The following is a 72,089-nucleotide window of genomic DNA, read 5'->3' on the forward strand; positions in this document are numbered from 1 at the left end:
GCTGATTTCTATAAATATGGGCGTCAGATAAGGAGTAGGCCAACAGGAAACATGACCATCCACAGAGTTTCCAAGTCTGATGAAGGACTTTACAAGTGCAAGATCTCAGGAGGTGGAGAATCATCAGAGAGCTGGCTGTCTGTCTCTGCGCCATGTCTCACAGGTGAGAAACAGCAATGTTTCAAAATAATTATACATATGTGTGATGCAAATATTTGCCTTAGCTTTTTTTCTGAATGAGACTTTAAGCAAAGCTGTTCAATGTGTTTGTTCACTGGTGGGGTTAATTAATCAGTTATTAAAACTAACAACAAGGAGCTAACAACAAGATGTGTAACATTTTAAACATTGTGTAAGTTTGAAGAAGCTAAATTAACATTTCATCTTTCTTCATACTCTCGTAAATATAAATTCAACAACTAATCTAGATGGCTGCAAAGACAATTGTCACTGTGCAGCTTCCACACCTTGGATCATTGCAACTATTTCACTGAGCAGTATGATTGTGGTGGTGGCACTCTATCTCTTCCGCAAAGATTGGTACAGAGGTAAGAATATATATATATATATATATATATATATATACACAGATATATACATATATACACATATAAGATATACACATATAAGAATATATATATATGGTTTATATATGGTTTCTAATCTTTCTTCAGTTTCTTTAAATGCTGTTCTTGCAGTTGTTTTTCCTTTTTTTTTTTACTGCAGTATTGATCTATTGGTCAACAATGGTATATGGTTCAGGCTCAAAAAGGGATCAAACAACACAGAACACAGAAAACACAGAACACAGTAAGAAATGCTTTTACCATGAAGGTGCGCTATCCAGCCTCCTTTGAAAACCCAAGTTACACTATGTTTCTCTAAGTTTACCTTTTTTTTTTTCTTTTTCTTTTTAGATAGGCATCGCATTTCAAAACAGGAATGTTTGAATGTTCACTTGCTGGAACCTCAGATAAAGTATCTAATGTGAAGGTCATGAGTTTGTTCAAACAACTCAGACTGGTTGTGCTTGTTTTATAACCTGAGGCATGCCTTCAGTTTTCATTTGAACTTAAATGTAAGTAAATGTAAGTTAGAAATAATTTCTTAAATTTTGTACATGCTTAAAAATTATTACCGTATTTTTCGCACCATATGGCACTCTTACAAATTGACAATGCGCCTAATAATCCGGTGCGCCTTATTTATGAATTCTGGTTGTGCTTACTGACCTCAAGCCAATTTTTTGTGGTACTGGCCGCTCAAAAATTTGTCAAAAATTCATCAAGCCGCATCGCTTGATGAATTGTCAGAGCATTACGCCTACCGTAGTCAGGAGCCTCGCAGAGTAATCTGGGTCCAAAACTCTGTCTGCTTCAGGTACCAAAGTCGATCGAACACTGTGGCATCACTGAGAGTTTAAAACTGCCTAAATTCTTTCATCTTTAATAAATTTATCAGTGTTGCTGCTTTACCAGGTGTAACGATTAAGTTTAACATCCAGGCATCCATGAAAACAGATTAACAGAGAAAGAAGTTAGCAGGAAGTTAGCTCGCTACTTCCCACCTAAACATGATATACCATGTTCTGACTGAGAGACTTCTGAAAAAATTAAAATGTACAGCTCTGCTATAACTTCCAACATGAATGAAAACAGAAAACTAAACAGCAGTGACATGTGCTACGTGATCGCTAGCGACACAGCTATGTTAGCATAACATAAACACAGTGAGGCAGGATGATGAACGCTAAATTTTTTCCATTGATAAAAGTTAACGCGAGGGTTCCCGATGGTTAGGGACAAATGTAATCGCATGGCAGAATGTTGTAAATGGATCAAACTTCAGTCAGGAGAACAACAGAGATAATCAATCCACAATACGAGGTTAGTCATTTCTATACTGCAACATCATGGGAATAGAGCAGCTGTGAGAGAATTCAGCATTAATGAATCAATGGTACGGAAGTGGAGGAAGCAAGAAGAATGAGTTGAGTAAAGCTTGACTTATCTCACTATTTTGTTTCACTTAATGTGGCTTATATTCAAGTGCGCCTTATGTATGAAAACAGACCCATTCATCAACAGTGCACCTTATAATCTGGTGTGCCTTATGATACTTATGCGGTGCTTAATAAGCCCATTAATTAAAAAAAAAAAAAAAAAAAAAAGCACCAAAACTTGGACTTATTTCATTTCATTTTGCATAAATGGACCAAGGTTTTTTTTTCATGTATTTATTTTAATAAATATGAAAGTGTAGGAAAATTGAGATATGCACCTGTTCAATTCCATTTATTTTCAAAATACCAAATCATAAAAATAGTTGTATTGTAAGGTATAGATCTAAAATAATACCAAAAAAACTCAGCAATTAAAAGATGGAATTTGACTTAATTGCCATTGTAAATGACCCAGATTATTTATCTTATTGATATTTTTCAAACAGTTAAATCCCTGAACGAATTATACCTTATAATATAGATTAGACTCTTATTTTGAAATTCGGAACGGGCAACTTCCGGGAAGGAAGATCGTACTGCTACTGCTTGCCACGGAAAGGGTTAATGACAAAGTTATTGTTTTCCATCCACCTTTAAATTAGCATCTAGCTGGAAGGCGAACAGGTATGTTTGTTGTTTACATTTCGGACAATTTGTAAATGTATTACTTGATTGTTAACAAGTTTATGAGTGATCTAGCAGGCTGATGCTAGCACCTCTTGTGCCTTTTCTGTGAATAAATTAGCATAAGGGAAACATAGTTATATCAAGTCAGTGTTTATTAGTTTATGTTATGATTACAGCTCTTACGATGTGTCTATGGTAACTTGTGAATAAATGGGTTGGAATACCCCACCGTGGTCCATCCGTAATGATCATTGAGTGCATCGTCTGAATAAAGTCTGGCTGGAATGCTACAGCCATTGTTTCCTGTTAGCAGTGATGTTGTGTTTATTAATTTGAAACAACAGAAAACATCACATTAGTTCTGTTAAATACAAGAAAAGACAGACATGGGTCGTAATTACTGATGTTGCTGTGGTTATCTCCTCCCTCACTCCCACTGTTTGTCTCCATCAGATGAAGCTGAATTGTGTCCTAATCCAGTTTATGATTCCTTAGGCCAAGGTGACAGTCAGCCTCAAGGTGAGAATCATTTTGATATTATAACCTGTATAGTCCTGTTTTGGTAATAATAGGATAATAATACAATAAGGCATACTATTCATTATAATCTGCTTAAGAAGTCAACTGCTTTCTCCCCTAGACATTTCCATAATCCCACAGCTATGTCATCAGTACCACTCATCTTTCAACTCTTCATTATCTTTATTGCTTTTGGGTTATTTAGACCAAAATACTCAATTTTGCTCTTCAAGGGCCTGATATCCACTTACGAGGACATTATACTGCTACTGTTCTATCAAAATTTTAAATGAATATCCTCATTTGTGGCTCTCATTTTTCTTAAAAACAAAAAAAAGGTAAAAAAAAAAAAAAAAAAAAATCTGGAAATTCTTTGTTTTTACATTCATCGGGCCCCAATATGCCCAAATATCAAAGAGAAATTAAAAATGCATGTCGTGGAAGAGTTCGGGTCTTAGGAGGTTAAAACATGTTAAAAACACAAAAGCCTTATTACACGCAGAGTACTTTGGGCCCGGAAGCAGAATTCATCATGTCATCACTTAAAGACCGGATTGCTGTGATCTGATGAAAAGTGTTGCAAATAAGTCTGTGAAGGTTCTCAGTCATCCAGGTGATCTTAGTCTAAGGAGCTTGGAAAGAAAAGCCTCTGGACTTGTTTAAGTTGCTTGAAGATATTTCACCACAGAAAAGAAGATCAGACACCAGCTAGGGAGGATAAGAAAGACAGACGCAACAACATTGTCATCCCCTACTGGTTCACCCGAAAGACAAAACTCCTAAACACAAACTTAACAATGTGGTGTATGCTGTACAGTGCAGCGAGGAATGCCCAGACCTCTACATCGAAGAGACCAAACAGCCACTTCACAAGCGCATGGCACCACATAGAAGAGCCACCTCCATGGGACAAGACTCAGCAGTTCATCTGCATCTAAAGGATAAAGGTCACTCTTTCGAGGATGCCAACGTTCACATTTTTGACCATCTTTGAACAGAGGCGGTGACTTACGACACCAACTGTCTGCCATCTATAATCCAGTTTTGAGATCCCTTCCCAGACGCCCACTCACATCCTGGGCCATCTGACCTCAGGAAATCACATGATGGGTGGGGCCAGGTTTCACAATGAGCACACCCGAAACCCTGGCTGATTGTGACCCACACCCGCTTTCACACCTTGGCTCATGTGATTAGGTAGAGGATCATCAGGGGGTCCTTTGTCCCTCTTTGGGGGGGAAACTCCCACTGGGTTTAAATCTGGGACTCTCCACCATTTGACCTTAGAACTGAAGAAGCTTCTCGGATGAGAGGTGAAACATCTTCAAGCAACTTAAACACGTCCAGACGCTTTTCTTTCCAACCTCCTTAAACTGTTGCAACTAAGTTTTTATATTAGATACAATTTTGTTAATTAACATATTCAATTCTATCTCTCTTCAAAGCAGAAACAGCAAAACCCACTGTTGCACACATGGCTTCACCAGGGATCTACCAATCTGCAGCAGAGGATGCGTGATATTTTGCACTTAAAAACATGCTCATCACTAAGTGAAACTGAAAAACAGAGAATGTTGCATATAATTTTATTTTTGCTTGATGCATAAAGTTAAAAGATTAAAACTAATAAAACAAGTTTTAAAAAGAGACTTTTCCATTTGATTACATTTTGTATGATGAATTATGCAGAAAAAGTAGAATTGGGCTGAACAATCTATTGCTTCATTACCTATTCAGGTTGTAAATCGAGTCTTTAAAAAGTAACTAAGTAACGAATTACTTTTGAAAATAAGTAATCAATAAAGTAACTGGATTACCTATTGGGGGAAGTAGTCATTAATTAGATACTGATTTTTTTTTTCAAGTAACTTGACCAACACTGGTCATGACTATAGTGAACAGCAAACATTATCACTGATGTTACTGTAGTTACCTCTCTCTGTATCTTTCCAGCAGAAGATGAATGTGGACTGTCCTCTGGACCCATAACTAGACTTTAGGCCTATATGACACTCAACTCTGATTAAAAAAATATTTTAATAGTGACATTGACATTAAGCAACATTAGAAAAATTGCCAAGTACGTTGCAACAAAGTGAAAATAAGTGTTTTATTAAGTAAAAATTTGGCATCCAACTGATTTAATTCCACCTGTTGTCACAGCAGAACCATAAACAATCGCAGAGATACCCTCAGTGGGTACCTACCAACCCATAGCAGAAAATCACTCATTGACGCACAGCAGATGCTCTGAGAACTAATGTTTAAAATAAAGAGCACGTTGTTGTGTGATATGCTGAAAAGCAAATATTTTCTTTTCATTTTGTTCTATACATCCTTTATGCCTTACAGTGAGCAGAAGTTTATCCTGCTTGTACTTGAACAAGCAGGATCATAAATATTTTGTACTTGTAAATTAGTTTTATACTTGTAAATCAGGATTTGTATGTGCAAAAAGAATTTGTTTGTGTAAAAAAGATTTGTGTGTGGACATAAAATACGTGTGAAACTGCAATAAAGTTCCAAGTTCCAAGTATGAATTTTGACCCTATTTTTCTTCCTTTCAGCTGATTGATCAATGGCATGTCAATCATGACTCTAAACGCTTCCTGTAGGAAAATGCCCCTTATTTCAACTTAAACACAAAATCCCCCCTTTTTGACACATTCTACATGTCAAATAAGCTAAAGACCTGCTAGTGAAACTGAAAATTCCTCCATTTGACCTTAAAACTGAAGAAGCTTCTCGGATGAGAGGTGAAACGTCTTCAAGCAACTTAAAGAAGTCCAGACGCTTTTCTTTCCAAGTTCCTTTGACTATGATGACCTGGATGACTGAGAACCTTCACAGACATACGTCCGTGGTGTTAGTGTTTCCCCTGTATCATGAGGTTCATCAAGTCCAGTTTCTTCCACCTATGTGTGATTTCCCAGTGTCCCTTTGTGTGTATTTATGTTCTGTGAACTCGTGTGCTCGTTACTGGTCCGCCTGTGAAACTGTCTCCGTACTGCTCATCACCTCCTTCATGTTACTTTTGCTCTGCACCCCTTCGTGTTCAGGTTTGCTGTTTAGTTTTAGTTTTTCCCAGTTCAGTTTACCTTTAGTTCTGTTTTTGCCATCCCTGCCTTGTTTTCTGTTATTTACAATAAACCTCCCTCCCCTGCCTGCATTCCTCCTCTTTATTACACATCACATCAATGAAATCTTGATTATGGTGACCACAGAGGGATCAACAGACTGAAAGACTGCTAAGATGCAGGTAAAATGTCAAGAGTTTCACTGGGTCAAATCATTTTACAAGTAAAGAAACAGGTGAACAACCTTCTGATGGATAAATACTACTTGTTACAATGCTGTTTTTTTTCTACAAAATATTAACAATCTATATTTGAAAAACTGTGATAGGAGGTGAGGCAGTCGTGACAATATTATTGATGGATTTTAAATAACAGCTTAGAATTAACTGTTAAAAAGGCAGCTCTCTGATCTTTAATTAAATTATTGGTAAAAATTAATAATAATATTTTTAAATGATCTGTAGTAAATAATGAAGCCATCAGATAGTCAATATTACATTTTTTATTTTTTCAGTTTTGATAGAGTTTAATGTTATTAAATGTATATTAACATGCTAGTACATCAAAGTATGAAGGTGACCATGAGAAATTATACATGACTGCAAGTTGCATTGAAAGCATCAGTCTGTATTTTTCTCCTGATCTGTGGGTAACTTGAATGCAACACAGCTTTTTTGAAAACTATTTTTGTTTAGCATCGCTTTAGCTGCAGAAAGAAACCACACAGTAGAACACCCTATGCTGACTGTCAGTTGTCCACACAGTCAGCAGCACAGCATCATGGATGTCACAGCTCCGTACATCAGACTGTGTAAGTGTCTATTTCCACATGAAAAATAATTATCAGCTTATTTATTAATCATTATGGCCACCATTAAATAATAGTAATTATTAAATGCCAAAGATTTAATAATTAATTTGTCTTTACAAATTTGTTGTACAACTTATAAGATGTTAAAATACATTCATCAGCAGCTGTAGGAATCAACAGAATATTTGTAACCTGTAGCTCTTTTAGTCTCTTCAGTGATGAACCTCATGATCCTGCTGTGTGCACATGATCAAAAAGTTGGTGAGTGTCAGAAGTTTCCTCATTGATCTGAACACTGTTCATGGTTTTGTGTTTGTCGGAGCAGACAATGAATGTATGAATAGTAGGAAAAAAAAGTATTTTTAGTGAACATGTAATTTTGCTTTTATTTACTCAAGTGATGTTTTCTCATTGTTTAACAAACAGTACTTTTATTACAAGTCTGAAACTTTCTTTTTTGTCTTTTTCACAGATGCAGTTTCTCTTCGTATGGTTCCAAACAGACTGCAGTTCTTTGAATATGAATCAGTGATATTTTACTGTGAGGATGCTGTTTATTGGGAAGTTGTACATAATTCCAAAGGGAAAATAAACTCATGCAGTCACACCAACCAGGGAAAAGCAGGATCATTGTGCATAATAAAAAGCGTGTATCCAGATGACAGTGGAGAGCGCTGGTGTGAGACTAAAGGAGCAAACAGAAGCGACAGCATCAACATCACTGTTACTGGTAAGTTTGCACCGGGACAACAATTTTTTTCAAATTAGTATATTTTATATATTATATCTATCTATCTATCTATCTATCTATATATATATATATATATATATATATATATATATAATATAGTATATATTATATATATATAAAATATATTTATATTTTATATATATATTTAAGAAATAAATTTCACAGCAACTACATCTCAGATTCTTGTCATTCAGCTGGATCTGTGATCCTGGAGAGTCCTGCTGTTCCTGTGATGGAGGGTGAAGCTGTGACTCTTCGCTGCAGAAACAAAACTGCTTCCTCCAACTTCACCTCTAATTTTTATAAAGATGGAGCTCATGTTCACAGCAGCGCCACAGAAGACATGATAATCCACAGAGTTTCAAAGTCAGATGAGGGACTTTACAAGTGCAACTTCTCAGGAGGTGGACAGTCACCGGAGAGCTGGCTCAGTGTCACAGGTGACAAACAGCAATGTTTAATGTCCACATTACACAAAAATTCCATCAATACAGTAAAAATTCAAGATCTAAAGATGCTGTCAGACAAACTCATGGTGAAAACCATGTTACCAACAATTTACCTACACTGCAGGCCAAATGTTCTTATGTACACCACTTTGTCTTTAAACAGGGGTGAAAATCTTGTAACCATTCATTTTTTTTCATGTGACAAAATCTGCATAATTACATTTTATTAACAATTGCTATAGTGCAAAAATGTAAGCGGACAGTACACATCTACACGGACTATATTTTAAAGATGGTCTCAGATTCTGTGACTTTGACAATAAGGTGGATGACTACTGTAAAGCAACAAGTCTGGGATTTTGGCTGTCTCTGCCACCTTAACTAAAGTAGTCTTTTGTTTAAATAATCATATGTCACATATATCATATATGGATATATTATAAATGAGGATAGTACATAATTAGCCAGAAGAAGGAAGAAGTCACTTGGATGACTGACGAAACATTTCTCCCATTTAAAAAGTTACATCCAGATGAACAGAATCAACCTTTTTGGGATATTTAACCAGAGCAGAGACAGTCATATTCAATCAGTCAGTCGGTCAATTCAGCAACAGTGTATTGAATATTGTTTTATCCAAACTTTATACAAAATGCATTTAACACATTGAAAGTCCACTGTGTCTCACAAAGTAATTTCTATCATCTCTGCAGCCCATCACACAGAGACTGAGACAGACCACTCCTCAGAGCCCAGCTGTCATATTTACCTCATCTTACGAAATGTCTTCACTCTGATGATGGTGGCTCTGCTGCTGCTTTTTGTGGGACTTCTTCACTTTGGGAAACTCGGAGCTACAGCTAACTAATGGTTGCCCAACTATAAATGTCACTGTGACACAAAAGAAAATGATTCAGGCACTGATGAAAAATAGAAAAATCAAAGCTAGAGTTAATATCACATCATGATTCATCTGGATACTCAATGAAGTATTTTGCATGCTGTATTTTTAAACTTTTAGCAGCGGGTGTATGATGTGCTGTGACATCTTTAAGAAGTTAAAACAATAAAAAACAAAATAAAAGTCATATATGTAGAAACATTTTTACGACAACCACCATAATTCTGACAAACATCTGCAAAGTTAAAGTATTGCTACTTGTCTAGTAAGATACTTTCATTTGTGTTTGTTTTTGTGGACAGAAGTGAGAAGTCTCACTTTTATCTGATTGTATTTTATATGCTAAAAATAATAAATACATAAAACAGAGATTTTATCATATACTTAAATAATTGCGTTTGTAATGCAAGGCAACCACATGTTGGGCTGGACAGTAGATAACTTTAAATCATGCTTTTCAGGTGTTTTTTTTTTATTATTCTTTTAAATTGGCTGTTATGCAGTAATTTTAATGGTGCAGCTAACTTGAGATCAAGTTGAGGTTGTGAGTGATTTTAATCGCCCCACAAACTACAATTTGTAAATGTTTCACAATAAATTTTAGCAATCTGCAAACCTTGCTGTTTTCAGAGGGAGAGTGCATTTGTTGTATTTCAGTGATTTATCCTTGGTTATAATGTCACCAGCCACACCAGCATATGTGATCAAAAGTACAAACATGAAGCATGAAAATGCCCATTGAAAGACAAAAGCCCACACTGCTTTCTGCTCTGAAGAACTTATTTGCATTTGGAAAGCTGCTTCCTCTGTCTCACATGCTTGCAAACAGTTATAAAAGTCCTTATAGGTGTCACGACTGCAGTTATTTGTTCACTCAAACATGAAATGTAAAGTTAAAGTTAAAAAACTAAGAGTAAGAGTGAACTTTTAAATCTATGGTCAAGTGCTTTAACTGTGAAAGTTCTTAATAATTATTTATGAAATTGTTGTCATCTTTTTATTTGAGGTTGCCAGAGAAATAACTTTTGAAGAACTTTTGAAGAACTTTTGAAGAACTTTACACTTTACGATCACAGTGTACCCATCTTGTGATGGTTTCTTACAAGAGCTCAAATCTTCTCACACTGGTTTCAATGTCAATTGTATTAAAATGGTCTTCATGGTCACCAGATCTCAGTCCAATAGAACACCTTTCAGATGTGGTGCAAGAGGAGAGTAATATCCCAAAGACGAATAAACATAACAATAATAATAACATTAAGGAGAAGAAAAAGAACTTTATTTATCAAAGGAAAGTCTGATACAGCTCATCCGCGATTTGTATGAAAACTAAAAAGGCTGATGGCTGCAGGGCCGAATGAATTTCTGTGTCTCTCTGTTTTAAATCAGAGAAAGAGAAGAGAATTCCAGTACTGATGTGTTTGTTGTTGGTTTTGTTGGTTAAAGATATTATAAAGTAGTTCATCTGTATTCAGGGACCAGTCTAGTTTGTTTTTAGGGGTCCACCCCACAAACTTGGGGATTTTGGATCTGTAGCCAACACGTCTGTTCAAAAGTTACACTACATTAAAGTGAAGTTTTCAATGGTCATTGTCATAGGAACAACAAATCTTAAACAGATGTGTATTGATACATGCACAGATCCAGAATAGCATTTATTTATCTATAGCAATATTAAATGCCCTGTGACTGAGTGGCTTCAATGATTTTGGTGATTTTCTGAGTGCCTGGGCTAACCCTCCAAGAGGCTTCAAATGTTCACTATTTTTGTGATGTGTTTCTGCACCGTTCACCAAACTGAGCACAGGAAACAGGAACCAGTCAACAAGCTGCATCAAATACAGCATTAGTCTGAACTGGTTTGTTGTTCCGCCCACTGACAGTGAACTGAAACAGCGAGGCTTGACTTGACACAGAAGACACTCAGCTTATTTGGAAACAGCTTTACTAAAACTAGATTATTGAATTGCTTTTAGTAGCAAAGTGACACCTGTGCTCACTACTGTTAAGTTTTTCGTCTACATCAAGACGACATGGAGATCAGTGCTCTCTGCATCAGACTGTGTGAGTACTTTCTCTATTTCTACATCATTAATACATTTAGGTTATTACAGTAGGCTAATGTATTTTTGTGGACTCCATATTAGATGTGGTTATTTTAGTAATTATACATATTTTAGTAACTGAGTAGCTCTTTTATCTTTCTTCAGTGATAAGCATCATGATTCTGCTGGACGTACAGGATGAGAAAGTTGGTGAGAATTATCATATATATCAACTTTAGTTCACATTTTGGAAAAGCAACTAATTTATAGGAAATAGTTAGATTTTTTGTGATATTTTTGCTTCATTTATTTATTTTTTATTCAATAAATAAATGAGTGTAGTATGTTGGTTTAATAGTCTAAAGTGAGTATTTTGTTTTTCTGTGTTTCAGATGCAGTTTCTCTTCGTGTTGTTCCAAACAGATTACAGTTCTTTGAATACGAAACAGTAACATTTCACTGTGAAGGTGTCGATTATTGTGAAGTTGTGCAGAAATTCAAAGGGAAAATAAAATCATGTAACATATCAAATGAGAGAACACCAACAGGATCATCCTGCACGATTAAAAATGTTTATACAGAAGACAGTGGAGAGTACTGGTATGAGACTGGAGAAGGGACAAGAAGCAACATTATCATCCTCTCTGTCACTGGTATATTTTCATCAACATTATTTTCTGAAAAATATTGATTGAATATAATATATAACTATCTATTGCATATCATTTAGCTGGTCCTGTGATCCTGGAGAGTCCTGCTGTTCCTGTGTTAATGGAAGAAACTGTGACTCTGAGCTGCAGAAACAAAACAGCTTTCTCAATCAACTTCACAGCTGATTTCTACAAAGACGGACGTCAGATCCATAGAAGCTCCATAGGAAACATTGTCATCCGCAGAGTTTCAAAGTCAGATGAAGGACTTTACAAGTGTAGCATCTCAGGAGTTGGAGAATCACCAAAGAGCTGGCTGAAAGTCACAGGTGAGACACTGAGATGTTTGAAAATAAGGTTTTAAAATAAGGTGATCTCAATGATATTAAATGTTCTTCATGCAAAGTTAAATCTGTTAAATCTGTTTGTATTAGCGTATTTAAACTACCGACAAGTTTCCAGTGATCAAACCTAAGTTGCAGATTTAAACAACTAAAACTGGTGTGCCAACATTTCCATCGCGTTTTAGAAGCTTTTAAGTTGATTAGTAAGATTTTTAAATGTCATAACAAAGAAACTATAATTAACCTTTGATGATTTACCATTCTTGTCTCATTTAAACATGTCTGTGCTTTCAAACCAGACATGACTAATTCCTCCTCTGCTGCCACACCTTGGATCGTTGCCACCATTTTAGTCAGTGCTCTGTTGGTGGCAGTAGGACTGTATCACTTTGGCAAAGGTTACTGGAAGAGAGGTAATGGAAATTAGTAGTAGTAGTAGTAGCATAAAATCTGCAAAATTATTGTCAGTCAGACAGATGCATTTTAAAATTTATCATCCAAAGATTTTACATAAAAGTGAACTCAAACTGTGAGCTTAAACTGAGAAACTATCTGTGCCTGTTTAACATGTTTCTCTTCTTTTATTTGTTTTTTTTAGAGGCAGGCACAGTGGATGCAGGAGGAGCAACATATGCTTTTGTAAGAAAAATCAGGAAGAGAGGAGGTATTTTATGGAGCAACAATATCACAAAATTAAGACTGTGAAAAAAGGTTTAGCCTCTGTTTACTCATGTGGTGTTGTCTGTAGGTTGGTTAGACATGTATGTAATATTCATAAATGTATAGATGGGAGTGATAATTTTTCAAAACGTCCAGCTCAAATGCAAACCACAATTTTACAGCAGCTCTTTTAAACACGTAATGTATCTCAGACAGCTCGAAATAATTACATGACGTACAAGTTCAGACATGCATTCAGTTTTAAAATTAACTTTACATTGAACACAATTTGTTTCTCTTTTAAACAATAATATTCCGTGAATTAGCATTAATTGTCTCACAAAGTATTTAAATGAAGGACAAAAAATGCAGGATGCAATCAAGAATTTTACCATTTGATCATCCATAAATATTTGATTATAAATAAATACTATAAAGACACATCTCCTGGATGCACTGGTACGCATCTTCAGTGATGTATCCTGGGGTCCTCAGGTGTTTCGGGTCTCACAACATCATACACCCTCGCCCAGGTGACCCAGCCGGGGGTGATCAGGCCCCGACTTGCGTACCAGTAGCTACCCACGGATCAGCCCTCTTGATCCACAGCCACCTTGTGGCTTTCTCTGCCGCTTCACTTACAGCCTGGATGGCCCTCTTCTTGGCTACCCCAGCCATGCCCAGCCGGCCTAGGACTTTGCAGAGTGATCGTGCTGCAAAGCCCCTACAACCCACTTCTATGGGCTCATAGAAAGTCTTCCAGCCCCTTCCCCTACACTCCTGCACTAGTTCCTGGTACTTTCCTCGTTTCCTTTCATTGGCCTCCTCGATCCGCTCTTCCCAGGGCACTGTAAGTTCCAGCATGATCAGCTGTTTTGAGGCCTCAGAAATAATTATCATGTCTGGCCGGAGGGATGTTTTTGCAATGTTCTGAGGGAACTTTAGCTGCTTACCCAGGTCAGCCTGTAGCTGCCAATCAGAGGCTGTGTTGAGGAGGCCGGTTGTTAAATGTGGGCGCGCCTGGGGTTTCTCTCCAGCCTTAATGAAAGAAATTGCCTTCCTCGGAGCATGATGATGCTTGCTGGTGCTGATTCCTGAGGCAATCTTTTCAGCAACTACTCTGAGCACCTGGTCGTGCCGCCAACGATACCGACCATCGGCCAGGGCCCTTGGGCAGCTGCTAAGGAGGTGTTCTAGGGTCCCTCTTCCAGAGCACAGGGGACAGACAGGTGTCTCGCTCTTCCCCCACAGATGGAGGTTTGCTGGGCTTGGCAGAGTGTCGTATACTGCCTGCACTAGGAATCGGATCCGGTGGAAGTCTGCCTGCATGATGTTTGCCCAGGTGACCTTGCGCTGCAAGGTGCTCTCCCACCTTGTCCATGCTCCCTGCTGCTTAAGGCCTACAGCTCTACTTACTCGCTCCTCCTCCACACCTGCTCGGACCTCTTCCTGGAGTAGCTGGTGTCTCTCCTTTCCCTGTGCCCTGCTGACCTGGGCCTTTGAGAAGTACCCCAAGCCTGCTCCCCCTGTTGCTAAGACCCCCACCAGTGCTTTCTGCCTTAGGCGTGACTCTGCCACCTCAACTGCTTTCTCAGCCTTCCACTTTCTTCCTGTCCTTACCTCAATACCTGCCGATGCCACCTTGCAGTCTTTAGAATCTCTGTACTGTAGGGCTTCTCGTGTGCGAGCCACCTTGAACTCTTCTGTGAGGCCACTGAAGGGTAACTGCAAGCTGTTGCTTGCCCCATACAAGGCAGCGCTGGTGAGACTGCGGGGAAGTCCCAGCCACTTACGAAGAAAGCCACTTATCTTCCTTTCCAGGGATTCCACAGTAGTTATTGGAACTGTATAGACAAGCAAGGGCCACAGGATTCGGGGCAGGATGGAATGCTGGTAGATCCAGGCTTTAAATCTTCCAGGCAGGCCGGACTTATCCACCTTAATGAGCCACGCTCCCAGCTCCTCATTTGCCTTCTGAATGGCAGTAGAGTCTTTCAGGCTGGAGTCAAAGAGTTTCCCCAAGCTCTTGACTGGTTGTTCTGTTATGGATGGAATAATGGTTCCTGAGATTGAGAACCGGAACTTGTCTGTCACCTTGCCCTTCTTCAGTACCATCGATCTTGACTTGGACGGTTTAAAACTCATCCTTGCCCATGAGATGAGTCTCTCAAGACCTTGCAAGATCCACCTACACCCTGGGACTGATGATGTTGTAATGGTGAGGTCATCCATATAGGCTCTGATAGGGGGCTGACGAACACCTGACCTTGTTAGTGGCCCTCTGCACTCCACCTCCGCAGCCTTTACCACCATGTTCATTGCAAGGGCAAAGAGCGTAACTGAGATGGTGCAGCCTGTTATTATACCTTTCCCGAGGCGGTGCCAGCCTGAAGTAACTGCCCCAGAAGTGACCCTAAGCCTGAAATTGCTGTAATAGTCCAGGACCAGGTCCTTGATCTTGCTGGGGACATAGTGGAGGTGTAAAGCATGCTCAACCAATTTGTGTGGCATCGACCCATACGCATTAGTCAGGTCCAGCCACAATACAGCTAGGTCGCCTCTGTTCTCATGGGCTTCTCTTATAAGGTGTGTAACTACACCAGTGTGCTCTAGGCAACCAGGGACACCTGGGATCCCCCCCTTCTGAACTGATGGATCAATATAATTGTTTCTAAGGAGAAACTCGGTCAATCTCCGGGAGACAACGCTAAAAAACACCTTACCCTCCACGCTCAGTAGCGAGATGCTCCGAAACTGGTTTATGTTTTTCGAGTCCTCTTCTTTGGGAATCCAGACTCCCTCTGCGTACCTCCACTGATCAGCGACTCTCCCTCTCCGCCATATCACCTTTAAGATCTTCCACAGGTGGCGAAGGAGCTCTGGGCAGCGCTTATAAACAAGGTACGGTACGCCACTGGGACCTGGGGAGGATGCTGAGCGGGCTGCCTTGATGACCTCACACACCTCCTTCAAACTTGGCTCTGTCAACTTGAACTCTACTGATGGTGGGGCAGGGTTGATGAGAGCTTTGTTTGGTCCCAAGTCTTGTTCCCTCAGTGGGTCACTCATGGTCTCATGAAGGAAGTTATTCACCTCCTCTGCTGAGCACTCCAACTGGCCGCTTCGCTTAACCCCAAGCAATTGTTTGGAAAAGCGAAAGGGATCAGCAATAAAAGCTGCACGTTTCCTGGCTCTCTCTCTTCCCCGCCTCCTGTGCCATTCTGCTCTTCGGAGGGTAATCAGCTTCTTCCGCAAGATGTTATGCAGTTCCTCTAAAGCTTGCTTCTCCTCCGCATCAGCCTCCTTAAACTGCTTCTTAAGGCTCCTAAGCTCCTGGCGCAGTCGATGAATCTTCATGGCCCTGCGGTTCATGGTGTAAGGGGTCTTGTTATTACCCTTCTCAGTCAGGCCAAACCTTTCTGAGGCATAGCTGACTATGATGGTGGTCATTGTTTTAAGCCTGCTGTCAGCATCTCTTTTGGCCACAGCTTGTATAATGTTGGAAACATCCTCATCAAACTTCTGCCACTCGCTCCGGCTGCTGGCTGGGGGCCACTTAATCCGCTGTTGTGGAACTACACTGCTTGGATTGGAAGAGTCCGGTGCGTGGAGGGACTGGGCTCTGTGGGGTGCCTCCGGGCCGGGCTCCTCCTGCGTCTCACCAGGTTCGGGACCTGTGCGTTGCACCTCACTCTCCCGCTCCAAACATTTCATTCTAGCCTGATGGACCTTTAGGCCGCGCTGGTTCTTACACAGCATAAAATTGTCTGAAAGTATATATGTACAGTATATGTTGTACAGTAAATGTAAAACATATAGATCAGAACTGTAAAGTATAATATCTTAGCTTAGCACAATAAAAACAATACTAAGAAACTCTTAAGAGAAGCTGATATTCTTGTGGTCAAATCAGAATTATCAGACAGACAGCAGAAACTCATTTGGAAAGTTAAGGTTTTTGTTAGCTCAGTGTTCGATTAGCACCCTTTACATAATGGGCTGATGTTGGAGTGACACAGATTTTCTTTTCTAACCCTGAATGTCAGATTTTCCTAAAAGTTAAGCTTATAGAATAACAGACAGGGATCATTGTGGTTATTGTTCCCCTCACTCCCATTGTCCCTCTCCAAAACAAGATGAAGTTGCATCACCCTCAAGACCTATTTACTACAGCTTAGGCCATGGTGACACTCACCTACAAGGTAAGACTAGTTGTGATTCAAAGGAATTTCCATGATGGCACTGAAACATCAGCAAATAATTTTAAATGATCTTCAACAAATAAATGTTTTATTATGTAAAGTATTTTGGATGCCAACTGATTTAATTCCATCTGTTGTCAAAGCAGAATCAGGAACAAGCACAGAGATGCCCTCAGCAGGTCCCAGCCAACCCATAGCAGAGGATCCCTTCTATTCTACAGTAAATAAGTAAGTAAGACTGGGGACAGGGATGTGTTATGTGCTGCATTCACACAATCTGTGATGGATTATAGAGATCTAAAAGTATATGGAAGATTTATATTTTTTATACATACCACTCATTCACTCACTCCTAGATTTGTGTATGTAAAAAATCAGATTTTACAACACAGGAAAACTGTTTTACACAGAATGTTCTGGGTTTTTTTTTTTTTTTTTTGGAAACTATTCTATAAAGTCATCATCAGTGTGTAATATGCACCATTAAAGTATTTCTTTTTTTCCAATCCTGTTTTTTAATTTTTTCTTCTGCACCTTTTTGTGTGTCTTACAGGTTGCAGAGAGAGATGACTGAAAACATAATCACATCTGAGTGAGAGTAAAAACAAAGAAGTGACCAAATTTTATTACATATTGTTTTGTTTTTATTAATCAAGTTGTACATTGCTGTCTGTAACCGTTACCAGTTTTGTTTGTTCAGAAATAGATACTTACCACTTCCATGTGGTTACAAGTGTATACAGTGAATCAACTTCTAAATAAGTTTAATCACCTTGTTCGATCTTCTTTCCATTTTCACACATGTATGAATGCTATTACAGTAAAAGAGCTGCTGCAGCTTTCAAAGACCCCCACTGTGGTCAACCGCTAACGTCAAAGTGTCACATTACTTTTTTCCAAAACAGACACACTGAGTTTGTGGTGAGCAAATAAAATATAACTGCCAAGTTTGATACTGAGAACGACTTTAACTGAGTTTAAGTGTTGTCTAGTACCCAGACATGAGGTGTCTGGTTTCATGCTGCCACCTGATCTGAAATTCTGCTTTCACACCATCTGAGCAAACAAAAGTAGAAGTCAGCTGCTGAGCGAGGACCGCAGCTCTCAACTCCTGTGGGCTTGGCCTCAGTAGGTTACAGTAGTTTATACTTTGAGAGGCTAAATAAGATTTTTAACATTAATTGCTTTAGCAAAATTTCCTCTCCTCATGCCATGACTCTGTTTTAAATTAAGTTACATAACGATATAAGAAATGTGGAAGTAAATATTGTAAAAAAGTGTGTTATGTGTCATATTATGTGTCTATTATTTAGAGATATAAATACCTAAAAAAATAAAAATGAATTAAATTCACAATTAATTACAAATATATTACAAAAATACACACACTATATGCAGATTGCTGGATAGTGTTTTGTTTTCTTTTTTTTCTTCTTTTTAGCTTCAATCTCACCTGAAAAAATAAAAAAAAAATCTCTACAGCTATACGGGGAACTTGTGATGATGTTTTTTTGTTGTTGTTGTTGTTTTACTCAACCTGTTAATAGTAGTGACTGCTGCATGAGTCAAATCTTTACTCTGGGCTTCGTGATGATATGTTTTTTTATGCGTATGTTAATAAATCACAGTGATAGTTGAAATGATGAATATTAAATGATTACAAGATTTATTTAAAGCAGCATAAGTTTGTCTTTGTCCCCTTTGATAAAAAAACTGAACATTAAAACTAGTTTCAAATACTAAGTGTTGTTTCAGCAGCATAAATGAGCGACACAGTTTATACTGTCTAGTATAAAGACAGCATAAATGCTGAACTGCCAGTGTAAATGGTGCAAATCAGCCACGTTAGCTCATGAAACTACTGACATTCATTTGTGCAAATTCACAAACAGAAGTAAACCTCAGACCAGGGTCAACACAGGTCAGCTGATCACAGCCTGTAGTGAAGAGAGGATAATCTCCTGTATTGCACATACTAAAACGATGTTGTGAGTTGTTATTCTACTCCCAACGCTGAGCCAATATAACCTTATTTAGGGATCCCCACCTGTGAAATCCCAATTTAACCCCTGACTTTCCTCATTTTTAGGTGTCCCTTTATCTGCCATGTGTCCTTTTCACACATGGTTGTAGTGTTTTATTGATAGAAAGTGTGGTTGGTTTGTTTGAACTATTGTACCAAGTGTGAAATAAATAAATAAAATGAAAAAATGAAATGAAATGAAAATGAAATCTAAAATAAAAGTAACAGAAAATAGAGGGGGATTGGGGGGGGGTTCTTACAAAAAAGTCATTGTTTTTTCTCTGAATAAAATAGAATAGATCTTTATTGTCAAACAGAGTTTGGCATCTCCATCTCCACTGGCAGCATGTAGATTTATATTCAAATTGTTTAAGGATAGGAGAAGAAGCTAAAATAGACATATGTATGTATCCTTAAACATAGACATATGTTTAAGGGTACCAATTTAGGGAATGTGTGTAATACACAATAATGTCACTATATACATAGTAACACAGGTGTTTTACAAAAAGATATATACAAGTTATACATACATACATTATGTTGAACCTAAATGATTAAAAAAAATTAGACTGAAGTAAAGTTTGTAGTTTGTACACCATTGTACTAATATAATTTTATTGCAATATAACATGAGGTTCACTTAGCTTGGCACATAAATGTCTGGTAGAAACTTTAGAAGGTAGTTTTTACTATCTTGGTTGAGTGTGTTTCAGATTCTTGTTATACATCTCATCAAGCCAGTTATTCAAGTTGAATAACTGTGTCATTTTATAGATACACAAGTATCTGTATGTCTGCTTAACTACAGAATGTCTGTACTTTTGCCACCGCTGGCTTGGTGTCAAACTACATGTAACCTTTCAGTGCCTGAAGAAAATAAATGTTGTAATGTTTTATGATGCACTACAGATGGCAGAGTTTGACTGCAATGAAGACTGTCAAAGATGCTAAAATACTGAACACATAAACACTTACTGACCTCTTTATCAATTCAAACAAACATTGCACTAGACTTTGTTCCATATTGACATGAAAAGCATCACACAGTTGCCACATCCCAAAGATGCTCCGCTGGATTGAGACATGGTGACTCTAGAGGTCATCTGAGTACAATCAAAAAATTATCATGTGCAAGAAAACAGTTGGACATGATTTGAACTTAATGACATGGTCTGTTATCCTGTTGGAAGCAGCCATCAAATGAATGTAAATGGATAGGCATGATCAGGAACAATACTCACACAGGCTGTGCCATTCAAATGACTAATTAATTATACTTAAGGGTCCAAAGTGTGGTAAGAAACAATCCCTAACAATACTATACCAGTTGCATATCTGACGATCTATGAAAAGACAGGTTTTTTATTATTATTATTACTTACTAAACTCTGATTCTACTAGCAGTGTTACACTGGAATTCAAAAACATCAGAGGAAACAGTTTGTAGTTTGTCCCATTTGTATGTGCCCATGTGAACTATAACCTCAGTTTCCTGTATTAGATGGATTGCTAAGAATGATGAAGGCTTGTTATTAGCCTAATGCAAAATATTTCACATTTTATCTCAACGGTTTTTTTTTCTTTTGTAAGATTAAGTCACTTAGCATTTTTTTTAAAACCAGCACCATGTTTCTCCATTCCCAAGACAAACCCTGAGGCATCAAAAACAAGAACAAGTTCTCAGTGATGTACATAGTACACCAAACTGAGATGTGAAGAGATAACATGTGAAGGTGGGAAACATGAACCAGCATACAAGTTGCACCAAACAGAGCATAACTCTGAACCAGTTTGTTGTTCTGGCCAAGGATGGTGAACTGAAACAGTGAGTTAACTCAGCTTTTTTGGAGAGTTATTTTATAAAACTTGATTATTGCATTGCATTGTCCTAAAAGTCCTAAAAATATTTTATGTTAACATGCATTTATTAGCTAGAAAATACCTCTGTTCACTGCTGTTACACTTCAGTTAACGCTGCCGTTGTCAGTCTGCAGCAAGACACCATGGACGTCAGAGCTCTGTGCATCTATGTGAGTACTTTCCACTTGATGAAAAAAAGTAATAAATGTTGTTGAAATATGATATTTTTGTTTGTTTTAACCTTAAGACACAGGTCCTGTTATAAGATGTGATGATATATTTACTCATATCGGTAAAAGTCAACAAGTGTGTGACGTGGGTGTGGTCTCTGGCCAGCTGCTACATTCATGTCTTATACATGTGTAAAGGATCCAACTTCACAAAGTTGTAGTAAATCTTCTGGGTATACAGAAACAGAAAGGTGAGTCCCAGCTCTTTACTTGTCTATATGAATATCATTAAGCATTTTGGAGTAGAGAGCAATTCAGAAGAAGAGTTGTTGTTGTTTTTTTGTGATTTTTGTGAACCTTGTCCTGTGATGATTAATCAATATATGAGTTTTTGATACACTTAAAAAATATATATTTTACTAGTTCATTATTTCAATACAGCACTGCAGTTTTAGTAGACACATGTACATAACATGTGATATGAATGACTGCTGGTGCACTTTCAACAAAGTTGTTATATCTGTTTGTAGGAAATAACTTTTAAATGCTGCTTAAGATTAGCACTCTAAACTCAAGCTTTCTTTTTTCTTTGTTTCAGATGCAGTTTCTCTTTGTATTGTTCCAAACAGATTGCAGTTCCTTGAATATAAAGCAGTAATATTTCACTTTAAATGAGTTGTTAATTGTAAAGTTGTGCATAAATCCAATGGGAAAATAATTCATGTAACACAACAAACAAAAGAACACCAACATGATCATCCCCCAACATTAAAACTCTTACAAATGACAGCGAAGAGTACTGGTATGAGACTTGAGGAGGGGACAGAAGCAACAGTATCAGCATGTCGGTGCTCTGATACTTTTGCAGAAAGAATATTTAATGATTCATTCTAATTAAAATTTATATTGAAAAAATATCAAATTTTTGTTGTTTCACATGGTTCAGTGATCCTGGAGAGTCCTTCTGTTCCTGTGTTAATGGAAGAAACTGACTCTGAGCTGCAGAAACAAAATTGCTTCCTTTTACCTTCACAGCTGATTTCTATAAAGATGGACATCTCATCAAGCCAAGCCCCAAAACAAACATGAACATGTACAGATTTTCAATACTAGACGAGTGACTTAAAAGTGTAGTGTCATGTATAACTTTGGATTCCCTGCATTTGTTTTTTGGTTTTTTTTGTACATGTTTTCAAAGTACGGGAGTCACTGCACCTTAAATATTGTGACAGGGAAAAATGTGCTAATTAATTGGTTTTGACATGTAATGTTTGTAATCTTGTACATTTTTCTTGCACGTTGCTCTGTCAGTCCACAGAAGTAGATGGTTAAGGCATAACTAAGGTTCAAACAGGTCAGAACAGAGATCTAGTGGTAATATTTCTGTTAATTTTTATTGTTCACTTGTAATGTTTATGAAAAATACTTTGTCTGCCCTATATTTAAGAAATTATTTTATTACAGCAGCTGAAATAATAAGGGAGGGGAAGTATGTTACTGAGCATTTTTCAACAATAGTAGCACAATATTTATTTAAATAGTATTAAGTCACAAGTAGAAAAAACTACACCGTCTGAATGTTTCTTCAGTGTGTATGTGTTATTTATAAATGTGCAGATGCTAGTGATAATTTGAGCTTAGTGAACTTGCGCCCCAAATGTAAACCACATAGGGTGTAAGTATGAAGCACCTCTTTTAGACAGATATACAGATACAGATATATATACTGCATCTACAGTGACAGTGAGGGTTGTGAATTTCCTCACACAGCTTAGAATGATTACATGTCATGAAGTACAACTTCTGACATGCGTTTCATTTTAACAAATTCTTTAATTAAATACATTAATAATATTACTCTTATTTTTGAATAAATATAATAAAAATGATTGAGCACTTAAAAGCATAGATGAAGTTAAACGTTGTTAGTTAAGAAAAAAACAAACAAAAACAAAAACACTGTTAGTAAAAGGTTAAAGACTCAACCAAAGGTGAAATCATGAACAAATAACACATAAGTAAAAAATGTAGTTTCATTTAAATTTTAGTAGTAAATGTTATACTATCATACATACACACAGTAGTGTTAAAGACGATTGCCTCTTCCTGTTTTTTTTATTCTTTAAGTATGTTTGTCACACTAAGATGTTTCAGATCATCAAACAATTTTAAATATTACACAGATCATTGAACACATCCATATTTTACTGTTAAAAGTAAAGTAATCAGGCCAGGGTGTAGCTAGAGAAATTTAACTTAACTTTCCAGAGATGTGATAGGCCTCAGTTAATTTAGGCTCTTCAAAGTTCCACCTCGACAGGACAGGACTCGGCTGTCCATCTGCATCTATAGGACAAAGGTCACTCTTTTGAGGATGCCAATGTTCACATTTTGGACAGAGAAGAGAGATGGTTTGAAAGAGGAGTGAAAGAAGACATCTATGTCCACTGTTAACGACCATCCTACAACAGAGAGGATTATGACAAAGAACCTTCAAAGAGCCACCTTGACACCAACTGTCTGTCATCTATAATCCAGCTTTTAGATCCCTAAGGGACAACTCCCAATAGAGCTTAAATGTGGACTCTCCACCAGGTCTTAGAATTGAAGAAGCTTCTCGGATGAGAGGTGAAACATCTTCAAGAAATTTAAAGAAGTCTTATAAATGATCTATTTGGTAGTTGGTATCTGTCGCCAGTCTTGTTGATGATCTGGCTGAGGTGGGTTTAGGCTTAAGCAGAAAAGCAGTGGGAACAGAGCATCTCCTTGGTAAATCCCACACTTGATGGTGACTTCTGCAATTGGCTTGAAGTTAGCCTCTAGTGTTGTTTGCTTTGTCCATCAGATGAAGACAGGCTGTCCTCTAGACCCACTTACTACATCTTAACCCAGGGTGATGTTCAACTACAAGGTAAGACTTATTGTGATTAAAAGCTATTCCATGCTGACACTGAGATAAAAACAACAGCAGAAACATCACCTAGCAATTTTGTAAGAACTAATCATAAATAAACTAATTTAACTTTCTTATCTAACGTAATGGCAGATTATCAAATTTTTTTTTAATTAAAACCACATCATAACATCCCTGATATTAGTGCCACCCTCATTCTTTATATGCATCTGAGGAAGATGGACTGTCCTTTAGACCCATTTACTACATAGGTCTACCAAGTAGTTTAATTTTATTATCTAATAGTAAATGTCAGATTTTCCAAAAATTGATAATGAAAACCACTAATTACAGTGAATAGCAAACACGGATCGTCACTGTTAGTGTGCTTATCTATCCTTTCACCCCCACTGTTTCTCTCCATCAAATGAAGATGGACTGTCTTTCTAAACCTAAATACTAAAGCACAGCCCAGAGTGACACTCAGATAACAAGGTAAAACTTATTTTCAGTAAAAGCTATTCATTGATGGCATTGAGATTAAGCAACAGCAAACACATTACCTAGCAATCTGTAATGGTCTAAGGCGCAGGTGTCAAACTCCTACAGGTTTTAGATGTGTCCTTGATCCAGCACAGGAGATTAAAAGGGCTAAATTACCTCCTCAACATGTCTTGAAGTTCTCCAGAAGCCTAGTAATGAACTAATCATTTGATTCAGCTGTGTTGACCCAGTATGTTATCTAAAACCTGCAGGACACCTGCCATCTAGGCCTGGAGTTTGACACGTCTGGTCTAAGGTAAACAAGTATTTTATTACATTAAGAAAATGGGCTACCAACTAATTTATTTCCATCTGTTATCAAAGCAGAATCAAAACCCATCACAAAGATCCCCTCACCAAGTATAAACCAACCTACAGCAGAGGATCCCTTTTATTCTGGAACACAGTTGGTAAGGCTGGAGGCAGTTATGCCTTATGTGCTGCATTCAAATAATATGTAACAGATAAATATATTTGGATTTTTATAGTAGACACTCTACATTCAGTTAGACACAGCTAGCTCCCACACGGTTATATTTACATATGAAATTTCAATGCTAATAAAGAAAGAAATACACCGTTACAGCTTGTGTAAGCACACACTGTGGTCAACCACTGTTTTGAAACTGTTGCATTATTTGTTTTTTCTCATACAGACACACTATGTTTGGAGTCAGGACAAAGACCCTGTGAAAGAGTGCTAGAGATTAATGTTAACTAATAATTAAATGCAAAGTGGTGTATAAACAAATAATGACGGAAAAAATGTGACGGAAGAAAAAACAATCAGTGCATCATGGAAAGAACACAGTAGCCTCAATCTGTCACATTGTAACTAAGGGGGGAGTCATTGTCACCTGATCCAGCCCTAACTATATGCTTTATGAAAAACGAAAGGGTGTCTGTCTCCCAAATCCCAACTGGCAGTAGGTAGGTTCCACAGAAGAGGGGCCTGGAAACTGAAGGCTCTCCCTCCTATTCTACTTTAAAATATGTTAGAAATGAAGATAACCAGCAGTCTGAAAGTGAGGTACTCTGTTGGAGTGATATGGTACTATGAGGTCTTTAAGATTAGATGGGGCCTGATTATATAAAGACCTTGTATGTGAGGAGCAGGATTTGGAAATCAATTCTGGATTTAACAGGGAGCCAATGAAGGGAAGCCAAAACAGGAGAAATATGCTCTCTCTTTCTAGTCCCTGTCAGTACTCTTGCTGCAGCATTTTGAATTAACTGAAGACTTTTCAGGAGTTTTTAGGACATCTTGACAACAATGAATTAATCTACTCCCATACAGGAGTAATAGATACATTTAATAGACACAATTACTTTTTCAGCATCACTCTGAGACAGGATATATCTGATTTTAAAGACATTGCACAAATTAATTAAATCAGGAAATTAGAGGTCATCCAGGTCTTAATTTCCCTGATGGTGACCTGAAACACTGAGGCTTGACAACAACAGCAGCATCTCTGCTTCTTTCAAAGCTATTTTTAAATGCCAAGTATTGTTTCAGGAGCATAAATTAGCCACACAGGAAGAGACTTGTTCACAACCAGCAAGACGTCATGGGGGTCAGAGCTTTTTGCATCCAACTCAGTGAGTACTTTCTCCATTATCACATTAACTATTAATTAAAATAAACTTTAAGGATTCTGTTTAAGTTAGTAATGTTATCAAATTACTGTGTTGTTTTAAATGTTTCATGTTGAGAAACCTTAAATATATATATATATATACAGTTAAGCCCATAATTATTCATACCCCTGGCAAATTTTGACTTAAAGTTACTTTTATTCAACTAGCAAGTTATTTTTTGACTGGAAATGACACAGGCGTCTCACAAAAGATAATAAGATGATGTACAAGACGCATCATTGTGGAAAAAAATATTTCTCAGCTTTTATTTACATTTGAGCAAAAAGTATCATGTCCAGAATTATTCATACCCTTTACAAACTGTCACAGTCTCTGGGAAAATCCAAAGTTCCATACCGTTCCAAATAGTCAAAGCTGTTCTAAAGCATCCTAATTACTCTGATTAATTGGAAATAGCTGTTTTGATCAACTCAACAGGTGAAAAACAGCAGCTCTCTGCAGGTGGTCTGTGGACATTCATGGCTAAGACAAAGGAACTCAGTGAGGACCTGCAGCTGTGCATTGTGGCTGCTCACAAGTGAGGAATGGGCTACAAGGCCATATCCAAATGTTTTCAAGTTCCAGTGGCTACAGTGCAAAGTATTATTAAAAAATACAAGATGTTCCGCACTGTGGAAAATCTCAGAGGACGTTGTCGGAAGCCAAAAGTGAAACCTGTGCTGGCCAGGAGAATAGTGAGAGAGGTGAAAAAGAATCCAAGGATCACCACCAAGGCCATTCTGGTGAATCTGGGCTCTGCTGGTGGCAATGTCTCAAGGCAGACAGTCCAACGGACACTGTTGGGTTCCACGGATGCAGACCAAGGAAAACGCCACTTCTCCAGGCACTTCTAAGGCATGCAAAAGCTCATTTGGCCTTTGCAAATGCTCATCTGGACAAAGAAGAAGGTTTCTGGTCTTCAGTGTTATGGTCAGATGAAACAAAAATTGAATTATTTGGTCATAATGATGTTGCCTTCATTTGGCATAAAACTGGAGAAGCCTTCAACCCAAAGAACACCATCCCCACTGTCAAACATGGTGGTGGGAACCTAATGCTTTGGGTGTGTTTTTTAGCCAATGGACCATGGAACCTAATCACAGTAAACAGCACCATGAAAAAAGAGCAATACATGAAAATTCTCAACAACAACATCAGGCAGTCTGCAGAAAAACTTGGCCTTGGGAACCAGTGGACATTTTAGCACGACAATGACCCAAAACATACAGCAAACGTGGTGAAGAAATGGTTAGCAGACAACAACATTAACGTTTTGCAGTGGCCTAGCCAGAGTCCTGACTTGAATCCAATTGAGAATCTGTGGAGGGAGCTAAAGATCAGGGTGATGGCAAGAAGACCCTCCAAACTGAAAGATTTGGAGCTCATTGCTAAAGATGAATGGGCAAAAATGCCTGTGGAGACATGCAAAAAGCTGGTCTGCAATTATAGGAAGCGTTTGATTGCTGTAATAGCCAATAAAGGCTTTTTTCTATTGATTATTGAGAAGGGTATGAATAATTCTGGACATGATACTTTTTGCTAAAATATAAATAAAACCTGAGAAATATTTTTTTCCACAACGATGCCTCTTGTACATCGTCTTATTATCTTTGGGGAGACACCTGTGTCATTTCTGCTCAAAAAAGAACTTGCTCATTGAACAAAAGTAACTTTAAGTCAAAATTCGGCAGGGGTATGAATAATTATGGGCTTAACTGTATATATATATATATACATTAGTGCTGTCAAAATTAACGCGTTAAGGCAAATTAATCCGCCATCATGGTCAAAACGATTAAAATTTTTAACACAATTAATTTGTGTGTGTGTACAATCCTTTGTTTTGTCTTTTCAGTGATGAGTTGGATGATGAAGTTTTTTGCACATGATCAGAGAGTTGGTAAGTAATGGCTAGATAAACTGACATGAACATTTGTCAATTTGTTTTTATCAATTTGTGATTTCTTTTTTTTTATGTCAGTTAGCATCATCCCGCATTTGGTTTTTCAAAAATAAAACTAAATAGATTTTTTTTTTTGTCTCAGATGCAGTTTTTCTTCGTGCCGTTCCAAACAGATCACAGTTCTTTGAATATGAGCCAGTAACTTTTTACTGTGAGGGAGTCTCTCATCATAATGTTTTACATAAGTTGAAAGATAAAATACAATCATGTAGCAACAGCAATAAGAAAACAGCTACAGGATCCTCCTGCACTGTAAACGCTGTTTATGTAGACGACAGTGGAAAGCACTGGTGTGAAACTAGAGAAGGGAAGAGGAGCAACATTATCAACATCACTGTCACTGGTATGTTTGGATTAAGTAAACAATATATTGTCATATTCAAAAACAACTTTTCATTAAAAACATTATGCACATGGGTATTCAGCTGGTTTTGTGATCCTGGAGAGTCCTGCTGTTCCTGTGACGGAGGGAGAAGCTGTGACTCTGAGCTGCAGAAGCAAGATGAATTCCCCCACCTTCACAGCTGATTTCTACAAAGATGGACTCAACATCAGCAGCAGCTCCAGAGGAATTGTGACCATCCACAAAGTTTCAAAATCTGATGAAGGACTTTACAAGTGCAGCATTTCAGGAGCTGAATCACCAGAAAGCTGGCTGAATGTCACAGGTTAGACACTGAAGAGCTGTTTATCATCTCTTTCTGTTTCCCCCCCTGTTTTAATACCAGTAGTATTACAACAATGCATCACTCAGTGACTCTTACATGAGTTTTGTATCAGTCTTAGAAACCACAGGTTCCACCAAACCACAAAAGGTTCCTATTTTTTCAGACAGAATCAGCACAAATTCTAGTCCAATGATTACGGCTCACTTCAGTCTCCTGCTTTGTGTGATTAAACAGATTCTTTCATCACATTCATTGACTCTTCAGAGTGCAGCTGTAATGTTTACCTCATCTTAAGGACTGTGTTCACCATCATGCTGGTGGCTCTGCTGCTGCTGCTGCTGGGTCTACTTCACTATGGGAAAATTGGAGCTACAACAGTTAACTCATGTTCGACTTCATGTAAATGTAACTGTCAGGGCACAGGAAACAAACAAATATAAAAAAAACAGCACAAACAGAAAACAGCAAGTGATTAATATGGGCGTATTGTCAAACTATTCTGAGCATGCCCAATCTTGTCTGAACTCTGAAGGTAAGCAGGGTCGGGCCTGGTTAGTACTTGGATGTGGGACTGCCTGAGAATAGCAGGTGCTGTGGCTGAGGTAGAGTGGATGGAACACCAGTTGGAAGGTTGACGGGTCAATCTGGATAATGTCTGTAAAATACCATGATAACTCTGTTAAACTGTAAAGGAGTCACACTGTTGCTTTTTCTCTATACAGTATATAGACTGTGACACCTGTTACCTGTGATTTAACTGTACTGAAACATTTAATATGCCACCTTGTGTATTTTATTCTTTAATCATACTCATTTCTTATTCATATTTGTTACTGTTCAATATTCTCAGTTAAACTCATCCTCTTTAAAAGTACTTGTGAATATATTTTTTTGCATTTGTATTCTGTCAAAAATATGTACTATCTGTAGTATACCTGGTCAAAGTTGCAAAACACAAACATATAAAAATATTTCATGCAAGTAAAAAGCCCTTTTTTTCATATACTCACATCCACACAACTGTGTGTCATTGTTGTTCTTATTTTCTGGATACCTTTAAAAGTATAAGTTCGCAGGCTTTCATTAAAGTTGTGTGACTATAAGAGGATAAACCTACACAGGAAGAGACTACTGAGACTATTAAGCTTTCTGCATCAAAGGCGCTATATAAATACAGGCCATTTACCATCAGACTCTGGGAGCACTACCTTGGCTTCCATGTTACAACTAATCTATAGAATTTGTTAAAATGAATAATGTTTAAATGTTGTGATGCTTTAAAGGTTTAATGTAGAGGACCCTTTGAGTGACACATCAGAGCAAGGCATAGTGAAGCAAAGGTGCTGGAGCACCCCCTGTTGCAAAAGGCAGATATCACAGCAACTCTTGCAAAATACAAAATTCAAAGGAAACTATTTCTACAGTCTATATACTATATATCCTTATATTTATACACTTCAAAAAAAAAGAAAAAAAAAAAAAGAAATGCATGTTTGCTGTGCCCCCACAACACTTACATTTCAAAACACTCACAATGACTTGCCTATACACTTGAATTTCCTGATTTTTTACGCAGAGACCATTACAACAGGTATTTATAAAATGGATTCTTCTACTAATTTTGGCATGAAAAACCAGCAAAAGAATCTGTGTCGAAAACTAGAGCTGAAGACTGAATTGTAATGTCTACACAATATTTTTTTAAAAATATTGCTATTTTAATCAAGAATAGGACAATGAACCACTTGCGATGCAGCTTCAAATTACAGAAAGAAATTGTTTATTGAAATATAGTGAGACAAGTGAGATAAATGCAGCATTTCTAAAATATGTGATGTACGTGTACCTTTTAATAAATGCACTGATGGAACTGCATGATACTATGTCACTGTCATCAGGTGGGCTCAATGCAAAGCAAACTTCGCCTGTGTTTTACCTCATGGGTACTATGTTGCTGTTGAGGGTTGCTCCTGCTGCTCCAGCAGTGCTGGAGAGCAGGGCTGTCTTGATCTGGCACTGTACACATTTAAAAGTCCACAGGAGAGATGGTAGCTGGTAAAACTAGTGTTATGAGATAATAATACAATGCAAAGATTGGTGATAGTGCTGGGAGCCATAAAGCAACAAATTTAAAAAAAAAAACTGTCTAAGATAAACTGAAACCAGAATATTAATAGCACAAAAGAAAGGGGTGGTCATGATAAGCTAAGAATGTAGCAAAAAAGTAGTGATGGGTCGTTCGCGAACGAAATGGCTCTTAGAGCCGGGTCTTCGAAGTGAACGACGCGAGCCGGCTCCTTATCGCGAGCCGTCGGTTTTTTTTTCTTTCTCTCACCCTCTCTCTCGCCCTTTTTTCCGCTTCACTCTGCATGCGAGCCTTGTGCTTTGCGCTGGGGGAGGGGCGGTAATTACACTCAGTAGCAGAGGAACAGAGCGGGGGGAGAGAGAGAGGAAGAGAGCCAGGGACAACAACGTCACATTAGAAAGGTATAGTAATCATCCACAACTATTTTCAGTTGCAGATGATAAAGGAGTCAGAAAGTTTATTCATGCAGGCCCATATGACAGAGAATATGCATCTTCTTTTTGTTTTTCATTTTTTAATTTATATTTAATTGTGTTGTGGTTTGCAGTGTTTAAATTTGTAAAAGGAAAAAGCTGAAAATTTAAATAGTTGAAATGTGACTAGTTGGTTTTTGTATTATATGATTTATTTATTACATTTTATGTGGAGTGAATAAATAAAAGTATATCTACGGTGACCCCCAGAGACAAAGCACGTAAAAACTCCAAAACACGTAAAAACTCCAAAACACGTAAAAACTCCATAGCACGTACAAACCCCGAAGCACGTACAAACTGTAAAACACATAAAAACTGTAAAACACGTAAAAACTCCATAGCATGTAAAAACTCCAAAACACGTACGAACTCTGAGGCACGTACAAACCCTGAAGCACATACAAACTCCAAAACACGTACAAACTCCGAAGCAAGTACGAACCCCGAAGCATGTACAAACTCTAAAACACGTATAAACTCAGTAGCACGTAAAAACTCCAAAACACGTACAAAAGAAAACAGAAGTGCTCCAGCATGCTAGGTGCAGTGTTGAGCTTTTGTTACCTAGTGGCTACACAAGCCAGCAAGTACTAACGACCGGATTTGGTGTGTGATAGTAACAGGTAAATGAACATTTTTATTAAATTATTTGATTACATATGAGTGCTTGTGTATAAATACACAAAAAACAATTGTGTAATTTAAGTGATCTAAGTAGCTCTATTTTGGAAGTTCACTTCATGCTAGACATGTGCTTTGGAGTTTGTACGTGTTTTCTCTCTAGGGACCACCGCATATATTTATATATAAATAAAACCACTTTTCTTTTACATTAGTAATTTCTTTTGTGCATAATTTTGTATTATTGTTAATAATAAATTAATTAAAGCAACAAAACAACCTGAAGAGCCGGTTCGGAGCTGAAAGAGCCGGCTCTTTTTAGTGAGCCGAACCGAAAGAGCCGGTTCTCTAAAAAGAGCCGGAAATCCCATCACTATTGGTCATGCTAATACAATTGTAACCTATGTTGTTGGAGAGAGAAATAACATCGTGGAAGAGACATAAAGTGAGTAAAAAATGTCCTAAATGCATTTAGAGTTTATTTAGAACTAAAAATTAAATTTCTTTTAGCAATTATTGTTTTTTTTAATGTCACAATTCCAACCCTGCTCCTTTACCCGGGCTTAGACTGGCAAAAGTGACGCGAAATAGGCACTCTGGTGGAGTTACTTTGTGTGTGTGTGTTTATAAGTAGTTTTAAACCTTCTGATCCACAAAACAGCATAAGAGTAAAAGAGTAAAAGAACTGACTGCGTTGCAGCACCCGCTGCTTGTTGAAAGTAAAAGCGATACGCGCTTTCACGTCTTTTTTTAGCGACTTTTTTAAGAAAAAAAGTCGCTAAGGGGTCTGAAAACTCGCTAAATATAGCGACAAAGTCACTAAGTTGGCAACACTGTGTCTCTCCCTCCCGCTCTGTTCCTCTGCTACTGCGACTGTAACTACCGCCCCTCCCCCCTCTGCCCAGCGCAAAGCACAAGGCTCGCGTGCGGAGTGAAGCGGAAAAAAAAGTGCGAGAGAGAGAGAGGGCGTTACCGCTGATGGGGCTGCACGCCGTTAGCGCGGTTAGCTCATTAACACAGTGACTCCATCCAGCACCACGTACGGGGCGATGCATGGTAACTCAGGTCTCATTCCTGTGGTCTCAGGTTAGACCACAATAAATAGCAAGAGCATTTATGTGAAGTGTGTATTCATTTTGTGCCTTATTATAACCCCACTGATTTTGCTATGGTTTGATTTTGGTGATTTTGTGATATTGCATGTCCAGGCAACTAATTAGACTCATGCAAATGTAATAACCACGCAATTTATTATTATTTTTGAGTGAACTAGAGAAACAGGTCCAGTAATGGTGGACCTCTTTTACACCTTAATTCTGCAGACTCATATGTGTTAAAGACAAGGGCGTAGATTTGGCATGGACAGAGGGGACATGTCCCCACCAATATCCAGTGATTATTGAATCGCTGGATATTGAATTGTAATTTTAAATTGTTTAAAAGCATGTAGAATAGCACATGTAGGCAAGTATATTTGTCCCCTTTTATCTAGAAAGCAAAGACAAAAAGGAAAAAGAAAAGAAAAAGGCCAGGGTTCGGTGGGTGAATCATCCGTCCCCACCAATGCCAAAACCAAATCTGCGCCGTTGGTTGAAGACATTATGACTAAACAAACTGCACGGGAACAGGAAACCTGCCTTCCCCCAATGATATTCTTCAGTTTATTTTAGTCTGCTACTCACTCAGTCAGCAGCAAGACAACATGGTGATTACAACTCCCTGCTTCAGACTATGTGAGTAATTGTTGTTAGGTTTATTTTATTGTATATATGTCTGTACATCAAATAATTTATGGCTTTCCTGTGCTTATCTAGTAATGCTTGAAGTTATTCTGCTGGGGACACATGTTCAAAATGGCTTTAACCAAAAAATGCGTGAGTACGTTAGAGAGGTTAATAAAATAAATAATCTTTTTTTACCTTTTTGGGGAAGTGAGTAAGTTAACTTAAACATTTTATAAGTCTGTTAATGATGTTTGTTAAAATCCTTTTAGATTTAATCATCTTTTAATAACACATTTTATAATAATTTTGATTAATCTGCTAACTATAAATCTTGTGATGTTTCTAATTTTCAGGTGCAGCTACTCTTCGTGTGTCTCCTAATGCCGGGCTCACACTGTGTGATTTTTTCAGTCGCGCGATTCAGCTCCTGCTCAAACTGTACGATGGACTCGCAGGGGTGAGAAGTTCATAGGTCACGATGCAGGGTCTCACACTATACGGCCCGATGCTCTGATGCGACCTGAGTGCTCACACTGTGCGTCCATAAAAATGAAGGTTATAACAGAAAATCTGTCGCTCGCTCTCCCTCTCTGTCTTTCACTCACACAGACACGCACCACCACCATCAACTTTGCTAAATTGCTAATGAAAAACATTGATCAAGCAGCTGTGATTGAGCAGCAGTGTAAATCCAACTATTTTCACGGTTGTTGTGGTCGTGATAATTTTGTGAGGCCACATCGAAAAGGCTCGGGTGAGCTTGCCAGAGTTCTACAAGTTGTGCCTCCATCGCTTGTGTCCAGATCACACGCTGCACTGCTGTGCTGCTCCGTCTTTTTCGCTGACATTTGTGTTTGCGCGTGCGCAGTGTGAGAAGCTGCGGTGACACCCTCGCGACGGTCGTGAGGATTTCAAACATGTTTGAAATCCTCCCGACCAAGCGATTGATGATCGGGAGCTGCTCGTGAGGTGTTAATCGCTTCTCATTACCCCACGTAGACTACACGATGCACGACGCACGATGAAGGACAAACTCGGGCCGATCGACAAAACGGTCGCACGACTCAAAAATCGGCTCAAAATGGGCCAAAAATCGCACAGTGTGAGCCCGGCATAACAGACTCCAACACTTTCAATATGAGTCATTATCTTTTGATTGTGAGAGCCCTGATGGTTCTACTGAACTGAGAGGAGTCAGAACCACTGAGGAAAGGTTAGAACATTTTATTCCATTATGTAATGGTAAAGAAAATTCCTATTCATGCAAAATTACTCAAACCTATCTAACAGACAGTGCAGAGTACTGGTGTGAGGATAAAGGGGGTCAGAGAAGCAACAGTGTCAACATTACCATAACTAGTAAGTTCATCATATTTGTGAAATTAGTACATGGTTTTTTTTAAAAAAAATTATGTGGGATTTCTAGTCCACTTTGTCTTGTATGGTACAGAATGTTTTCACCATTTACCTTTGTAAAATAAATAAATAAAAATCATTTTGCATTTTCTTCAGATGGTTCTGTGATCCTAGAGAGTCCAGTTTTCCCTGTTTTTGAGGGACACAATGTGACTCTTCGCTGCATAAGCAAGACATCTCACACCAACCAAAGAGCAAATTTCTACAAAGATGATGTCCTCATAGATGGGAGCCCTTCTGACAGAATGGAAATTAACAGTGTTTCCAGGTCTGATGAAGGACGATACAAGTGCAGCATTTCTGGTGTTGGAACATCACCAGAAAGCTGGCTTCATGTCAGATGTAAGGCTAAAACTATATTTAGTTATTTCTGTGTCTGGGCTTCACAGAGAGAGAAATGTGACTCTAACATTTAGATTTCTGTTCTTTTGGTCTTGATGAAAATGTTTATGTTATAAAAATGATATCGCAAATTTTAATGTTTTAAGTCAGAAAAAATTACACATGCAATGATATTTATAAAGTTGTATCACTGCAGCATATTCTTCAGGAGAGACCCCGTCTGAAGACCCCATTTCCACTCCTGACTTATTCCTGCTGTGGATTGTGTTGCCTCTTTTAGTGATAATATTGATGCTGCTGGTAGTCAGATTCCTTAATACTTGCAAACATCGAGGTAATTCAGTTTTTCAGTTTACATCATTTTTAAGAATAGTCTTGTTCCCTATTCATTTCCCTATTTTTTTTTTTTCTAATGCTGGGTTTTTCTTTTCTATTCATCAGTTTCCTCAAAGACATCAGCAGCAGCGTCAAACTCACATGAAGACTATCCAGGAGGTGAGAGAGAAATAATTATCACAATTGTATTAGTGTATTTCGTGCTTGTTACGAATATTGTGGCCTTCTGTCCATCAATTTAAATTCGTTAACCAGTCCAAATCAGGGTCACAGTGGGAGTAACTTCATCAGTATAAATCGATTAAAATTGTATAGCGTGTTTGAGAGACTGAATGATAAAATCTAGTAGATTGACATTTAAGAAAATTAAAATAAAAGCTAAAAGTGAAGTGTGGTATTTTTACGTGACATATGCTGCGCAGAAGGATTATTTTTGTGTCTGCTCAGTATGTCATATGTGGTGTTTTTGTTTTCGACACTGGTGATGCTTTGATAATTTAAAACTCTGTCTTGGGTCAAACCACAGCACAAAGCCAGAAAAAGAGAAGCGTGACGGCTACCAAAAAACAGCTTTAGAGTCTAAATATATATATACAGATATAAAACCTCTCTTGCCCACCCATATGGAAAAGATATATATAAATCTTATGAGGTTTGTATCTGTCTTGTGTGAAACTTGTATGAAAAGCATACAAGGATGAAAACAGATATAAGATCTCTTGAAAAATTATATAAATGAAACTTGTATGTTTTGGATACTTACTAAAACAATATATGAAAGTGGCCACTTTCATGAGTAAATCATATAAGCCTTTTATGATTCACTAAATGAAGTAAGCCACATCTGATGCAAGTCTTTTATAAGTTTTTTCTATTTATTTTCCATATGGGCAGGGATGATTCTTCCACTTCAGCTAATAGCTCTGAACAACCTGTTTACACCACTGTGACCATAAACAACACACGACAAACTCAAGAACTTGGTTCTTATGTTATGAACATTTAGATATTTTATTGAACATGATGTTTTGCACATAAATTTGAGTTGATCACTATTACTTTGTCGCATGCTCACATCATGCACATCAGCACGTAAATCAAGGCAACAGAAGTTTTGTGAATGTTGTGAGTGTTCCTCTCTTATCGTTATTTTATTATTTCTCTTATTTAATTAATTTTTTTCAGGAATAATACAAAAAAAGTAAAAAAGCAGGACATAAATACATTTACTAAAAAACTTCTGCTTCCCTGTGCTGTTTTTTCTGGTATCTGTAAACATGGATAAGTAAAGAGTAGGTGCTGGTGATAATACACTATTTCTGCACTTGCGCTTCAAATGAAAAGAGTTTCATCATACAGGTCAAAACTGTGGCCAGAAGTGCAACGTATTATTATTCAATTTAGAATAAATTTTGAGCCCATCCACTTTAATTTTTTAACAAACCTAAACATTGCTTAGCTTAGCACAATACCCAAGAAACACAATATTTTCAGCTTCATCTACAAGAAGCCCGTTACTATCACCCCTGTAACGAAGAAATGTTTTGAAAAGCTGGTCACATTAGAGCTCTCCTAACCCACAGTTTTGCCCACCACCTATTTGCTTACATTTTCTGATGGAATAGTGACAGTATGTTCTTTTGATTGTCAGATTTTCCTAAGATTCCAAATTAGACCTAATGAACAGTGAATAGCAAATAGTGTTCATCATCACTGATGTTACTGTGGTCGTCTGTCCTCTCACTCCGGCTGTATCTCTCCATTAGATGATGACATGTTATATTCTAGAGCCATTTACTACATCTTACGCCCGGGTGAGACTAAACTCAAAGGTGAGATTAACTTTGAAACACTAGATTTACTAACCCTGTGCAAATTTGCGTAAATCCCCTGGACCTAAAACCACCTACAATTACTGACTTTTATATTTTCTGGCACAAGTCCCAAGGTGTTATTCACCCCTGCTGGGATTTTTAATAGGTTGTCAGCTTGATTCTCCTCCTGCTTTTGTTGTGCAAACCACCCATTATCTTTGAGGCCTGGCACATTTGCATTTGTTGACTCAGAGTAGCTCAGATCCAAGGCAGGAGAAAAATCTGTGTTACAACCCTCAAAAATGCCTGCCGTGTATCCCACACATTTACTGACCTGCAAATAGATAGACACACATTCACAGTAAGAAACGCAAATCTGTTTTATTTATAAAAAAACAAAATGTGTGAAAATAAAATGAAAAGTTGCTAATACAATGACATGAGTGTGCTATCTCTCCAGCTTTGCATGTTCTCTCCTCTGCCTGTTCATGTAAAAATAGCAAAAATTAAAAAACAAAAAAAAATAAATTCTGTCCCTCAGTTCTGTTCTTTTGCCACAGGTCAAAGGCAGCACTGTATGGGTAGAGGAGGATATTGGAATACTTTTTTTTTTGATTGCCATAGTACATATGATATTTAAATAAACCTATTTAGAGTGAGGTTCATGTAAATTTACCATTCTCTATTTATTTATTTACTCCCCATCAGGGAGTGTACGGTCCATCAAGCCCGCACAACACAGCAGGACTGGAATTTGTCAATTAATTATGATGCAAGACATGATACCTCATGTCTTGCATTCAGATAATATGTAATATGTGATGGGTGGTAAATATTAACTATAAAATATTAAGAACAATAATGGTTCGTGGCAAAATTTTAATTGCTGTGAAGTTAATATTGGTGTGTAATATAACTTTTCCACCATTGAAAAAATAATGTTTTAGCTCTTTAATTCTCGTATATTTGACAGGTCGGAGAAAGAGAGCTGACTGAAGACAAAATCACATCTGAGTGAAAGTGAAGTTGATGAAGTAATCCACATTTATCACATATTGTTATTGTAATTGAACAAGCTGTACATCATCTGCTGGGTTTGGTGTGAATGTCAACAAACTGTTATGTGTGTCTTCAGCGAGAAACAGCTGACTGTCAGACTCACATGGTTATAAAAACAGAGAAAGCTCACATCCTAACAAATATGTCTGTCTCTTAGAAGGTAAAATTAAATCACTTGTTGCTTCTGCTCTTTTTGCTTGTGCATGAATGCTTCTCAGAAGAAAAGAGCTCCTGCAGCTCATGTCTTTTGAAGAGGAAGTACTCACTGTGGTCAACCACTAATGTAAATGTGCTGCATTGCTTTGTTATGAAAATCAGATGAACCAAATTTGTGGTAATCAGTGAAACATAACTGCACATTTTGGTACTGAGCATGTGTCTACATAAAATGTCATATAGTGTACAGACTGAATAAGCTGTGACTTACAGTATGTCAAGTCATATTATGTATGGTTGCCGCTTAACAAGGTTTCAAGTCGAGCTTCAATATGCAACAAGAAGAAACAGGAGTGAGACGAAACATTTTTTTGAGTGTGCAATTTATTGAAAACAGCTCTTAAAATGACACAGACTGTTTTAAAGCTGATCAAAAGTTTAGGACCACACCTCAACAAAAAAAACAAAGAAAAAACAAAAAAAACAGAAATCAAAGTTTCAACCATGAACACAGTAGAGAGTAACTTCACCGTTATTGTTGATCAAATTTGTTGCGGCATGCTTGAGGCAAGTGCTTCCATGAGTTGAGTGGGAAAAGTCCTCCAAATGGTGAATACGGCCACACAAAGGGCTTCTACTGTCTGGAACTGTTGCCTGTTTTTGTAAACTTCCCTTACCATCCATCCCCAAAGGTTCTCAATTAGATTCAAATCAGGGGAACACGCAGGATGGTCCAAAAGGGTGATGCTATTCTCTTGGAAGAAGTCTCTTGTCCTTCAGGCATTGTGTACTGTGGTGTTGTCCTGTTGAAAAACCCAGTCATTACCACAGAGACGAGGGCCCTCAGTCATGAGGAACACTCTGCAACATCTGGACACAGCACCTCCTGAAGCTCCATTGTTTCAGTGAAGGAAAAAGCACCCCAGACGATTATCCTCCACTGTGGTGCGTAGAAAACATCTCAGGTGGGATCTGCTTGTCATGCCAGTAACATTGGAAAAACATCAAGACCATCAAGGTTCTCATCATAGAATAAAACTTTCTTCCACCTTTCAATGTCCCATGTTTGGTGCTCTCCTGCAAAGCTCAAACGGTCAGTTAAATGATATTTTGCCAATTTTCTAGCGGTCTTAAACTTTTGATCACGACTGTATGAACACTATAGAAGTGTTAAGTAATAGTAAAGCAGATTTTCCAGGTATTTTGTTTATGACTGATAATCTGTGGATTATCACAGATCATTATGTAGTGAAGGGAAAAACCCTTTTCTGCTGCAGTCTAGTGGTTACTCTTGATATGCTAACGTGAGATGACCAGAACAACAAATGTCACATCATCTGCAGACTTACTGTCACGAGCTGCAGGGGGAGACCGTGTGGGTGCGTGTGTTGAGGACTCAGGAGCAGACAGAGGCGAGGAGAAAGGACTGAGTTTCAACTCAAGGCAAGCCTTTATTCGGGCTGATAACAGGTCTGAAAACAAAACATAACAGCAACAGAAGCTATGGCTAAAACTAAAATCTAAACTGGAAAAACACTAGAAATGACTAAATGGAGTAACTATGACTACTGTGAAAAGGAATCTGTGCAGGTAAATGAAAAACTATGAACCGCATGGCATGAATAAACTATCTTGAACATGATCAGCATGGGACCTCTTTGTGCGGGTGCATGAAAGAACTAAGAATTAAACAACATGAACAGCACATAATCCTGAAGAACACTTAACTTGACCAGGAGGATGGAACAAAGACAACGTGACAATGAACAAGGGAGACAGAGGACCTAAATATACACGAGTTGATCAGGAAAAGTAGAGACACATGAGAACACAGCTGACACTCATGAACCTAGTAATGGGACAGGGGAGGTGAAACTAAACACAATAAACAAAGAACACCAGACTCTTTCAAAATATACCTGGAAACATGATGAGACAGACAAGACAACATGAAGGGTAAGAGAGACCAAAACACAGGGTGAAAACACACCTAAACAATGAACAATGGCAACCTAGGCATAATAGAATTAGCTGGATAAGCTAAGCTAGAACATGAATGACTAACAAAATACAGTGAAACTCAAAACACAGAGTTGCATGACCCAGAACTGTGACACACTGTGATGCTAAAGGCAAAATTTAGAAGTTATCTATGCCCTGATTTCCCTGTTTAGATTGTCCTCTACAATAAAGATGAAAGAACTCCTTCTGCCCTCTCCACTGTGTCAATTCTTAAGTGGTCGAAATCTTATGTGGTTTAGTTTACTGACACAGTCTGCTGACTTACTCTGCTTATATGGAAAAAATACTGATAAATTGATCATGTAAAAATGAAGAGAATTTGTAGGTTATAGATTCTTACTGACATGAATGTGAGCTTTTAAAGTAGAAAAAGTGAAGAAATATAATAGAAAATATAGTTTGCAGTCTGCAGATTTTGCAGACTCATGGCAATCTCTCACATAGCATCATCGTGCAGTACACTTACAGTAACACACAGAAAACACACTCTGTAACAAAGAACTAAACAATCAAATGTGTTTCATCTTGATGCATTCTCAATCATCCAGGAAAGTAAATCTCCAAAAGTTTCTTCTGTTCATCTGGACGTAGCTTTATATGGGAGAAACGTTTCGTCACTCATCCAATTGACTTCTTCAGTCTCAGCTGACTGCAGGTTTCCCCAGATCTTATAAACAGTACATTTGCATAATGACTGAAACCAGCCCACTGAAGGAACAATGGGCTGTGAGGTCAGTTCCTTAATCATAATTATGCAAATTCTCATGACCATTGATCAACAATCACTGACCAAAACCTCTGGTGTCTCCACTTTGTGTTCTAGGTGTGTGATTGCCCTGCCTGTGGTGTGGAGTTGTGGAAGCAGTGTAGCTGCTTCATGTGAGTAGTGTGGGCCTTTGGGCCTGAGCACCAGTAAAGCTACCTCCTGCTAGTGACAGGGTGGGCTTGTGGGCCCCTGGAAGTGCCTCCCCCGTCGTGAGAAGTAAAGTAAGAAGTGGGAAGTGCCTCCCTTATTTGTTTGGTAGTTTTTTCTTTTGTTGCTGTTGTGTTTCCTGTATTTCTTTGGCATTAATGGTAAAACGGCGTTGCCGGCTCTTTAAGTTAACGTTATTTGTAATAAAACTATATTATTTGTAATAAAACTATATTATTATAGAACAACTCTGTCTGTTTTCTTTTTCATTCTATTTCCGGACCCATTTGTTACTGGTCCCCTCACTCACACGCCTAGACCTCTTCGTGGGGATGTAACAGTTAACTTCACTAATTACTTCCTCCAAACCATCAACGTGTCTTTTAGACCCCATTCCTACAAAACTGCTCGAAGAAGTCCCGCCATTAATTAATTCTTCAATCTTAAATATGATCACAGTAGTTAAACCTTTACTTAAAAAGCCATCTCTAGACCCAGCTGTCTTAGCTAATTATAGGCCAATCTCCAACCTTCCTTTCATATCAAAAATCCTTGAAAGTGTAGTTGTCAAACAGCTAACAGATCATCTGCAGTGTTTTCAGTGTTGTGATTTGGCGCTATTTAAATAAAATTGAATTGAATTGAAATTGTTACAGTGTAGTCTGGGGTCGTTTCTTTTACTACTGGTTAAGTTTAACCTGCAGGCAAAGGGTTTACTGTTAGTTTCCCTGATTCCTGTCTATACCGAAACCATTTGTGGTGTCTTGGTTGTAACGAACCTCACACCCCACCTAGGGGGTAGAAACTGAGGTAAGTGGGTTTAGATTCAGTATAACTGTTGGGGTGCTACAATAACATACTATGTTCACTTCAGCTTCAAGGAACAAATTTCATCAGACGGCAGTTTTTATGCCACACTTATGGTAGTTATGTAAACACTTATCAGCCACTTCTTCACACTTTCTCAGCTGCTTATTAATGCAATTATCTAATCAACCAATAACATAGCAGCAACAAAATGCATTTAGGTGAAGGTACATGGTCAGGTCAGAGTATCAGAATTGGCGAGACACGTGATTTAAGTGACTTTGAATGCAGAATGTTTACTAGGACTGAAGGGTCATCTGACGTTTTGAGAAACTGCTGATTTAATGGGATTTTAGTTGCACAAAGTTGCAGAATACAGAAATGTTACAATCTGGTGTCATGGTGCAGGGGATCATTTCTGTGCACGCTTTGGCCACATTAGTACCAACTGAGAACCATTTGAACACCATGGCCTACTTGAATATTGTGATGATGTTTCTCAGGCTCATATCAGCTCACACTGGTTTCTTTAATATGACAATTAATTAACTGTATTGAATTGGTCTCCATAGACACCAGATATAAATCCAAAAGAGCACCTGTGGGATTTGGTGGTAGAGGAATTTTACATCTCAAATAATAATAATAATTTAAAAAAAACCTATTGATCAGAGGAAACATCGCATGTCTACTCATCTGCTTTTGTATCAGAATTGTAAGCTTGATGCCTGATGTTATAAACATGTCATAAAGTGGAGTTGTTCAGGATGGCTTTTTTAAGTCTTTAGTGTGCGTCTTTCTACCACCTTCTCCAGGGGGTTCAGTCTGGCTCCAATTACAAAGTCTGCTTTCCTCACTAGTTGCCTAGTTTCCTTTAATACTTTTTTTTTCTAATGCAGCATAGAGCAACACGCTTGCTACCACAGACTCATAGAACATATTCAACATTTTACTGCAGAGGTCAAGAGATCTCAGCATCCTTAACAAAAAGAAGCAATTTCCCCCTTGTTTGATAGATTACCTGTATTCACGGACACTTCTAATTTGTTACCTAGGTTTAAACCTAAACATTTATGTTTTGCTACTACTCCCACCCCACAAACCTGGGGGTCATGGGTGTGTAGACAACATTTGTGCAGCAATTGTGTGATCCTATCATGTCGCTGTGGAGTAAAATCTCAGAGGAATGCTTCCAGAACCATCAACCACAACGAAAAGTGGGTCCAACATGGCAGTAGGAAGATGTACATAATCTAGAATTATCCAGTGATAATATGCTTATGACAGAGCTTTATTGTGTGCATGCCCAGCATTAATCGGTTGTAAGAACAATACAAGGAAAAATACAAGGAAAAAAATATCCTACTTCCGGCGCCCCCCGTGTGCGGCAGCCTGTTACAGCAGCTCTGCTCATTCTGAGTTTCTTTCTTTCTTATCTTTTTCTTCTCGTAATTTTTATAACTAACGTATTAGTAATTAGACTCTGCAACCATGCACTACCGTTTTGTGATAGTTCTGGTTGTTTTTCTTAGTTTTTTTCTACTTTTTTCACCCGTGTCTGGCGACCCAGAGCATGGATCCTTTGTTTACAGTAGGGATCAGCTGTTAGCACTGCGTCCAGCAGCGGTACTGCCGGCGGACAGACTCGACATTCCCAGTGAACTGAGGAAGAAAAGACGGGGGTGTCGTGCTGGGAAGGAGCGCCGTCGCCCGAGAAGGAGACGTTATCGACCATCTCTTCCTTCTTTAATTATTGGAAACGTACGATCTCTGCTCAATAAAATGGATGAGCTAACGTCGCTAACCTGGTCACAGAGGGAGTACCGGCAATGTAGCATCATGATGCTAACGGAGTCGTGGCTAACACCGCTAACTCCGGACACGAGCGTGACACTACCGGGATTCCAGATGCTGCGAGCGGACAGGACGAGAGAGAGCGGTAAGAGGAAAGGAGGGGGACTGGCAGTGTTTGTGAATGACAGATGGTGTAACCCTGGGCACATCACTGTGAAAGAACAACTCTGCAGCAGAGACGTTGAGCTGTTAGCCGTTAGCATGCGTCCATACTACCTGCCCCGGGAATTCTCGCATGTTATCGCGATAACAGCGTATGTCCCCCCCTCGGCCAACGCGGATGCAGCCTGTGACTCTCTCCACTCTGTGGTCAGCAGACTGCAAACACAATCTCCGAGAGCCCTATTCATAATATCAGGGGACTTTAATCATGCCTCACTGGACTCCACACTGCCCACCTTCACCCAGTATGTGACCTGCCCAACCAGAGACAATAAAACACTGGACTTACTGTATGCCAATGCTGAAGAGGCATACAGTTCAGCACCTCTCCCTCCCCTGGGCAGATCTGATCACAACCTGGTGCACCTTGTCCCTGTGTATGAGCCCCTAGTGCGCAGGGATCCACCAGTCACCCGCACAGTGCAGAGATGGTCGGAGGAGAGTGAGGAGGCTCTTAAGGATTGTTTTGAGTCCACTGTGTGGGAGGTGATCTGTGACGACCACGGAGAGGACATCGACAGCCTCACTACATGCATTACTGACTATATTAATTTCTGTGTGGATAACACCGTACCTACCAGGACTGTGCGGTGTTTCTCCAACAACAAACCTTGGATTACCCCAGAAATTAAAGCCGTCCTCAAGCAGAAGAGGAGGGCCTTCAAATCCAGAGACAAAGAGGAGTTGAAAAGGGTGCAGAGAGAGCTGAGGGGCCTGATAAGGAATGGGAAGGACAGCTACAGGCAGAAGATGGAGAACCAGCTTCAGCAAAATAACGTTGGTGAAGTCTGGAGAGGTCTCAGAACCATCTCAGGCAACAAACATCAGAACTCTCTGCCTGGGAGGGATGTGAGGTGGGCAAATGAACTGAATCATTTCTTCAACAGATTTGATTCAGCCATGAGGCAGTCTCCAACATCGGCTGCAGACTCACCCACCCCCACTGCTGCTGTTCCACCTCTGACACCTCAGACACTTCACACCTCCTCTATTCACCCTGCTCACTCCTCCCCACCCCCAACAACAGCATCCAATACACAACCAACACAAGGCTCCAGCCTGTCTCTCTCATCCACCCAGGTTCGGAGGGAACTGAGGAGGATTAAAGCCAAGAAGGCAGCGGGTCCAGATGGCATCAGCTCGAGGGTCGTCAGGTCCTGCGCGGACCAACTGTGTGGTGTGATGGAGCACCTCTTCAATCTGAGCCTGAGGCTGGGAAGAGTCCCACAGCTCTGGAAAACTTCCTGTGTTGTTCCAGTGTCAAAGACTTCACGCCCCACGGACCTCAACAGCTACAGGCCGGTGGCTCTGACATCCCACCTGATGAAGACCCTGGAGCGGCTGGTCCTGGCTCAGCTTCGGCGCCTTGTGAGCTCATCACTGGACCCACTTCAGTTTGCCTACCAGCCTGGCATTGGAGCGGATGATGCCATCATTCACCTCCTACATCGTTCCCTCGCTCACATGGAGACCGCTGGGAGCACTGTGAGAATCACGTTCTTTGATTTCTCCAGTGCCTTTAACACCATTCTTCCCTCGGTTCTGAAGGACAAGCTGGAGAACTCAGGAGTGGACCATCACCTCACTACCTGGATTTTGGACTACCTCACTGACCGACCACAGTATGTGAGGACTCAGGGCTGTGTGTCGGACAGGGTCGTCTGTAGTACGGGGGCCCCACAGGGAACGGTTCTGGCTCCGTTCCTCTTCACCATCTACACTGCAGACTTCTCCCACAACTCCACCCAGTGCTTCCTGCAGAAGTTCTCTGATGACTCTGCAATAGTCGGCCTCATCACTGATGGGGACGACAAGGAGTACAGAGGACTGACTCAGGACTTTGTGGACTGGTGCCAGCTGAACTACCTCCAGATCAATGCCAGTAAAACCAAGGAGCTGGTGGTAGACTTCCGCAGGCACAAGCATCCTCCACTGCAACCACTGAACATCCAAGGTATGGACATTGAGACTGTGGACAGCTACAGGTACCTTGGTGTTCATCTGAACAACAAACTGGACTGGACTCATAACTCAGACGCCCTCTACAGGAAAGGGCAGAGCAGGCTGTACCTGCTGCGGAGACTCAGGTCATTTGGAGTGGAGGGCCCACTCCTGAAGACCTTCTATGACTCTGTGGTGGCCTCAGCCATCTTTTATGGTGTGGTCTGCTGGGGCGGCAGCATCTCTGCTGGGGACAGGAAGAGATTGAACAGGCTGATCCGAAGGGCCAGCTCTGTTCTGGGAGGCCCTCTGGACCCAGTGGAGGTGGTGAGTGACAGGAGAATGGTGGCTAAGCTGTCATCCCTGTTGGACAACATCTCCCACCCCATGCATGAGACTGTGACAGCACTGAGCAGCTCCTTCAGTGGGAGACTGCGGCACCCACGGTGTGGGACGGAGAGATTTCGCAGGTCTTTTCTCCCCACTGCTGTCAGACTCTACAATAAAGACTTTTGCAGCTGATCAAACACACAAACCCACACATGTGCAATAAGACTGCTATATGTGCAATTCTTCTTCTGACGAAGTTGTGTTTTTGTATTTTCCTACTCAGTTGTATATAGTATTTGTATTTCTATTTTATTCTATTGTATATATTATTCTATTCTATTTTATTTTATTCTATTGTACATAGTATTTTATTTTATTTTATTCCAGTGTTTTCTAATTTCCGCTACATAACTTTGCACTTTTGCTGTAACAAAACAAATTTCCCACCTGTGGGACTAATAAAGGCCATCTTATCTTATCTTATCTTAAAATAGGTCACTCCCTTCCACCCTCAACAGCCTACTGCAAAGTAAAGCTTCCATACACTGTGGCTTACAGTACACACTAAAATAAATGCATATATGACAGAAACCACAAAGTGTGTATGGTAAATTAAAGTAATGTTTGTTATGTGATAGTCTCCTTGTGTTTTTTTTACAGTGGGTTCATTTCTTTGTGACACTGCATAGTCAAACTGTATTATTGCCACAGACTCTGGTTTTCTGAGGAGATTGCAGAAATGTTAAGGAGGAAACGTGTCCATTAACTTTTTAACCAAATTTAGGCAAAAAATTGAAAATAGTTTTTGTTTTGTTTTTTTTACATATATTTCTACTTGAAGAAATTTAAGAGGTTTATCCCTCAAAACTTTAAATACAAAAAAGTTGCAAAACATAGTTTACAACAACAGGAAATGTATTTTGAGTGTGTTCATAGTTTTATTTGTGAGATACACCAATTTTTATATACTGCAGGAAAAACGAAAAACAATCCTATGATGCAAACTTGCAAAGAAAACAGCATGTGCATCAAAATAAACTATTTCCAGCAGTGCAATTCGATTTCTAAGCATCCCAGAAACTATTCAGAAAAGCATAGAGTCAAACATGACTTATAAAAACACCAGTATAGGCTTTTGAAGCTTACAAGTAAAAAACTACATTTTCCGCGAAAATGACATCACTTCCGGTTTAGGGCAGGAAATGGCGGACATGCGAAGTGTTACGAACAGCTGATCAGATCGGCAAAGACTGTTTCTGTAATATTATGTTTTTGTTGCTGCAAGCGCTTTTTATGCAATTTTTGCAAAGCTATATGTGGAAGGAAACCATGACCTAGTGCAAGCTGATGGCATAAGATGTAAGTACAACTCCTCCGGTTTCAGATGCAAAAGAAATTATTGCGCTAGCTAACGCGGTTCCGGTTTTACAGGGATATAAAATAGTTACGCAAAACGCAGCGTGCCCGCTCCGACCGGCTTTAAAGGGTTAAGAAATGGATGACAACATTTGAGGTAAAGCAAATCTTTCACCTGTAAAACCTATTAACAAAGACTAGCCATCAAAATTTCGCTAAACATACGATGGATTAGTTTATCTGAAAACACAACGCCGGAATCTGTGTTTGTGTACATCTGTACCTTTTCACGGATGAAATGCTCACCTTCACAACTTATGTCTTTTTCAAAACCACATGCTTAGGCCATGATGGAGTCTGGGATCCTTGAACTGGACAATCCTGTGCACATGTAAGTCAATGTTTTTAGACATGAAAAATGATCAAGCAGCAGTATGAAAGTATGTGGTCTAGGAATGCCTTTGTTTTTTGAGTACTGATTAAAATTTAGCTTTTACTTATTCTACCTCAAAAAAGCAGATGAACATATTAAGTTTTTAATCCTCCTTTTTAATAGCAACTGCTTGCAGTACTCACACTTGCCACTGCTTCAAAGAGACTTTGAGAAAAGAGAAACGGAGCAAACAGTTTAGAACACCCATGACACCCGCAAGCAACGCAATGCACCCGGTCCATTTGGGAAACCCGACCTTCTGTTTACCTCACCACCTCACAATAATATAAAACAGACATAAAACAGCACAATCGAACATACAGAATAAATACAATCAAGGGAGCGTAATGATGGAGGCAGAGCATTCCATGACCTGGGTGCCACCGCTCTGCAAGATCTATTGCCTCTGGTCTTCTCGTGGGACTACTAACAGCCATTGATTAGATGATCACAGGCTGGGAGAGGAAGCGTGGGGTTCTATAAGATCAGAAATGTAGGCAGGAGCTTCACGATTCGGAGCTTTGAAAGTCATTACTAAAATTTTAAAATGAATTTTCTAAAATACACTGGAAGTCAATGTGTGTAATGAGCGTAAAACTGTTATGTGCTTTCTTTTTTGTGTCTCCCTAAGCCTACTTTTAGTACAATAAGAGATTTCTGAATTTCGGTCTATACAAAAATGGCTTCATATTGGCACCTTTAACTAAAAATTAATCTAAATGTTTGAGTGATATTTCCATCTTTAAGTTTCTATAATAACATCTGTAAACACTGACTGGTTATTATACAGGTTGTAGAACAGCTTTGTGATTATTCATTTATTTTTAACATTCAAAGTGAGCATCTTTTCAATATTGTCTTTCATTCGCAGGATATGGCAATGTGCTGCACATAGTTGACCCAGACCTTTTAGACTACGCCAAGCAATTAATCTGTGAGAGGGAAGAGCCTTCACTGGTAGCAAACCAGGAATTCAGAGACATGTGCCAGAACATTTTAGAAAACAGCCAGTTTCCCTGCACACCTGATGGTTGCCTTGCTGCATACCTCATGCTAGTCCAAGAGCTCACAACTGCCATGAACAGAAATGCAGTTCCTACACCTTCTACGTTTGCAGAGGCAAATGACATATACATCTTTCTGAAGAGAGAGAGGATGGAAGGTGCACCAGTAAACATCTCCAATGACCAATAAAATCATACAACATTGTTTGTTAACATTTATTTATCCTTGTTTACAATCAACAGGTAATTTGAAAACTGTCTGACCAACAAAATGTACAATAAAATGTTGAAATACAATTGACAAGGTGCCATCTTTCATAATGATTCAGTGTTTCATTTACCACAACTTTTGGTAACCCTAATGTAGAACATAATTAACATTGAAAGACTTTTGAACTGCAGACTGTAGCAACATTACCACTTGTAGCCTTATCGGCTCGTAAGATCAAGGCCTGACTTGAGAAACTTAACGACATCAGATGCATAAGGCCTTGAGTCTGGGTCACAGCTCACCAAACCACCAAGAAAACTGTGTTTGTCACTGAGATGTGATAGGGCATGTGGTGGGGTTTTTGTGGTATTAGTGCAGCCAGTTCTCTTTGTTTTTTAACAATCCACAGAGCGGACCCCGTCAGGATCTCCAGATATGTGGCTCCAAGGGACCACATGTCTATCTGGAACGAGGCCTCTTCAAACATCAGTATGCATTCAGGGGCCATGTAAAGATATGTGCCACCAGCTGGACCAATAGCCTGGGCAGTGAACTTACTCTGTTGACGAAGTATCACAGTGTCTCTTATGTTTGCCATGCCCCAGTCTGTCAGGACTGCCTTCTTAGAAGGGTGGTGAAAATATAAGGTATACATATGAGAACTTACCAGGTTGTCTAAAATCTCACAAATGTTATCGAAACTGTCATTCCAAAGACCACAGCTCATAATTGAAAAAAAAAAAAACCCCTCAAAGCTTTTAGCACCAAGATCACCCAATCACTGCAGATTTATTCTGAGATTGTTTATTATACCTAACATTAAAATTAACAGATTGGATAATGATCAAACATGGTTTTATAGTCCTGTGCATTTTTTTTATCCCCATTCCACTTAAGAAAGTGGTACAGACTAATAAATTAATAGAAACTTTCAGTTTGTAAAGCCTAAACTTATTACAACATGTTTGGGAATTTTGTAGGTGTGCAACAACCAACATATTAAAGAAACAATGGACTATTAAAGAAACAATGTAAGGCATCTTACTTTAAACAAAATCCTTTATATGAATATGCCAGAACAGTTCCTCATTGTTCAAATGTTGTTCTTAATAGACTGAAAAGAATAAAGTTAAATTAATAATATACTATTTTTATTTTGATCTTCAAAAACAAAGTAAAGACAAAGAAAAATACAGTATGGCTTACCATGACATTTGCTGGCTTTATATCTTGGTGAATGATTCTGTGTGCATGGATGCACTCTACTGCCATGGATAAGTCCAGTGATATGAAACCGGCATCATCCCCTTCAAGCTATCAAGACAATATATAATATTAATAAAACAATGCATAGCCAGGTGTGACAATCTAACATGTCTACCACTGGAAATGTATTAGTCAAATAGGATTAGTATTCAAATGCAATTGCAATTTCAACTAGAAAAATTTGCATTTCCTGCGAAAATGCTGTGTGAATGCTGTAAAGCTGAAGCTGTCTGCTGGAAACAGCTGTGAAGCTGAAGTCAGTATTTGAAAAGTAGTTGAACTTTTAATCATTTTGCAGAAGCATAACAACTTAGCCAAAATGTAAAAACCTAGCTGAAATGTAACTTGTCAGAAATATTGTAATTTAGCAGAAATAGTATAATATACCAGAAGTATTGTAATTGTCAGCTGAAATGTTAATATTTAGCACAAACATAACAACTTGGAAGAAATGATTTAACAGAATAGCTTATATACTATATACAATGGTGTAATAGTATAACATAGTAGCAGAAATACTATAATTTACCAGAAAGGTAACAACTTAAGCAGAAATACAAAAATTTAGGACAAACAACACATCATGAAATTGATCCACCTTACTCAATGTAATTGGGATATGCATTTCTCCTGAGATGATTGGAACCATGATTCCAATTTGTTTCCAGTGTTCTGACACCCACGTCTGAATACTGGGACAAAATGTTCTCACAGTTAGGGCTGTTCGATATAACGATATATATCGGATAACGATATAAAAACGTCTATCGTTTCATTTTACGCTATCGTTTGTTTCGTGGTGTCGCAAAATAAACTGTTTACGGCAATATTTTTTCATAATTTTGATGGTCACTGTAGTGGCTATATTAATTTCTTAAAGTTCTCTCTTTCTCTTATATTTAATATAACCACACTACGGACGGACAAGCTCTTGTTTTTAATGCGTTGTCCTTAGCAACAACGACGGTAAAACCACGGCGTGTCCGCTTGTTTATTTTCCACATAAACCTTTCACAATAAAGCTCAAGATCCTGTTGAGACTTTTCAAAATAAACTGAATCACGTGAAAGATGCAGAGTATTTACGGATGAGAAGCAAAAAAGAGCCGTCAGGTGCTAAAAAATAAACCTTAGACTCAAACGTTAGAACAGGCTTTTCCCCGCAGCACGCTGTGTAATAAATACAAAGAAAACGGCGGCCGTTACAACCTATGTCTAAAAATGTATTGTTTCATGCATCAGTTAAAACACTGGACTCCAGGTACACGACGCCCAGCTGGAAACACTTCACGCAAGTCGAGCTGCCCGAGATTCACAGAATTTACAGAAAATGTTACATTTTTGTAATTTATACCGTTATCGGACGATAGATGTCTTAATATCGGGATATGAGATTTTGGTCATATCGCACAGCCCTACTCACAGTAATCCACCACTACCGTGAATGGAATTTTAGATTTATCACCACACACTAGAATATTGCACATCTAATGATACATGTGGAGAGAGCAATTAAAAGCATCAAGGCAAACAAAATATTTGACACCCTTTATCCCTCTGACCGGTGCTGGCAGTGCAAATGTTTCCTTCCTAAGTATTATCAAAACAAATCCCTGGCTAAGAATTTCACTGTCAGTGAAGTTGCACAGTTCACTTGCACAGATTGCTCATCTAGTAGAGTGACCAACATACTGAACATTTAACTTGGCATCTTTAAATAACCTGTTACTTATTAAGACCACACAGTAGAAATCCAATTCTTTTTAAGATAGAAGTGGGTCAGCGTGTGAACATGAAAGTAACACCAGTCCATGCTCTCCCTGATGCTGTTGTCAACTTTGTTTCAACATAGTCGGTACGAGTGACTTTTACAGAGAGACAAAGTACCATGCTGCAGTTGAAGGTATCTGCAGTGAACACAATTACTCACATAAGGCCACTTTATCTCAACCAGTCCAAACGGTGGCTGTGCAGAAGGATCAAAGATCGGCCTATATGGTGAGGCACCAAGCTAGGGAGCTTAAGAGTGGACAACGAGGCCATGAAGCCTGTAGTTAAAGTTTTTTAATTTGCAGTTTTCTTCAACTGCATTAAACTCTACGTCTGTCCCTGTGCTCACGTCTGCAGTCTGTCTCATTCTTTTGAGGATTCTCTCTGCACAGTTTCACCCCTCAAATAACAAACCTCTCAAACATGAAGATGTGATCCTTGGCCTATGGAGCTGATGCCAGTCCTGGTCCTTGTTCTCCTGTTGCTGTCTCAATCTTATTTGCCATGTCCTCTGTGACCATTAAGCTTTTCAAGGTGGAAGGGTTTTTCCTCACTCCAGACATGCACACACTCTGTGGTAGTGGTGGGTAAAGAGGAGGATCTTGGTAAATGTTTACAGATTTTGTCGGTAATTTAGGCTGCTGGTAAGAGTGCACACTCACCGACGCCGTCTCAACAAGGGTCTTCTCATCACTGATGCCCATCGTTGCTGTTAGAGGTCAATCTGTTACATCAAAATCTTTGCATGATTCTCCAGTGTTTATCAAGGAGATGTGAAGTGGGTTACCAGCCAAGTCCTTGTACAGTGTATTTCCGTAAAAGACCTTGCACAATAATATGACAGTAAAACGAGGCACTGTGAAAGTCATCTGTGCAATAATGATAGTTGCAACGCGCGTTGCAACTTCTTATCTGGTGCGCGTCTTTTATTTTGACAGCAAATGCGCACCTGCAGACCACTTATGTGCACCCCTGTATATAACAGCAGCTTACTATCTCACCTGATTCCTTCTTGCATGACTTGATTGAGCCTTGGTCTGGTGATGACCATTTTAATAACTAGCACTGGTTCCAACTCCTGCAAAAAAGCAATAAAAAACATATCAAACAAGCATTTAACATATTATTTATAGCAGGTTATAAAAGAACATTAAAGGGTCAGTCCTGAATATGAATCTCAGCACTTAGTGCTGTTCGGATTTGTGTCACTGTTGCTCTGTCTCGGTGCAGGTGTGAAGAGTCAACCAGCAGCTTTAGTTATAATTAATGTGCTTTTTGAGAGAGCAAAGCAACTGTGTGCTTAGACAACACATTGCCAGTTACACACTAACACCAATCAGAAATAAGGACAACAGGTTACTGAAGCTCTGTCTGCACTAAAGCATAAAGAGGCAGTCTTACACACACTGACAATGGCTAGACACTTATTCAAGTCTCTCAGAATATAATCTCTCTGTCCTTTCTCAGTGTCCTACAGAGTACCCAAACAGCATATCTTTATTAAAATGTTACTGTGATAAAAGTATAACTAATTTTAATAAATAGCACTAAATACAAGTAACTGATAATAAATGTACGTAAGTATCAAAGGTTTCTGGAATTTCTGAAAATAAATTTACTCACTGTGGCATTTTGTGTATGATTTATAAGAAAACAAATTTCTGCCAGTTTAATAAAAACAATATGGTAAGCTTTAGGCTTGAGGGGAAAAAATGGCATGGTTTGTGAGAAAGTGTCAATAATGGGACCTCTCATAATCACTGAGTGCTTTACTTTTCTCCCCCGAGAGTCTTAATGTCCTTGAATAGGAACTGGTGAGAACTGAACACCCAGCCCAGCCCACTCGCATAAACCTATGCAAGCGCATTATGTTTATGTGTGTGTGTGTGTGTATAGTATATGTAAAGATGCCTCCACCAAACAAAACAAGTCAGAGCAAGCCTTACTATTATCATTGCTTATTAGCATGGATAACTGAAAGGTTTGCTTCATTTATGACAACTGATTATTAATCAGTGTTGAAACTGCAATAAAATATACCACAATCAAGATGTGCAGATATTTCAAATACTCATCTGATCTAAGAGGCCCAAACAAGAGAGGAAAAGAGGTGAACACACACTATATATACACAAAGAGGGAAATGAAGAAATGGCACACAGGAGAGAGACACAGCTGACACTGAACAGAGAGGAGACAGGCAGGAAGCAGAACAGATTACACTGAAGCACAGGGTGCACGACTCTCCAAAGTAAAACAGGAAACATGATTATAGAACCAACAACACTAGACACAATACAAGGAACACAAGGGATGCACAGAGAACACATAAACACTGCAAACATAACCAGTATCCATGAAGCTAATTAAATCAAAGAATATTAACAATGACAAAACATACACATTGAGTCACCAGACTCCAGACAATGGAAGTGAGCTCTTTCGTCTGTTCTATTTTCAGGCAACATGAAAGTGATTCACTGAAAACGTGTTATTTCACCCGCAGCTTCTCTTACAAATGTAACTGGACTGCAAATACAGTCAGTGCAACATACGTGTCATTGCTGTTTCGCTGCTCACCAGATTCAGATTCAGAAAACTTTATTTATCCCTGAGGGGCAATTGAGATGGCTCACTATAAACTCATAAAACCCTACATCCCGAATCTCTGCTGTGTCTCTATAGAATTAAATTTTTATCCAAAACAAACCATGATATTATTGTTGTTGTTGTTTTTTTATTCATGCTTGCAAAAACTCATCTGGTGTAAACTCTCACTGTCACTGCCCCCATGGGTAAGCTGGCCAGACCAGCACACCTTGCTCGCTCCCTCATCCGGTGCATTCTGGGAGTTGTAGTTATAATTGTTTGGAAGATTTTCTTCACATCAACGCTGTTTATGATACATTTAAAGTCATCCTAACTTTAACATATATCTTCATAGAGTTGCTGAATTAAATGGTTATATGAATTGAAAACTGTCTGTCTGGGCAAAATCCCGACAGATTTTAAAGAGTCTTTAAGAGTCATCTAGCCAAAACTCCAACAATGCTAACAAGCTTTTATGTGCTTGAATTTCTCCATTTCATAATGACGCAACTACACAACTATAGAACGCTGCACGTTATAATTTAAATCTGCCCATTTTTTTTATCTGCCAGCAGAAAATGAACCTAAAGTTAAAAAAGTAAAGTATAAAACTAAAGATCTATTTTAGTTACACAGCACACAAATACAGAAGCGTGTATGTAGGATTATTTATAATAAATATGAATTCATTAGTGCAATTTCTTTAACCATAGAGAATGACTAGATCCTTCAGGACAATGTCACATCAATGCACTGAACTCACTATGTTATCCATCTAACAGAGCCTCCACTTGTTCTCACTTCAATTTCCCCTCATGGATGAATTTATGCTTGCACTAATCTGAATGTTTGGGAGAAAATCAAACGCATTTTACTCGCAGTACTCGAGCTGACTTACCTTTGTTTGAATGATGGCGTATTCACAACGTGGAGTCTTAAAAATAGCCACCATTGGTGTATTGGATATGCCCCTCCAGACATTTATAATGCATTCATCCATTTCCAATACACGCTATTTTTTGCAAGTACCGTTTCTTTGCATCCGGACCCAATCGTACTCTATAAAGTCCTTTTTCTTTTGAGCTGCCTTTAAATATGGTTCGTCGCAATCTTCCTTCCATTACAGTGTTTGTTTTGATTCGTGGCCTGCGAAAATGATGCCACGCTCCCACAATGCATTGCGGCCTGACGTAATCTCCAAAGCCCTATAACTTATATTATAAGTCTAAAATTTTACGTTTGAGACCTATAAAACAGTAATGATAAATCCATAATTAAAATTAGAGGAGTTCACCCAAAAAACAATAATAATAAATAAAAAAACCCTAGTGAACCGAGCACAAAACCAACACACGGTAGTCCAATCACGAAACACAACAATTGTAGTTAGCCAATCGGGGGCGGGTGGTAACAGATTACATCACAAATTGTATCTTAAAGCCCGGCGGGAACCTAAGTTGATCTTTCTGAAGAGGCTTCGAGAGACCCCGACAGCTCTTATTGCTCTTAGGAACTTTATAAAATGTAAGTATTGAATTTTGAGTTTTTTACTGCCTTTATAGTATGTACAATACAATATAATATAGGACAAGGCACAAGATATAGCCATTTAACTTGCTGTCAATATAAAGACTGTCAAAGTACCCAAATGTTTAGCCTGACTTTTCTTTTTCCTATGTTAATTTTTCTGTTGAAGAGAAATTCATTATTGATAAATTCGGATTTACTATTGATAGTAATGTGGGTGTCATAGTTTGATGAAGTTGTTTCATGGGTATTTAATTGAAAACATATCTAAATGTATTAATGAAAAATAATTTCAGTCCTAATTTGTTATATGAAATATTAAGATCTTATAGAATCTGACAAATCTGCAAGATCTATAAGAGTTTTATAAACTTTAAGATGTTAAGTATGAGCTGTGAATATCTAAAATTGCTTAAGGCTGGCACTCTGCCCTGGCAACAAGACTTTCTAGCACTTTCTCAATTAAGCTATACAAAAAACTGAATAACCAATAGGAGTTAAGCTAAAAGAGCTTAACTCCTAATGGAAACCATATTCTGAATAACTTCATCTCCCACAATCCCTCGGAGCCATTTCTCATAAAAAAAGTCGTTTTTTAGCATAGTTACAGAGGGTGGGACTGACATTAAAGCAGAGTACATTACTGTCATTCTATTGGCTCAAATGATTAACAAGGGGGACCAATAGAAAGACCCATAGCCACAGAGCATATGCAAGTGCATTATGCTTATGTGTGTGTATGTGTGTGTGGGGGGGCGGCACAAATTTAATGAAACAACAACGAACATTTTAGGCATTTAAATAAAGTTTAATCATTTCTGCTGTTTACACATTCACAGCCACAGACTGCCAAATTGAGTGAATTGTGAATAGAACAATGATTTCAGTGTGTTTCACATATCTCTGCTGTAATATTTGTATTTATTCAATGAAGTCTGAACTGTTAACTTTATTTTAAAACCAACACTGTATTTAAAGTCAGAAAAATACTTGCCATACCTGTCATTTTCAAGCAGGTACCTCACAAAGGTGTTTATGAGCTTTCTTTGAATCTACAAAAGCTACAGGTGTTACCATATTATATGACCATTGGATATAGCAGTATGTATTAACTTCATAATGTTTTTGTGTTGCTTTTTTTTCCAGAATGGCATTAACGAAACTTCTTAACAACCGCCCGGACACTCCATACTTCCGGCCACCCCCACTGCATTTCAGAATTTTGAATTCCTGTGACCAGCAGAAGGTCATCAGCTGGGACTTTAAAGATGAGACCGCTAAAGCTCTCACAACAAAAAGAAACAAAGTCATAGCTATCACTGATGGGGAAAGTGTGACCAAGGTCACAATTTTTGAGGAATTTGCCTCAAAGGTCCAGCAGGGGGGGTCTTTTATAATGAGAGGCTATGAACTCAGGGGCACAGTGCCCCCTTTCTCCATTAATGTTACAAGTCAGACCCAGTTTTTTAGGGCTCCCACACTGAATGTAAAGGAAGACCTTTACAAACAAGCTGATGAACTCCTCCATCCTCCTGCTCCTCTCACGCCTCTGAAGATGAGTTCAGCCAGGTGCGGCCTCATCACAGCACAAGGGGAGGTGGTGGAGGTAAGTATTTGTGGTTGCATCAGAATTTACATAGCTTTAGGTTTTCAAATAACTCATTACTGCTTGTATTATTTACACTTAAAATGATCATTTTTGTTTTTGCTGTCAAGCAGACACTTAATTATGTTGTTATTAACCACAATTTAGAAAAATATATATTTTCCTCAAACCTTTTCTGCTATTTATGCAGATTTAAAATCCATTTGCATCATGTCTACATGCACTTGTATTGTATGCACTCTAGAATTGCTAGATTCTCTAAACAGATGACTGAAAAAATAAACAATCACAGATCACTACACTGACTATTACTGACATTAAATTTCAATTTACTTTTCAGTTTTCTGCTGTAAAGCAAGTGAAGGTGGGGAAACATTATGTTCCCCTTAAACATATCCAGCTGAAGGAGGTAATTTTGAAATTTAAGTTTTATATTGAAAATAGTGAAACTAATGTAATAAATTTGACATTGCTGTTACAGAATGTATGACGCTGTGGGCTTCCCCCCTATTTACTAGAGTTGTTATTATTTAATTAATAAATCTTTAATTCTGTCATGTTTGTGATTTCAGGATGGTTTTACGATGACAGTCTGCCTCTGGAGGGAGGCAGCCATTTGCAACTTCAACGTGGGAGACCACATCACTCTCTCCCACTTGAAGCGGAGTCAGTCCTCTTATGGCATACAGCTGCAAAGCATGGCACTGACAAAGACTGAGGTATGAAGAAGCTAAACAAACAAATGTTTAGAACTAGGTTTTCAAATTTGACATAATATCATATATATTATCTTACACACACACACACACACACATACATACATACACATATATATATATCCAGATGAACATAATTAACTATTCTGGAATTTACTTACCTGGATAATTGCGCATGCATCAAGACATAATGTGTGTGTGCGTATGTGTCTTGGCGAATTAGTGAAACCACATGATGACCACAGCTTTTCTTTTTTCTTATTGGATAAAAAAAACCTAAAGTTTTCAGGGCTAAATGTGTGCCTATGCTGTGTCAACAGACTAAAGTCGAGGAGAGGGCTGATGTTGTTATCTTTGGCGTGGCCATAACAGACGTGCCAAACCAGCTGGAGGTGTTGCTGGAGGATGGAAAGAGCCTATACATTCAAAGTGAGCTGTGGAGTCCCTTTGACAAGGAACTGGAGGAGGCAGCAATCAAAGTTACTGTTAAAATAAAGGGAAAGGAAATTGTACATATTCAAAAATATCAGTGCGAATAATTTGCACAGTACAGTCCCTTTGTTCACTTTGTTCAAAAAATGTGGCAGATTGTATTTTATAACTTAAAAAGAATGAATTTTTTTTCCTATGAGTATTTATAATTTTTAATGACATTTTGTTAAGTTCTGTATACTATAGTTGACAGTTTTAGTATTTTTCAGTGTTAAGTATTTATTATGTAGAATTTTTAATAAATAATCTTATATTTGTGTTTGTTTTTAATTTTTAGAAGACTGGAAGGCTATAAATTGTTGTTTTTTAAAAAAGAAGAGTAACAGAACAGATTAAGGCTTAATGTTGAATTTTGTAGATAATAAAGGCGGCAGGTCTATCAACAATATTTGATTTGTACCTTTAGCCAACAAATTCTTTTCATTATTGATTTTAACATTCCTGCTCTTTTAATTTGTAATTCAAATAATTGTGGAAAGGCAAAATGATTAACTCTAGGTTTCTGGGTGGATATGATTTTAATTAGAATAGAATAGAATAGATTAGAATAATCATTTAATTGTCCCACAAGGGGAAATGTGGTCGTATCAGCAGCACAAAAATCCCCCACACATACAAGCAGAACAGTACACAGAACAGAAACACAATTGTTACATATTTACATCATGGACAATAGTTACCAAAGCAGAGTACAGTACATTGTTAAAATTTGAGTAAAGATCGGGTGCAAACAGAGCAGGATACTGAAAAATGTTTAAATAGTTAGGAATATTTAGAATAATTAGAAAACTGCAGATTGTGTATCATACTTGTGCATTAAAAAGTAGACGTAATTCCCAATAAGTTGTCTGTACTCTCAGTATAGACAGTGGACAGTGGACTCAGTACAGACCCGTGGTGATGACGACTATGGCAGAGTTGTCTGCAGTCTAGCAGGTGAAGAGAAACAGATCCAGCACAGTTCCCTGTGAGGCCGCCGTACTGTAAACCAGTGTATCAGAGGCACAGCCCTGTGACCTCACATACTGTGGACGTTCTGTGAGGCAGTCCAGTATCCACTGGGACATGTGGTGGTCACTCCTGATAGCTCCAGCTTGTCCCTCAGAAGTCGTGGCTGGATGTTTTTGAAAGCACTGGAGAAATCAAAGAACATATTCCTCACAGTGCATCCAGGCTTCTCAAGGTGAGTCAGAACTCGGTGCAGGAGGTAGATGATGTCATACTCCACCCCAAAGCCAGGCTGGTAAGCAAACTGCAGCGGATCCAATAAAGACCTCACACCAAGGGGCGCAGATGGTTTAGAAACAACCTCCCGAGGGGCTTCATCAGACGTGATATCAGGGAGGACAGGGAAATGTGATTAAATTGCCCGAGTTCATGAAAAGGGCCAGAGGGTGCTGTGTTTGGAGTATGCTGGTTGCAGTGTGCAACTAATGTTGGGTCATAGCTGCCAATTCATCCACTATGTTGGCTTGCTCGGTGGTAGGCAGAACAGCGGAAGCGCCGAGGGCTAACAGCTGCTGGCTAACAACAGATCCCTGCTGTAAAGAATGCAAGGTTGGATCTCCACACGCTCTCCGGACACAGATGCCGTAAAAAATGCAATAAGAAAAACGATTTTCCATAAAATTCTGAGCTCCATTGCGGGAGATCAGTCCACAATAGAAAACCTCAGTCCACAGTCCTAAGTGGGAGCTCAGTCCACAGTCCACAATAGAAAAACAAAAACAAGATTCACAAGAACAACAAAGAAAAAATATTAAAGGGGAAAAAGGACTCTGTCAGGCTGGAGCTGCTGATACTGGCTGCCAGCTCGGAGCGGCGCCTGAAGCTTTTTTTAAAGGCATTGACAGGCAGTGAATTAAAACAGACATTCACACGTACATATTTAAAGAAACAGGAAAAAAATAAAGAATGTTAAAGTTGTGGAATTAATAACATTGAAAATTAATTAAATAATAATTAATAAATAATTGAAAAAACTGCCCCGTGTTAGAGAGTGACTTATGATAAGTTATTGCTTGGTTTAACTTTACTACTAACAGCTTTATGGTTCTAGTCTGATCAAAACTCAAGTCAGCTGTGTCACTCAAAAGTAATGATAAACAGAAAGACATTTCACTGAATGTGACCGTCATGTAGTGATGGGTCGTTCGCGAACGAAATGGCTCTTAGAGCCGAATCTTTGAAGTGAACGACGCGAGCAGGCTCCTTATCGCGAGCCGTGTTTTTTTTTTTTTTTTCCCCTTTCTCTCACCCTCTCTCTCGCCCTTTTTTCCGCTTCACTCTGCATGCGAGCCTTGTGCTTTGCGCTGGGGGGAGGGGCGGTAATTACACTCAGTAGCAGAGGAACAGAGCGGGAGGGAGAGAGAGAGAAAGAGAGCCAGGGACAACAACGTCACATTAGAAAGGTATAGTAATCATCCACAACTATTTTCAGTTGCAGATGATAAAGGAGTCAGAAAGTTTATTCATGCAGGCCCATATGACAGAGAATATGCATGTTCTTTTTGTTTTTCATTTTTTAATTTATATTTAATTGTGTTGTGGTTTGCAGTGTTTAAATTTGTAAAAGGAAAAAGCTGAAAATTTAAATAGTTGAACTGTGACTAGTTGGTTTTTGTATTATATGATTTATTTATTACATTTTATGTGGAGTGAATAAATAAAAGTATATTTACGGTGACCCCCAGAGACAAAGCACGTAAGAACTCCAAAACACGTAAAAACTCCGAAACACGTAAAAACTCCATAGCATGTAAAAACTCCAAAACACGTACAAACTCTGAGGCACGTACAAACCCTGAAGCACATACAAACTCCAAAACACGTAAAAACTCCAAAACACGTACAAACTCCGAAGCAAGTACAAACCCTGAAGCACGTACAAACTCTAAAACACGTAAAAACTCCAAAACACGTAAAAACTCCAAAACACGTACAAAAGACAACAGAAGTGCTCCAGGATGCTAGGCGCAGTGTTGAGCTTTTGTTACCTAGTGGCTACACAAGCCAGCAAGTACCAACGACCGGATTTGGTGTGTGGTAGTAGCAGGTAAATGAACATTTTTTTTTTAAATTATTTGATTATATATGAGTGCTTGTGTATAAATACACAAACAACACACATATGCTTTCAATTGTGTAATTTAAGTGATCTAAGTAGCTCTATTTTGAAAGTTCAGTTCATGCTAGACATGTGCTTTGGAGTTTGTACGTGTTTTCTCTCTAGGGGCCACCGCATATATTTATATATAAATAAAACCACTTTTTTTTTACATTAGTAATTTCTTTTGTGCATAATTTTATATTATTGTTAATAATAAATTAATTAAAGCAACAAAACAACCTGAAGAGCCGGTTCGGAGCCGAAAAAGCCGGCTCTTTTTAGTGAGTCGAACCGAAAGAGGCGGTTCTCTAAAAAGAGCCGGAAATCCCATCACTACCGTCATGAACTTTTCAAGGCATTCTTATCAACACTCTGATAACCACAGTTTCAAACAGATGTTTAACCAAATTAATCTAAAATCTATACAAGCAATTGAAGCATCCATTGGAATTGTGAATATATCCTTGTTTGCAATGTTTATGTTCACAGGCTATTAATTAGAAAATTTATACACATATATTTATACATAGCAAGTGACAGACAAAATATGTTCTCTGATTTGTTGGATTTTTGCCCATACCGTGTGGCAAGCATAAACAACATATTCAAATTCCACATTAAAATTTTCAAAAGCTTCTTTTTTCAATTAGTTTACAGTTTCCTGATTTGATGATAAATGTGGTACCAAACTAAGGAATACTGTTGAAATGAAGTTCACATATTTCAGGTATGGAGAGTCACACAGCTGAACAATTGAAAAATAATCAATGTTAGAAAGTGACTTATGATCAGATATTATTTGGGTTAACTTTACCTCTTACAGCTTTTCCCATAGTACTGTGACCAGGATGAAAGTCATCATGAAGTAGCTGTAAACAGTAGACTCATTAACATGAATATTATGGTTCTACTCTGACTTATGTCAGCTGTGTGACCTCATAAAATGATAAACAGAAACACATAGCACTGGATGTGATTTTCATGAACTTCATAAACTTTTCAAATAGACTTAACGGGTCAAACTATATGTCTCACCCATCATCTATATATATTAGAGCAGTCTAAGCACAGATGTGGAAAAACACTGTTACACCTATTCTATACTCATGTACGTACCGACACCCCATACTAAGGCAGTATTCATACAAACACACTTTGAGCTGTCTTTATTTATCCTCTTAAACACTTTTGTTTTTTTGGATTTTGAGGTTGTGTAATCTCTATAAAGAATATGTGTAATGGTTCAATAGATTCTGATTTAAATGTCCATAATAATTACATGATCATTATTGTGCATCCTACAATTCAAGATTTAGAGCTGTGTGTTTGTATGAATTCAGCTTGCTATATTTATAGACTAAAATTATACAAATCCACTATTTAACCAAACAAGTTATGTTGTTTGGCTAAACAGATTGGGTTTGTTCTACAACATAATTATTCAACAATTGAAAATACAAAACAATATAATGGCACATTTATCCAAAAATGGTGCAATTACTTATTTCATAGGTCTGATATTCTTTGTTAAATCTGGTGACACAAACAGAGTCAAAAATTCATTCTTGGTGTAACCTGTGGCTCTTTTTACCTTTGACCAATGATGTGCTGGTAAAAATAAATAAAAAATATGTTAATTAAAAATTGTTTTTGTTTAGAAAAAGGACTGAAATTACATTTCATGAAAAAATATGCCTTTTTAGAAAGTTATTTTTTAATATATTGCTGATAGTCATACGCATAGCTTCACTTTTTAACTAACCTTCAATAATGATTTCCTATGGTCCAAACGTTTATCATTCATGGAAACTGCCTTTTCTTTACTTGAGGCTGTAGTCGTTTCTTGGCTTTACCAAAGGCCTCTGCTGCACCTGTAATGGATGAAGTTGAAAGTTAATCAAACTGATCCGCAGAAAGTTCTATATTACAGTAGATTACAGTAGAAATTCATTTCACCGAAACAAAACGTGGCGCACAGTGTGACGTCAAAAAAGGTGCACATCTTTGACGCTGCGTTTTCTCCGTTTTCCTCATCCACCCGTAAATGCAAAAACGTAGTTTTCGAAAATAGACATTTTTAGAAATCTCCGTTTTCAAAAATACCCGGGTACGTGTGGATGTAGCCTGAGTTTTTATGTGCTTCTGAGTTTTTACGTGTTTTGAAATTTGTACGTGCTGCTTTGTCTCTAGGGGCCACCGTAAATATACTTTTATTTAGTCACTCCACATAAAATGTAATAAATTAATCATATAATACAAAAACCAACTAGTCACTGTTCAACTTTTAACTATTTAAATTTTCAGCTTTTCCTTTTAAACAAATTTAAAATGAAACAACACAAAACACTGCAAACCACAGCACAATTAAATATAAATTAAGATATGAAAAAGAAGATGCATATTCTCTGTCATATGGGCCTGCATGAAAACACTTTCCGAATCCTTTATCATCTGCAACTGAAAATAGTTGTGGATGATTACTATACCTTTTTAATGTGACGTTGTTGTCCTTGGCTCTCTTTCTCTGTCTCTCCCTCCCGTCCCTCTGCTACTGCGACTGTAACTACCGCCCCTCCCCCCTCTGCCCAGCTCAAAGCACAAGGCTCGCGTGCGGAGTGATATGGGCTCAAAATGTGGTCATAAATATTTTGTACTTGTAAATCAGTTTTGTACTTGTAAATCAGGATTTGTATGTGTAAAAAAGATTTGTGTGTGCGTAAAAAAGATTTGTGTGTGTGTAAAAAAGATTTGTATGTGTAAAAAAGATTTGTGTGTGCGTAAAAAAGATTTGTATGTGTAAAAAAGATTTGTGTGTGCGTAAAAAAGATTTGTGTGTGGACTTAGACAAAAAAAACCCTGCAAGTTACACGTACGAATTTTGACCCTATTTTTCTTCCTTTCATCTGATTTGTGATTGACATGACATTGACCAATGTAACAATCCAATCAGAGAACAGATGGGTTTGGCTGTCGGAGGGGTGCTTTATGGAGCTTCAGGTCCTTGAATGGAATAAATGCCCTTTTACATGCCAACCCAGCGTTTTCCTTCATCACCACGAAGGAAAACAGTCTGTGGTCATCGGAGTTTGGTGATTTTAGATTTTTGTGTCACAGGTCTACGTGCTTAATACAGGGACTTCCACAGGCTTTTCAACAGCACTGCGGACCTCGGGGGGCAGTGTTGTGGAAATGACAGTCTTCACTACAAAGTTTTCTTCGTTATGAATTAGCATACATGTTTTTATTGAACATTTGAAAAACTAGCAAAATAAACAGAAACTCGTGTAGAGGACATAAAGTCACAGATAGAAACGACAAGGAGCAGGTGCATCTAGTACAGGTAGAGCTGCTGCAAAAACCCACAGAGCTCAGCAGCCAGCGCAACAAACTCTGCATCCTTAGCTTTTAGTTAGCATTAGCAGCACATCCTGCGTCCGATGTGAAAGGACTTTTATGCTGCGCACTGTCACTCACAGCAATGGTCCCGGGTCAGCCCTGACTTTGTGTTAAACTAATTCTAAAGTAATAATGGTATTTCTAACCACTGACATACCACAACTTTATCCTTTCAACAGCTGCTGAAAGTTAGGTTAGGGGACCTAGCTGCTATCGGATATCGGATCCTCCAGCTTCAAACTGTATCACCCTTCAAGGACCTGCAGTTCAAAAAAGTGACCCTCCAACAGCCAAACCCATCTGTTCTCTGATTGGATTGTTACATTTGTGATTGACATGACATTGACCAATCAGATGAAAGGAAGAAAAATAGACAAAAAAACCCCTGCAAGTTACAACTACGAATTTTGACCCTAAGTCCACACACAAATCTTTTTTTACACACACACAAATTCTTTTTACACATGCAAATCTTTTTTACGCACACACAAATTCTTTTTACACATACAAATCTTTTTTACGCACACACAAATTCTTTTTGCACATACAAATCTTTTTTACGCACACACAAATTCTTTTTACACATACAAATCTTTTTTACGCACACAAATCCTGATTACAAGTACAAAATATTTATGACCACATTTTGAGCCCATAGAGTGAAGCAGAAAAAAAGTGCGAGAGAGAGAGGGTGAGAGAAAGAAAAAAAAGAACCCACGGCTCGCGATAAGGAGCGTCGTTCACTTCAAAGATCCGCCTCTAAGAGCCATTTCGTTCGCGAACAACCAAACACTACTATATACGTCTTTTAACATGCATATTAATTAAGAGAAGTAAATACGAATACCAAACAATGTTAAAACATTAAAGCACGATATTGTCAGGGTTCTTGGCAGTTAAAAAAGGAAATTGCAAGCATTACAAAAACATTTAATAAAGCGTTTGATTACCATTTTCAAGGTCTTTTTTCATCTGCTCGTAAGCTTTCAGCTTGTCCATTTGCTGAAAAGTATACAAAACAATTACTAAACAGTTTAAATTTAAATCACGTTTCACCACTGTCGCTAGCTAGAATGAATTAGCCAGACAAAAATAGTACTGATTTGGTTTCGTACAAATCTAGATTTCCTTCTTTGATATGTAACTTTCACAACATAACCGCAACTTAATATAACACAACTGTGGCAAAAATATGAACAAAAGGGAGAAAAAGCTAAACTTACCTTGTGTCGTTAGGAGCCTGGACCGCGGTAAAACTCTGGTGAGGTCAATGACCTCACGCTCTCCCTCTGTCACACGTTGATGACGTATTTGGAAATCAATTCGGGTGGGACATGACAACAGCGCCACGTGCAGGAAGATTTTCTGAGACCTGACATTTTTTCGTCTGAGTCTGAGTCTGAGACTTGACAACTTGACGATGTCCTAAAATGTACACCGTACAGGTAAGCTGTGATTATCTTATTTGCAGAGGTGGGTAGAGTAGCCAAAATTTGTACTCAAGATTAGTGTTACTTCAAAATAATATTACTCAAGTAGAAGTAAAAACTAATCCAAAAAAATGACTCGAGTAAGAAAGTACTTGGTGAAATGACTACTAAAGTAGTAACTGTTTGATTGTAATGTATGATATATTTTTGAATAATTATGTAATTAGACAGAAAAAAATATATTAAAAATGTGCAAATTGTAAATTTCAAATAATAAATTAAAGAGTAGAAATAAATAACATCTTTACAAAATAACAAATTAAAGCACAAACACAAATTTAATTTCTTGTCACAACTAGATGACATCTCTCTGGTAGAAGAAATGGTAACACAAATCTACTCAAGTAAAAAGTATTGTGCAGTAAAACTACTCTTAGAAGTAATTTTTTTTCAAAATATTACACAAGTAAATGTAACGGTATCTGGTATAATGGACATTTTTGCTCCAGATATGTCTGGTAGTGCTGCAGGGTCTTCAGTTAATAGTTACTGTATTGTGTGTGCTGCTATTGCTGTGAACCATTATCATTATACCCTCACTGTGACCGTTACAAAAAAAGTATGGTTAAAAGCGTATTCATTTCACATGTATCAAATTAAAACTTAAGTCACCAGTTGTGTGACAGTCACAACACCCAGAGTGCTTCATTTACAGCAACTATGTCCATAGTTAATCTGCTAGTCGTGTTCTTTAAGTAAACTAGTAAGTAATTGAGAGGGAAGTTCTATTGACTGTCTCTTCTCACTGATAGTTTTATTTTTTTTTTTATTTATTTCCCACACTCTGGTCAAAAGGTAAAACATCATGTTGCAACAATGTTTGACAAATTATTCATTTAAACATCAATTAATTCTTTCATAGTTTGTTTACAGTTAAATCACTGCAATGCATTATGGGCATTTCTTGTACTTATACTTGAGGAATACCAACAAGTACAAAGTATAGTCCAAATGTACCTAGCTTTTATTATACTTGTCGACATACTCCAAGTATCATATCTGGTCATAAGGGGAGTCATGTGATTACACACCAACTTGATGCTCTTCTTTTTGAATAACACGGTTACTGTCTACTTTATTCAGGGCATCACAAACCACAAGAAGGAAGTGGACTGAGGCAGAAATAAAGGCTGTGGAGAAGACTCTAATGGAGTACATCAGCACTGGAAAGGTTCCTGGGAAGGCAGAGTGTCTCAAATGTATTGAGACTTCACCATTAGCATTGAAAGAGAGACGTTGGGAGGGAGTTAAGTTTTACGTGAAAAACCGAATTGATGCTTCAAAGCGAGAGTCTGTGAAAAGAAGGTAAGAAGCTAATGTCAAACAAATGGAACATAAACAGCTTAAGTTACAGTTAAAATTTTCTCCTGTTTGGAGAAAAAAAAGGATTGTTCATTTCAACCAGGCAATTGTCACAGTGCTGGGTCGGGGACCCAGTGTTCTTTGTTATTATTGCGGGCTCATGTTTTGGTCCTTTTGCCCCTTGTGTTATGCTGTGACCCCTCTGTTCTGTGTCCTGTCATCCCTGCCCTCTGTTCCAGTTTAGCCAGGTCCCTGTGTTAAGCCCATGTCTCTCAATCTGTGTCTTCGCGAGTGTGTTTTCTGTTTTACTTTGAAGTTCTGTGCCTCGTGTGGATGTGTCTTGCTTTGCCCTTGTCTTTGTGATTTGTATCAGCTGTGTTCCTCGTGTGTTTTGACGCTCCTTGTTATTCCCCTGTGTATTTATGTCGGCGTCTCCCTCAGTTCCGTATCGCATCGTACCCTCCCCCTGCTTTTTTTCCGCCCGTGTATCCGGCCTGCTATTTCCTCAGTTTGTATTCTCAGTTTAAGTTAGTTTGTGTTCAGCAATAAATCTGCTTTTTCGGTTCACTTTCGTCTCCGTGAGTCTGCATTTTGGGTCCACCATTTCCTGCCCGTCTCCACACAGTCATGACAGCAATGGTACATTAGTATTGAAAAGATTGTTTTCTTTGCTGTTCAGGTTAAGTTTGAGCAGGGAGTTCTCTCTCACATTTAACTGCAACTATATAATTTGCTGTGGACTGAATTAAAGGGTCTGTGAAACCTTTCTAAAACCATGCGAGTATAACATGTGACCATACTTGTTTATACTGAGTTTTCTTTTCAGTCCATGTGTGCCTTTAGGTTTAGTGTATTAATACTTTGAGTTCATGCAAGCATGAAATGGAGAATTTGTTTTTGATTGGTGGTGTCTTTTTAGATTTTTATTGAATTTGGAAGGCTAATTATAATGATTAGTAGGGGTCTGCAAAATCTAAAATAAATATAAAAAATATTGATAAATTATATTTGGATAAGATTAGATCATATTGGCCACATTAATCATACAATTAAGGCAGAATTGTTGTACTGAAGTAGTCTTGATTAGGCTGGGGTCTAAAATACAAAAGTGATTAAAACTGTCTTAATGTCTTCTCACATTCACTGTTTTTAAATGGGTAGACCACATGAAGCAGAATGTTAAATGTATGAGCACATTGTACATATTAAATCTTCAGTATTTGGTATCCCCTTGTGGTATTTTGATATTTCAGTATTTCTTTTTATACTGTATATCTAAAAGATAAGTTGGGAAGCTAAGCTCTTTAGTTGAAACATTTTTTGTATTGAAAGCAGAGGCTAGTGCACAAATTTTCAAGTGAACAAATACAAGGGGTAATGACAAAATAACAAAAACAATATAAAAATCAATAAATGAAAATATGTAGCAGACACCACCAGCAGCTTTGATTACTCTGGGTTGTAAATTCCTATAAATAGACCCTCTAACTGTAAACCTGCAACAGTGTCACCTAGTGGTTGTTTGTGAAAAGACATAAAAGCTGTGTTCCCACCAGGTAGAAAAACCTGACAAAAATGGGATTTTCTAAATTTAACAAATTGTTGTACCAAACTAGATGTTTGGGCCCTAAAAAAATTAAGAGTTCAAATTATGCCTTAATAATACCTCTATTACATTTAGAAATGTTGTGTCCCCACACGTAACCTCCTAAATGTTTAAACTGTAGAGATACAATAATTTTGCTGCTGTAAAATCAGCATTTTGTCTTATTTGAAATATTAATCTAATATAATGTGTTTCTTAATGTATTTTCTTTAAAATACAGTGTGCATATCAGGTAGTTTATAGTGAAATATAAGCCCTCCAGAAAAGGCAGGAAAAGCCCGTTAACTTTTTTTTTTAATTCATTGGTTGCCACAAGACAACTTACCAGCATGTACATATTAACCTGATACTCCTGTGTGCTTATGACTTACTGTGTTTTGCTGCATCACTCATTGGTTAATGATCATGATGTGACTGATGATGTGACTAATTTCTTCTTCGTCTTCTTCTATTTTATTGGCAGTTGGCAACCCATTTAATTAGAGCAGGTAGTTGCACTACCCTCTAGTGGACGAAAAAGCCTAAACTCCAAGGCCAGAATAACAAACAAAACAAGTTATTCCACCAAAATTCTACCTTAACTATACTTGAACAGAAAACCAAACAAAAGACAACCACTACCCCAAACTCCCTAACTTAATAATTAACAGGAGAAAACACACCAAAATAAATAGCCAGTTCATTCCTTATGCTTGATTGCTTTATACAAATGGTCAGAACTATTTACAGTACTGTACACAAAACCTGGTGATTCTCAGAACACACGCACGCACGCACACACACGCACACAAACGAGTAAGCATTATGAGTTGGGAGGCTGAGGCTTCAGCAAACGGCCTGATTTCAACATTGCATTGTACATTGACAGAGCTCTAAAGTCTTGCATTAAAGGAAGAACTTAACCTACAAATTGAGTTGAGGATTTTTCATGCAGTTATTATATAAGTTGACTATTAGTTTATTTTTCATTATGTATTTATTTGTTTGGATATCTTATTTAATATTGGGTTAATTTGGTACATAGTTTAAAATCTGTATAGTCTACAGACTGTAAACTATGAACAAGATTAATATTTAAGTTTATTTTTCTTGTATTTCTGTAATGCTACAACCATCACTTAAGATATTTTTGCATTAGTATGACAAAAGTCAAAGTAACAATGCGAGTATGGGAAACATGAACCAGCCTGCTAGTTGTGTCAGATGCAGCAAAAGTCTGAAGTGGTTTCTTGTTCCACCCACTGATATGAACGTAATCACAGAGGCTTAAATTACCACAAGAGCGATTCAGTCTCAGTGGAAAGTACTTTCGTAAAACTACTTCGTTGCATTGTATGAAGTTTTAATAACATTTGA

At 38.2% G+C, this 72,089-nt stretch overlaps 2 protein-coding genes and 2 long non-coding RNA genes across 4 annotated transcripts; 3 read left to right on the forward strand and 1 right to left on the reverse strand.

The window, feature by feature from the left end:
* Positions 1-7,005: 7,005 nt before the first annotated feature.
* Positions 7,006-9,443, forward strand: LOC112845960 (low affinity immunoglobulin gamma Fc region receptor II). The gene is made up of 4 exons (XM_025905130.1): positions 7,006-7,036; positions 7,509-7,766; positions 7,982-8,227; positions 8,962-9,443. Exons 1-4 carry the CDS (start codon positions 7,006-7,008, stop codon positions 9,102-9,104), a joined length of 678 nt encoding a protein of 225 aa, XP_025760915.1. The 3' UTR covers positions 9,105-9,443.
* Positions 9,444-13,381: 3,938 nt separating this feature from the next.
* Positions 13,382-16,286, reverse strand: LOC109194244 (uncharacterized). The gene has a single exon (XM_025903083.1). It carries the CDS (start codon positions 16,284-16,286, stop codon positions 13,389-13,391), a length of 2,898 nt encoding a protein of 965 aa, XP_025758868.1. The 3' UTR covers positions 13,382-13,388.
* A 17,294-nt stretch (positions 16,287-33,580) lies between these two features.
* Positions 33,581-34,090, forward strand: LOC106096985 (uncharacterized). Its single transcript, XR_001223322.3, has 3 exons — positions 33,581-33,718; positions 33,800-33,859; positions 34,063-34,090. It is a non-coding gene; the product is annotated as an uncharacterized LOC106096985 (long non-coding RNA).
* A 14,256-nt stretch (positions 34,091-48,346) lies between these two features.
* On the forward strand, positions 48,347-48,818 carry LOC109194235 (uncharacterized). The gene is made up of 3 exons (XR_267780.3): positions 48,347-48,374; positions 48,562-48,608; positions 48,774-48,818. It is a non-coding gene; the product is annotated as an uncharacterized LOC109194235 (long non-coding RNA).
* Positions 48,819-72,089: the final 23,271 nt, after the last annotated feature.

Source organism: Oreochromis niloticus, linkage group LG3 (assembly GCF_001858045.2).
Source record: "Oreochromis niloticus isolate F11D_XX linkage group LG3, O_niloticus_UMD_NMBU, whole genome shotgun sequence".
NCBI lineage: Eukaryota > Metazoa > Chordata > Actinopteri > Cichliformes > Cichlidae > Oreochromis > Oreochromis niloticus.

Bases quoted from the DNA above. Each gene is read 5' to 3' on its own strand.
- LOC112845960 (XM_025905130.1), top strand. From the start codon at position 7,006: ATGGATGTCACAGCTCCGTACATCAGACTGT. The intron at 7,037-7,508 runs GTAAGTGTCTAT...TCTTTTTCACAG, and splicing joins AGCTCCGTACATCAGACTGT to ATGCAGTTTCTCTTCGTATG. The intron at 8,228-8,961 runs GTGACAAACAGC...CCCATCACACAG, and splicing joins GAGCTGGCTCAGTGTCACAG to AGACTGAGACAGACCACTCC.
- LOC109194244 (XM_025903083.1), bottom strand. From the start codon at position 16,286: ATGACCACCATCATAGTCAGCTATGCCTCAGAAAGGTTTGGCCTGACT.